Source organism: Diceros bicornis, chromosome 20 (genome assembly GCF_020826845.1).
Source record: "Diceros bicornis minor isolate mBicDic1 chromosome 20, mDicBic1.mat.cur, whole genome shotgun sequence".
Taxonomy (NCBI): domain Eukaryota; kingdom Metazoa; phylum Chordata; class Mammalia; order Perissodactyla; family Rhinocerotidae; genus Diceros; species Diceros bicornis.
Genome location: NC_080759.1, coordinates 160,711 through 232,799, shown reverse-complemented (window position 1 = coordinate 232,799; position 72,089 = coordinate 160,711).

Genomic DNA, 72,089 nt, shown 5'->3' with positions numbered 1-72,089 from the left:
ATACCTTCATGCCCCAACTCCCTTACATCCAGCTAGTAAGGATCACATATTTCCTAACAAATTTTGACACAGATTCCCAATTCGGGCATTCAGAACATGTAGCACGTTGCTGTAAGCAAGCACATTCTCATTCAAAGTTGCAAGTTACTATGTAGGAACAAGTTTGTTTAGGTAGTTCAAATATGTCCAGAACTGAGCTAAACGTTGTATGTCTCCAACTCCTAGAAATAACTTCATGCCCCATCTCTCTTACTTCCAGCTAGTAAGGATCACATAATTCCTAACAAAGTTTTGACACAGATTCCCAATTCGGACATTCAGAACATATAGCACGTTGCTGTAAGCAAGCACATTCTCATTCAAAGTTGCAGGTTACTATGTAGGAACAAGTTTGTAAAGGTATTTCAAAGATGCCCAGAACTGAACTAAACGTTCTATGTCTCCAACTCCTAGAAATAACTTCATGCCCCATCACCATTACTTCCAGCCAGTAAGGATCACATAATTACTAACAAAGTTTTGACACAGATTCCCAATTCGGGCATTCAGAACATATAGCAGGTTGCTGTAAGCAAGCACATTCTCATTCAAAGTTGCAAGTTACTATATAGGAACATGTTTGTATAGGTATTTCAAAGATGCCCAGAACTGAGCTAAACTTGGTATGTCTCCTACTCCTAGAAATAACTTCATGCCCCAAGTCCCTTACTTCCAGATTGTAAGGATCACATAATTCCTAACAAAGTTTTGACACAGATTCCCAATTCGGGTATTCAGAACATATAGCAAGTTGCTGTAAGCAAGCACATTCTCATTCAAAGTTGCAAGTTACTATGTAGGAACAAGTTTGTATAGGTATTTCAAAGATGCCCAGAACTGAGCTAAACGTTGTATGTCTCCAACTCCTAGAAATAACCTCATGCCCCATCTCACTTACTTCCAGCTAGTAAGGATCACATAATTCCTAACAAAGTTTTGACACATATTTCCAATTCGGGCATTCAGATCATATAGCACGTTGCTGTAAGCAAGCACATTCTCATTCAAAGTTGCAGGGTACTATGTAGGAACAAGTTTGTATAGGTATTTCAAAGATGCCCAGAACTGAGCTAAACGTTGTATGTCTCCAACTCCTAAAAATAACATCATGCCCAATCTCCCTTACTTCCAGCTTGTAAGGATCACATAATTTCTAACAAAGTTTTGACACAGATTCCCAATTCGGGCACTCAGAACATACAGCACGTTGATGATAAGCAAGCACATTCTCATTCAAAGTTGCAAGTTACTATGTAGGAACAAGTTTGTATAGGTATTTCAAAAATGCCCAGAATTGAGCTAAACGTTGTATGTCTCCAACTCCTAGAAATAACTTCATGCCCCATCTCCCTTACTTCCAGCTAGTAAGGATCACATAATTCCTAACAAATTTTGACACAGATTCCCAATTCGGGCATTCAGAACATATAGCACGTTGCTGTAAGCAAGCACATTCTCATTCAAAGATGCAAGTTACTATGTAGGAACAAGTTTGTATAGGTATTTAAAAGATGCCCAGAACTGAGCTAAACTTGGTATGTCTCCAACTCCTAGAAATAACTTCATGCCCCATCTCCCTTACTTCCAGCTAGTAAGGATCACATAATTCCTAACAAAGTTTTGACACAGATTCCCAATTCGGGCATTCAGAACATATAGCACGTTGCTGTAAGCAAGCACATTCTCATTCAAAGTTGCAAGTTACTATGTAGGAACAAGTTTGTATAGGTATTTCAAAGATGCCCAGAACTGAGCTAAACTTGGTATGCGTCCAACTCCTTGAAATAACTTCATGCCCCATCTCCCTTACTTCCAGCTAGTAAGGATCACATAATTCCTAACAATGTTTTGACACAGATTCCCAATTCGGGCATTCAGAACATGTAGCACGTTGCCGTAAGCAAGCACATTCTCATTCAAAGTTGCAAGTTACTATGTAGGAACAAGTTTGTATAGGTATTTCAAAGATACCCAGAACTGTGCTAAACTTGGTATGTGTCCAACTCCTAGAAATACCTTCATGCCCCAACTCCCTTACATCCAGCTAGTAAGGATCACATATTTCCTAACAAATTTTGACACAGATTCCCAATTCGGGCATTCAGAACATGTAGCACGTTGCTGTAAGCAAGCACATTCTCATTCAAAGTTGCAAGTTACTATGTAGGAACAAGTTTGTTTAGGTAGTTCAAATATGTCCAGAACTGAGCTAAACGTTGTATGTCTCCAACTCCTAGAAATAACTTCATGCCCCATCTCTCTTACTTCCAGCTAGTAAGGATCACATAATTCCTAACAAAGTTTTGACACAGATTCCCAATTCGGACATTCAGAACATATAGCACGTTGCTGTAAGCAAGCACATTCTCATTCAAAGTTGCAGGTTACTATGTAGGAACAAGTTTGTATAGGTATTTCAAAGATGCCCAGAACTGAGCTAAACTTGGTATGTCTCCTACTCCTAGAAATAACTTCATGCCCCAAGTCCCTTACTTCCAGATTGTAAGGATCACATAATTCCTAACAAAGTTTTGACACAGATTCCCAATTCGGGTATTCAGAACATATAGCAAGTTGCTGTAAGCAAGCACATTCTCATTCAAAGTTGCAAGTTACTATGTAGGAACAAGTTTGTATAGGTATTTCAAAGATGCCCAGAACTGAGCTAAACGTTGTATGTCTCCAACTCCTAGAAATAACCTCATGCCCCATCTCACTTACTTCCAGCTAGTAAGGATCACATAATTCCTAACAAAGTTTTGACACATATTTCCAATTCGGGCATTCAGATCATATAGCACGTTGCTGTAAGCAAGCACATTCTCATTCAAAGTTGCAGGGTACTATGTAGGAACAAGTTTGTATAGGTATTTCAAAGATGCCCAGAACTGAGCTAAACGTTGTATGTCTCCAACTCCTAGAAATAACATCATGCCCAATCTCCCTTACTTCCAGCTTGTAAGGATCACATAATTTCTAACAAAGTTTTGACACAGATTCCCAATTCGGGCACTCAGAACATACAGCACGTTGATGATAAGCAAGCACATTCTCATTCAAAGTTGCAAGTTACTATGTAGGAACAAGTTAGTATAGGTAGTTCAAAGATGCCCAGAACTGAGCTAAAAGTTGTATGTCTCCAACTCCTAGAAATAACTTCATGCCCCATCTCCCTTACTTCCATCTAGTCAGGATCACATAATTTCTAACAAAGTTTTGACACAGATTCCCAATTCGGGCATTCAGAACATATAGCACGTTGCTGTAAGCAAGCACATTCTCATTCAAAGTTGCAAGTTAGTATGTAGGAACAAGTTTGTAAAGGTATTTCAAAGATGCCCAGAACTGAGCTAAACTTGGTATGTCTCCAACTCCTAGAAATAACTTCATGCCCCATCACCCTTACTTCCAGCTAGTAAGGATCACATAATTCCTAACAAAGTTTTGACACAGATTCCCAATTCGGGCATTCAGAACATATAGCACGTTTGCTGTAAGCAAGCACATTCTCATTCAAAGTTGAAAGTTAGTATGTAGGAACAAGTTTGTATAGGTATTTCAAAGATGCCCAGAACTGAGCTAAACTTGGTATGTGTCCAACCTCTAGAAATAACTTCATGCCCCAACTACCTTACTTCCAGCTAGTAAGGATCACATAATTCCTAACAAAGTTTTGACACAGATTCCCAATTCGGGCATTCAGAACATATAGCACGTTGCTGTAAGAAAGCACATTCTCATTCAAAGTTGCAAGTTACTATGTAGGAACAAGTTTGTATAGGTATTTCAAAGATGCCCAGAACTGAGCTAAACTTGGTATGTCTCCAACTCCTAGAAATAACTTCATGCCCCATCTCCCTTACTTCCATCTACTAAGGATCACATAATTTCTAACAATGTTTTGACACAGATTCCCAATTCGGGCATTCAGAACATATAGCACGTTGCTGTAAGCAAGCACATTCTCATTCAAAGTTGCAAGTTACTATGTAGGAACAAGTTTGTATAGGTATTTCAAAGATGCCCAGAACTGAGCTAAACTTGGTATGTGTCCAACTCCTAGAAATAACTTCATGCCCCATCTCCCTTACTTCCAGCTAGTAAGGATCACATAATTACCAACAATGTTTTAACACAGATTCCCAATTCGGGCATTCAGAACATATAGCACGTTGCTGTAAGCAAGCACATTCTCATTCAATGTTGCAAGTTACTATGTAGGAACATGTTTGTATAGGTATTTCAAAGATGCCCAGAACTGTGCTAAACTTGGTATGTGTCCAACTCCTAGAAATACCTTCATGCCCCAACTCCCTTACTTCCAGCTAGTAAGGATCACATATTTCCTACAAATTTTGACACAGATTCCCAATTCGGGCATTCAGAACATATAGCACGTTGCTGTAAGCAAGCACATTCTCATTCAAAGTTGCAATTTAATATGTAGGAACAAGTTCGTATAGGTATTTCAAAGATGCCCAGAACTGAGCTAAACTTGGTATGTGTCCAACTCCTAGAAATAACTTCATGCCCCATCTCCCTTACTTCCAGCTAGTAAGGATCACATAATTCCTAACAAAGTTTTGACACAGATTCCCAATTCGGGCATTCAGAACATGTAGCACGTTGCTGTAAGCAAGCACATTCTCATTCAAAGTTGCAAGTTACTATGTGGGAACAAGTTTGTATAGGTATTTTAAAGATGCCCAGAACTGAGCTAAACGTTGTATGTCTCCAACTCCTAGAAATAACTTCATGCCCCATCTCCCTTACTTCCAGCTAGTAAGGATCACATAATTCCTAACAAAGTTTTGACACAGATTCCCAATTCGGGCATTCAGAACATATAGCACGTTGCTGTAAGCAAGCACATTCTCATTCAAAGTTGCAAGTTACTATGTAGGAACAAGTTTGTATAGGTATTTCAAAGATGCCCAGAACTGAGCTAAACGTTGTATGTCTCCAACTCCTAGAAATAACTTCATGCCCCAACTCCCTTACTTCCAGCTTGTAAGGAGCACATAATTCCTAACAAAGTTTTGACACAGATTCCCAATTCGGGCATTCAGAACATATAGCACGTTGCTGTAAGCAAGCACATTCTCATTCAAAGTTGCAAGTTACTATGTAGGAACAAGTTTGAATAGGACTTTCAAAGATGCCCAGAACTGAGCGAAACTTGGTATGTGTGCAACCTCTAGAAATAACTTCATGCCCCAACTCCCTTACTTCCAGCTAGTAAGGATCACATAATTCCTAACAAAGTTTTGACACAGATTCCCAATTCGGGCATTCAGAACATATAGCACGTTGCTGTAAGAAAGCACATTCTCATTCAAAGTTGCAAGTTACTATGTAGGAACAAGTTTGTATAGGTATTTCAAAGATGCCCAGAACTGAGCTAAACTTGGTATGTCTCCAACTCCTAGAAATAACTTCATGCCCCATCTCCCTTACTTCCATCTAGTAAGGATCACATAATTTCTAACAAAGTTTTGACACAGATTCCCAATTCGGGCATTCAGAACATATAGCACGTTGCTGTAAGCAAGCACATTCTCATTCAAAGTTGCAAGTTACTATGTAGGAACAAGTTTGTATAGGTATTTTAAAGATGCCCAGAACTGAGCTAAATTTGGTATGTCATCAACTCCTAGAAATAACTTCATGCCCCATCTCCCTTACTTCCAGCTAGTAAGGATCACATAATTACCAACAATGTTTTAACACAGATTCCCAATTCGGGCATTCAGAACATATAGCACGTTGCTGTAAGCAAGCACATTCTCATTCAATGTTGCAAGTTACTATGTAGGAACATGTTTGTATAGGTATTTCAAAGATGCCCAGAACTGTGCTAAACTTGGTATGTGTCCAACTCCTAGAAATACCTTCATGCCCCAACTCCCTTACTTCCAGCTAGTAAGGATCACATATTTCCTAACAAATTTTGACACAGATTCCCAATTCGGGCATTCAGAACATATAGCACGTTGCTGTAAGCAAGCACATTCTCATTCAAAGTTGCAATTTAATATGTAGGAACAAGTTCGTATAGGTATTTCAAAGATGCCCAGAACTGAGCTAAACTTGGTATGTGTCCAACTCCTAGAAATAACTCCATGCCCCATCTCCCTTACTTCCAGCTAGTAAGGATCACATAATTACTAACAAAGTTCTGACACAGATTCCCAATTCGGGCATTCAGAACATATAGCACGTTGCTGAAAGCAAGCACATTCTCATTCAAAGTTGCAAGTTACTATGTAGGAACAAGTTTGTATAGTTATTTCAAAGATGCCCAGAACTGAGCTAAACTTGGTATGTGTCCAACTCCTAGAAATAACTTCATGCCCCATCTCCCTTACTTCCAGCTAGTAAGGATCTCATAATTCCTAACAAAGTTTTGACACAGATTCCCCTTCGGGCATTCAGAACATATAGCACGTTGCTGTAAGCAAGCAAATTCTCATTCAAAGTTGCAAGTTACTATGTAGGAACAAGTTTGTATAGGTATTTTAAAGATGCCCAGAACTGAGCTAAACGTTGTATGTCTCCAACTCCTAGAAATAACTTCATGCCCCATCTCACTTACTTCCAGCTAGTAAGGATCACATAATTCCTAACAAAGTTTTGACACAGATTCCCAATTCGGGCATTCAGAACATATAGCACGTTGCTGTAAGCAAGCACATTCTCATTCAAAGTTGCAAGTTACTATGTAGGAACAAGTTTGTATAGGTATTTCAAAGATGCCCAGAACTGAGCTAAACGTTGTATGTCTCCAACTCCTAGAAATAACTTCATGCCCAATCTCCCTTATTTCCAACTAGTAAGGATCACATAATTCCTAACAAAGATTTGACACAGATTCCCAATTCGGGCACTCAGAACATATAGCACGTTGATGATAAGCAAGCACATTCTCATTCAAAGTTGCAAGTTACTATGTAGGAACAAGTTTGTATAGGTAGTTCAAAGATGCCCAGAACTCAGCTAAACGTTGTATGTCTCCAACTCCTAGAAATAACTTCATGCCCCATCTCCCTTACTTCCATCTAGTAAGGATCACATAATTTCTCACAAAGTTTTGACACATATTCCCATTTGGGGCATTCAGAACATATAACACGTTGCTGTAAGCAAGCACATTCTCATTCAAAGTTGCAAGTTACTACGTAGGAACAAGTTTGTAAAGGTATTTCAAAGATGCCCAGAACTGAGCTAAACTTGGTATGTCTCCAACTCCTAGAAATAACTTCATGCCACATCACCCTTACTTCCAGCTAGTAAGGATCACATAATTCCTAACAAAGTTTTGACACAGATTCCCAATTCGGGCATTCAGAACATATAGCACGTTGCGGTAAGCAAGCACATTCTCATTCAAAGTTGCAAGTTACTATGTAGGAACAAGTTTGTATAGGTATTTCAAAGATGCCCAGAACTGAGCTAAACTTGGTATGAGTCCAATTCCTAGAAATAACTTCATGCCCCAACTCCCTTACTTCCAGCTTGTAAGGAGCACATAATTCCTAACAAAGTTTTGACACAGATTCCCAATTCGGGCATTCAGAACATATAGCACGTTGCTGTAAGCAAGCACATTCTCATTCAAAGTTGCAAGTTACTATGTAGGAACAAGTTTGTAAAGCTATTTCAAAGATGTCCAGAACTCAGCTAACGTTGTATGTCTCCAACTCCTAGAAATAACTTCATGCCCCATCACCATTACTTTCAGCCAGTAAGGATCACATAATTACTAACAAAGTTTTGACACAGATTCCAATTCGGGCATTCAGAACATATAGCACGTTGCTGTAAGCAAGCACATTCTAATTCAAAGTTGCAAGTTACTATGTAGGAACAAGTTTGTATAGGTATTTCAAAGATGCCCAGAACTGAGCTAAACTTGGTATGTCTCCAACTCCTAGAAATAACTTCATGCCCCAACTCCCTTACTTCCAGCTAGTAAGGATCACATAATTCTTAACAAAGTTTTGACGAAGATTCCCAATTCGGGTATTCAGAACATATAGCAAGTTGCTGTAAGCAAGCACATTCTCATTCAAAGTTGCAAGTTACTGTGTAGGAACAAGTTTGTATAGGTATTTCAAAGATGCCCAGAACTGAGCTAAACGTTGTATGTCTCCAACTCCTAGAAATAACTTCATGCCCCATCACCCTTACTTCCAGCTAGTAAGGATCACATAATTCCTAACAAAGTTTTGACACAGATTCCCAATTCGGGCATTCAGAACATGTAGCACGTTGCTGTAAGCAAGCACATTCTCATTCAAAGTTGCAAGTTACTATGTAGGAACAAGTTTGTATAGGTATTTTAAAGATGCCCAGAACTGAGCTAAACGTTGTATGTCTCCAACTCCTAGAAATAACTTCATGCCCCGTCTCACTTACTTCCAGCTAGTAAGGATCACATAATTCCTAACAAAGTTTTGACACAGATTCCCAATTCGGGCATTCAGAACATATAGCACGTTGCTGTAAGCAAGCACATTCTCATTCAAAGTTGCAAGTTACTATGTAGGAACAAGTTTGTATAGGTATTTCAAAGATGCCCAGAACTGAGCTAAACTTGGTATGTGTCCAACTCCTAGAAATAACTTCATGCCCCATCTCCCTTACGTCCATCTAGTAAGGATCACATAATTTCTAACAAAGTTTTGACACAGATTCCCAATTCGGGCATTCAGAACATATAGCACGTTGCTGTAAGCAAGCACATTCTCATTCAAAGTTGCAAGTTACTATGTAGGAACAAGTTTGTATAGGTATTTCAAAGATGCCCAGAACTGAGCTAAACGTTGTATGTGTCCAACTCCTAGAAATAACTTCATGCCGCATCTCCCTTACTTCCACCTAGTAAGGATCACATAATTCCTAACAATGTTTTGACACAGATTCCCAATTCGAGCATTCAGAACATATAGCACGTTGCTGTAAGCAAGCACATTCTCATTCAAAGTTGCAAGTTACTATGTATGAATAAGTTTGTATAGGTATTTCAAAGATGCCCAGAACTGTGCTAAACTTGGTATGTGTCCAACTCCTAGAAATACCTTCATGCCCCAACTCCCTTACTTCCAGCTAGTAAGGATCACATATTTCCTAACAAATTTTAACACAGATTCCCAATTCGGGCATTCAGAACATATAGCACGTTGCTGTAAGCAAGCACATTCTCATTCAAAGTTGCAAGTTAATATGTAGGAACAAGTTCGTATGGGTATTTCAAAGATGCCCAGAACTGAGCTAATCTTGGTATGTGTCCAACTCCTAGAAATAACTTCATGCCCCATCTCCCTTACTTCCAGCTAGTAAGGATCACATAATTCCTAACAGAGTTTTGACACAGATTCCCAATTCGGGCATTCAGAACATGTAGCACGTTACTGTAAGCAAGCACATTCTCATTCAAAGTTGCAAGTTACTATGTAGGAACAAGTTTGTATAGGTATTTCAAAGATGCCCAGAACTGAGCTAAACGTTGTATGTCTCCAACTCCTAGAAATAACTTCATGCCCCATATCCCATACTTACAGCTAGTAAGGATCACATAATTCCTAACAAAGTTTTGACACAGATTCCCTATTCGGGCATTCAGAACATATAGCACGTTGCTGTAAGCAAGCACATTCTCATTCAAAGTTGCAAGTTACTATGTAGGAACAAGTTTGTATAGGTATGTCAAAGATGCCCAGAACTGAGCTAAACTTGGTATGTGTCAACTCCTAGAAATAACTTCATGCCCCATCTCCCTTACTTCCAGCTAGTAAGGATCACATAATTCCTAACAAAGTTTTGACACAGATTCCCAATTCGGGCATTCAGAACATATGCCACGTTGCTGTAAGCTAGCACATTCTCATTCAAAGTTGCAAGTTACTATGTAGGAACAAGTTTGTAAAGGTATTTCAAAGATGCCCAGAACTCTGCTAAACTTGGTATGTGTCCAACTCCTAGAAATACCTTCATGCCACAACTCCCTTACGTCCAGCTAGTAAGGATCACATAATTTCTAACAAATTTTGACACAGATTCCCAATTCGGGCATTCAGAACATATAGCACGTTGCTGTAAGCAAGCACATTCTCATTCAAAGTTGCAAGTTAATATGTAGGAACAAGTTCGTATAGGTATTTCAAAGATGCCCAGAACTGAGCTAAACTTGGTCTGTGTCCAACTCCAAGAAATAACTTCATGCCCCATCTCACTTTCTTCCAGCTAGTAAGAATCACATAATTCCTAACAAAGTTTTGACACAGATTCCCAATTCGGGCATTCAGAACATATAGCACGTTGCTGTAAGCAAGCACATTCTCATTCAAAGTTGCAAGTTAGTATGTAGGAACAAGTTTGTATAGGTATTTCAAAGATGCCCAGAACTGAGCTAAACTTGGTATGCGTCCAACTCCTTGAAATAACTTCATGCCCCATCTCCCTTACTTCCAGCTAGTAAGGATCACATAATTCCTAACAAAGTTTTGACACAGATTCCCAATTCGGGCATTCAGAACATATAGCACGTTGCTGTAAGCAAGCACATTCTCATTCAAAGTTGCAAGTTACTATGTAGGAACAAGTTTGTATAGGTATTGCAAAGATGCCCAGAATTTTGCTAAACTTGGTATGTGTCCAAATCCTAGAAATACCTTCATGCCCCAACTCCCTTACTTCCAGCTAGTAAGGATCACATATTTCCTAACAAATTTTGACACAGATTCCCAATTCGGGCATTCAGAACATATAGTACGTTGCTGTAAGGAAGCACATTCTCATTCAAAGTTGCAATTTAATATGTAGGAACAAGTTCGTATAGGTATTTCAAAGATGCCCAGAACTGAGCTAAACTTGGTATGTGTCCAACTCCTAGAAATAACTTCATGCCCCATCTCCCTTACTTCCAGTTAGTAAGGATCACATAATTTCTAACAAAATTTTGACACAGATTCCCAATTCGGGCATTCAGAACATGTAGCACGTAGCTGTAAGCAAGCACATTCTCATTCAAAGTTGCAAGTTACTATGTAGGAACAGGTTTGTATAGGTATTTCAAAGATGCCCAGAACTGAGCTAAACGTTGTATGTCTCCAACTCCTAGGAATAACTTCATGCCCCATCTCCCTTACTTCCAGCTAGTAAGGATCACATAATTACTAACAAAGTTTTGACACAGATTCCCAATTCGGTCATTCAGAACATATAGCACGTTACTGTAAGCAAGCACATTCTCATTCAAAGTTGCAAGTTACTATGTAGGAACAAGTTTGTATAGGTATTTCAAAGATGCCAAGAACTGAGCTAAACTTGGTATGTGTCCAACTCCTAGAAATAACTTCATGCCCCATCTCCCTTACTTCCAGCTAGTAAGGATCACATAATTCCTAACAAAGTTTTGACACAGATTCCCAATTCGGGCATTCAGAACATGTAGCACGTTGCTGTAAGCAAGCACATTCTCATTCCAAGTGGCAAGTTACTATGTAGGAACAAGTTTGTAAAGGTATTTCAAAGATGCCCAGAACTGAGCTAAACGTTGTATGTCTCCAACTCCTAGAAATAACTTCATGCCCTATCACCATTACTTCCAGCCAGTATGGATCACATAATTACTAACAAAGTTTTGACACAGATTCCCAATTCGGGCATTCAGAACATATAGCAGGTTGCTGTAAGCAAGCACATTCTCATTCAAAGTTGCAAGTTACTATGTAGGAACAAGTTTGTATAGGTATTTCAAAGATGCCCAGAAATGAGCTAAACTTGGCATGTCTCCTACTCCTCGAAATAACTTCATGCCCCAACTTCCTTACTTCCAGCTAGTAAGGATCACATAATTCCTAACAAAGTTTTGACACAGATTTCCAATTCGGGTATTCAGAGCATATAGCAGGTTGCTGTAAGCAAGCACATTCTCATTCAAAGTTGCAAGTTACTATGTAGGAACAAGTTTGTATAGGTATTTCAAAGATGCCCAGAACTGAGCTAAACGTTGTATGTCTCCAACTCCTAGAAACAACTTCATGCCCCATCTCACTTACTTCCAGCTAGTAAGGATCACATAATTCCTAACAAAGTTTTGACACAGATTTCCAATTCGGGCATTCAGAACATATAGCACGTTGCTGTAAGCAAGCACATTCTCATTCAAAGTTGCAAGTTACTATGTAGGAACAAGTTTGTATAGGTATTTCAAAGATGCCCAGAACTGAGCTAAACGTTGTATGTCTCCAACTCCTAGAAATAACTTCATGCCCAATATCCCTTACTTCCAGCTAGTAAGGATCACATAATTCCTAACAAAGTTTTGACACAGATTCCCAATTCGGGCACTCAGAACATATAACACGTTGCTGTAAGCAAGCACATTCTCATTCAAAGTTGCAAGTTACTATGTAGGAACAAGTTTGTATAGGTATTTCAAAGATGCCCAGAACTGAGTTAAACTTGGTATGTGTCCAACCTCTAGAAAAAACTTCATGCCCCAACTCCCTTACTTCCAGCTAGTAAGGATCACATAATTCCTAACAAAATTTTGACACAGATTCCCAATTCGGGCATTCAGAACATATAGCACGTTGCTGTAAGCAAGCACATTCTCATTCAAAGTTGCAAGTTACTATGTAGGAACAAGTTTGTATAGGTATTTCAAAGATGCCCAGAACTGAGCTAAACGTTGTATGTCTCCAAATCCTAGAAATAACTTCATGCCCCATCTCCCTTACTTCCATCTAGTAAGGATCACATAATTTCTAACAAAGTTTTGACACAGATTCCAAATTCGGGCATCCAGAACATATAGCACGTTGCTGTAAGCAAGCACATTCTCATTCAAAGTTGCAAGTTACTATGTAGGAACAAGTTTGTATAGGTATTTCAAAGATGCCCAGAACTGAGCTAAACTTGGTATGTCTGCAAGTCCTAAAAATAACTTCATGCCCCATCTCCCTTACTTCCAGCTACTAAGGATCACATAATTCCTAACAATGTTTTGACACAGATTCCCAATTCGGGCATTCAGAACATATAGCACGTTGCTGTAAGCAAGCACATTCTCATTCAAAGTTGCAAGTTACTATGTAGGAACAAGTTTGTATAGGTATTTCAATGATGCCCAGAACTGTGCTAAACTTGGTATGTGTCCAACTCCTAGAAATACCTTCATGCCCCAACTCCCTTACTTCCAGCTAGTAAGGATCATATATTTCCTAACAAATTTTGACACAGATTCCCAATTCGGGCATTCAGAACATATAGCACGTTGCTGTAAGCAAGCAAATTCTCATTCAAAGTTGCAATTTAATATGTAGGAACAAGTTTGAATAGGACTTTCAAAGATGCCCAGAACTGAGCTAAACTTGGTATGTGTCCAACTCCTAGAAATAACTTCATGCCCCATCTCCCTTACTTCCAGCTAGTAAGGATCACATAATTCCTAACAAAGTTTTGACACAGATTCCCAATTGGGGCATTCAGAACATGTAGCACGTTGCTGTAAGCAAGCACATTCTCATTCAAAGTTGCAAGTTACTATGTAGGAACAAGTTTGTATAGGTATTTCAAAGATGCCCAGAACTGAGCTAAACTTGGTATGTCTCCAACTCCTAGAAATAACTTCATGCCCCATCTCCCTTACTTCCAGCTAGTAAGGATCACATAATTCCTAACAAAGTTTTGACACAGATTCCCAATTCGGGCATTCAGAACATATAGCACGTTGCTGTAAGCAAGCACATTCTCATTCAAAGTTGCAAGTTACTATGTAGGAACAAGTTTATATAGGTATTTCAAAGATGCTCAGAACTGAGCTAAACGTTGTATGTCTCCAACTCCTAGAAATAACTTCATGCCCCATCTCCCTTACTTCCATCTAGTAAGGATCACATAATTCCTAACAAAGTTTTGACACAGATTCCCAATTCGGGCATTCAGAACATATAGCACGTTGCTGTAAGCAAGCACATTCTCATTCAAAGTTGCAAGTTACTATGTAGGAACAAGTTTGTATAGGACTTTCAAAGGTGCCCAGAACTGAGCTAAACTTGGTATGTCTCCAGCTCCTAGAAATAACTTCATGCCCCATCTCCCTTACTTCCAGCTAGTAAGGATCACATAATTCCTAACAAAGTTTTGACACAGATTCCCAATTCGGGCATTCAGAACATATAGCACGTTGCTGTAAGCAAGCACATTCTCATTCAAAGTTGCAAGTTACTATGTAGGAACAAGTTTGTATAGGTATTTCAAAGATGCCCAGAACTGAGCTAAACGTGGTATGTGTCCAACTCCTAGAAATAACTTCATGCCACATCTCCCTTACTTCCAGTTAGTAAGGATCACATAATTCCTAACAAAGTTTTGACACAGATTCCCAATTCGGGCATTCAGAACATATAGCACGTTGCTGTAAGCAAGCACCTTCTCATTCAAAGTTGCAATTTACTCTGTAGGAACAAGTTTGTATAGGTATTTCAAAGATATCCCGAACGGTGCTAAACTTTGTATGTCTCCAACTCCTAGAAATAAGTTCATGCCCCATCTCCCTTACTTCCAGCTAGTAAGGATAACATAATTCCTAACAAAGTTTTGACACAGATTCCCAATTCGGGCATTCAAAACATATAGTACGTTGCTGTAAGCAAGCACATTCTCATTCAAAGTTGCAAGTTACTATGTAGGAAAAATTTTGTATAGGTATTTCAAAGATGCCCAGAACTGAGCTAAACTTGGTGTGTCTCCAACTCCTAGAAATAACTTCATGCCGCATCTCCCTTACTTCCAGCTAGTAAGGATCACATAATTCCTAACAAAGATTTGACACAGATTCCCAATTCGGGCATTCAGAACATATAGCACGTTGCTGTAAGCAAGCACCTTCTCATTCAAAGTTGCAATTTACTATGTAGGAACAAGTTTGTATAGGTATTTCAAAGATATCCCGAACGGTGCTAAACTTTGTATGTCTCCAACTCCTAGAAATAACTTCATGCCCCATCTCCCTTACTTCCAGCTAGTAAGGATAACATAATTCCTAACAAAGTTTTGACACAGATTCCCAATTCGGGCATTCACAACATATAGTACGTTGCTGTAAGCAAGCACATTCTCATTCAAAGTTGCAAGTTACTATGTAGGAACAATTTTGTATAGGTATTTCAAAGATGCCCAGAACTGAGCTAAACTTGGTATGTCTCCAAATCCTAGAAATAACTTCATGCCCCATCTCCCTTACTTCCAGCTAGTAAGGATCACATAATTCCTAACAAAGTTTTGACACAGATTCCCAATTCGGGCATTCAGAACATATAGCACGTTGCTGTAAGCAAGCACATTCTCATTCAAAGTTGCAAATTACTATGTAGGAACAAGTTTGTATAGGTATTTGAAAGATGCCCAGAACTGAGCTAAACGTTGTATGTCTCCAACTCCTAGAAATAACTTCATGCCCCATCTCACTTACTTCCATCTAGTTAGGATCACATAATTTCTAACAAAGTTTTGACACAGAATCCCAATTCGGTCATTCAGAACATATACCACGTTGCTGTAAGCAAGCACATTCTCATTCGAAGTTGCATGTTACTATGTAGCAACAAGTTTGTATAGGTATTTCAAAGATGACCAGAACTGAGCTAAACATGGTATGTCTCCAACTCCTAGAAATAACTTCATGCCCCATCTCCCTTACTTCCAGCTAGTAAGGATAACATAATTCCTAACAAAGTTTTGACACAGATTCCCAATTCGGGCATTCAAAATATATAGTACGTTGCTGTAAGCAAGCACATTCTCATTCAAAGTTGCAAGTTACTATGTAGGAACAATTTTGTATAGGTATTTCAAAGATGCCCAGAACTGAGCTAAACTTGGTATGTCTCCAACTCCTAGAAATAACTTCATGCCCCATCTCCCTTACTTCCATCTAGTAAGGATCACATAATTTCTAACAAAGTTTTGACACAGATTCCCACTTCGTGCATTCAGAACATATAGCACGTTGCTGTAAGCAAGCACATTCTCATTCAAAGTTGCAAATTACTATGTAGGAACAAGTTTGTATAGGTATTTGAAAGATGCCCAGAAGTGAGCTAAACGTGGTATGTCTCCAACTCCTAGAAATAACTTCATGTCCCATCTCCCTTACTTCCATCTAGTTAGGATCACATAATTTCTAACAAAGTTTTGACACAGATTCCCAATTCGGTCATTCAGAACATATACCACGTTGCTGTAAGCAAGCACATTCTCATTCGAAGTTGCATGTTACTATGTAGGAACAAGTTTGTATAGGTATTTCAAAGATGCCCAGAACTGAGCTAAACATGGTATGTCTCCAACTCCTAGAAATAACTTCATGCCCCAACTTCCTTACTTCCAGCTAGTAAGGATCACATAATTCCTAACAAAGTTTTGACACAGATTCCCAATTCGGACATTCAGAACATATAGCACGTAGCTGTAAGCAAGCACATTCTCCTTCAAAGTTGCAAGTTACTATGTAGGAACAAGTTTGTATAGGTATTTCAAAGATGCCCAGAACTGAGCTAAACGTGGTATGTCTCCAACTCCTAGAAATAACTTCATGCCCCATCTCCCTTACTTCCATCTAGGAAGGATCACATAATTCCTAACAAAGTTTTGACACAGATTCCCAATTCGGGCATTCAGAACATATAGCACGTTGCTGTAAGCAAGCACATTCTCATTCAAAGTTGCAAGTTACTATGTAGGAACAAGTTTGTATAGGACTTTCAAAGATGCCCAGAACTGAGCTAAACTTGGTATGTCTCCAACTCCTAGAAATATCTTCATGCCCCATCTCCCTTACTTCCAGCTAGTAAGGATCACATAATTCCTAACAAAGTTTTGACACAGATTCCCAATTCGGGCATTCAGAACATATAGCACGTTGCTGTAAGCAAGCACATTCTCATTCAAAGTTGCAAGTTACTATGTAGGAACAAGTTTGTATAGGTATTTCAAAGATTCCCACAACTGAGCTAAACGTGGTATGTCTCCAACTCCTAGAAATAACTTCATGCCCCATCTCCCTTACTTCCAGCTAGTAAGGATCACATAATTCCTAACAAAGTTTTGACACAGATTCCCAATTCGGGCATTCAGAACTTATAGCACGTTGCTGTAAACAAGCACATTCTCATTCAAAGTTGCAATTTACTATGTAGGAACAAGTTTGTATAGGTATTTCAAAGATATCCCGGACGGTGCTAAACTTTGTATGTCTCCAACTCCTAGAAATAACTTCATGCCCCATCTCCCTTACCTCCATCTAGTTAGGATCACATAATTTCTAACACAGTTTTGACACAGATTCCCAATTCGGTCATTCAGAACATATACCACGTTGCTGTAAGCAAGCACATTCTCATTCGAAGTTGCATGTTACTATGTAGGAGCAAGTTTGTATAGGTATTTCAAAGATGACCAGAACTGAGCTAAACATGGTATGTCTCCAACTCCTAGAAATAACTTCATGCCCCAACTTCCTTACTTCCAGCTAGTAAGGATCGCATAATTCCTAACAAAGTTTTGACACAGATTCCCAATTCGGACATTCAGAACATATAGCACGTAGCTGTAAGCAAGCACATTCTCCTTCAAAGTTGCAAGATACTATGTAGGAACAAGTTTGTATAGGTATTTCAAAGCTGCCCAGAACTGAGCTAAACGTGGTATGTCTCCAACTCCTAGAAATAACTTCATGCCCCATCTCCCTTACTTCCATCTAGTAAGGATCACATAATTCCTAACAAAGATTTGACACAGATTCCCAATTCTGGCATTCAGAACATATAGCACGTTGCTGTAAGCAAGCACATTCTCATTCAAAGTTGCAAGTTACTATGTAGGAACAAGTTTGTATAGGTATTTCAAAGATGCCCAGAACTGAGCTAAACGTGGTATGTGTCCAACTCCTAGAAATAACTTCATGCCCCATCTCCCTTACTTCCAGCTAGTAAGGATCACATAATTCCTAACAAAGTTTTGACACAGATTCCCAATTCGGGCATTCAGAACATATAGCACGTTGCTGTAAGCAAGCACCTTCTCATTCAAAGTTGCAATTTACTCTGTAGGAACAAGTTTGTATAGGTATTTCAAAGATATCCCGAACGGTGCTAAACTTTGTATGTCTCCAACTCCTAGAAATAACTTCATGCCCCATCTCCCTTACTTCCAGCTAGTAAGGATAACATAATTACTAACAAAGTTTTGACACAGATTCCCAATTCGGGCATTCAAAACATATAGTACGTTGCTGTAAGCAAGCACATTCTCATTCAAAGTTGCAAGTTACTATGCAGGAAAAATTTTGTATAGGTATTTCAAAGATGCCCAGAACTGAGCTAAACGTTGTATGTCTCCAACTCCTAGAAATAACTTCATGCCCCATCTCCCTTACTTCCAGCTAGTAAGGTCACATAATTCCTAACAAAGATTTGACACAGATTCCCAATTCGGGCATTCAGAACATATAGCACGTTGCTGTAAGCAAGCACCTTCTCATTCAAAGTTGCAATTTACTATGTAGGAACAAGTTTGTATAGGTATTTCAAAGATATCCCGAACGGTGCTAAATTTTGTATGTCTCCAACTCCTAGAAATAACTTCATGCCCCATCTACCTTACTTCCAGCTAGTAAGGATAACATAATTCCTAACAAAGTTTTGACACAGATTCCCAATTCGGGCATTCAGAACATATAGCACGTTGCTGTAAGCAAGCACCTTCTCATTCAAAGTTGCAATTTACTCTGTAGGAACAAGTTTGTATAGGTATTTCAAAGATATCCCGAACGGTGCTAAACTTTGTATGTCTCCAACTCCTAGAAATAACTTCATGCCCCATCTCCCTTACTTCCAGCTAGTAAGGATAACATAATTCCTAACAAAGTTTTGACACAGATTCCCAATTCGGGCATTCAAAACATATAGTACGTTGCTGTAAGCAAGCACATTCTCATTCAAAGTTGCAAGTTACTATGTAGGAAAAATTTTGTATAGGTATTTCAAAGATGCCCAGAACTGAGCTAAACTTGGTGTGTCTCCAACTCCTAGAAATAACTTCATGCCGCATCTCCCTTACTTCCAGCTAGTAAGGATCACATAATTCCTAACAAAGATTTGACACAGATTCCCAATTCGGGCATTCAGAACATATAGCACGTTGCTGTAAGCAAGCACCTTCTCATTCAAAGTTGCAATTTACTATGTAGGAACAAGTTTGTATAGGTATTTCAAAGATATCCCGAACGGTGCTAAACTTTGTATGTCTCCAACTCCTAGAAATAACTTCATGCCCCATCTCCCTTACTTCCAGCTAGTAAGGATAACATAATTCCTAACAAAGTTTTGACACAGATTCCCAATTCGGGCATTCACAACATATAGTACGTTGCTGTAAGCAAGCACATTCTCATTCAAAGTTGCAAGTTACTATGTAGGAACAATTTTGTATAGGTATTTCAAAGATGCCCAGAACTGAGCTAAACTTGGTATGTCTCCAACTCCTAGAAATAACTTCATGCCCCATCTCCCTTACTTCCAGCTAGTAAGGATCACATAATTCCTAACAAAGTTTTGACACAGATTCCCAATTCGGGCATTCAGAACATATAGCACGTTGCTGTAAGCAAGCACATTCTCATTCAAAGTTGCAAATTACTATGTAGGAACAAGTTTGTATAGGTATTTGAAAGATGCCCAGAACTGAGCTAAACGTTGTATGTCTCCAACTCCTAGAAATAACTTCATGCCCCATCTCACTTACTTCCATCTAGTTAGGATCACATAATTTCTAACAAAGTTTTGACACAGAATCCCAATTCGGTCATTCAGAACATATACCACGTTGCTGTAAGCAAGCACATTCTCATTCGAAGTTACATGTTACTATGTAGCAACAAGTTTGTATAGGTATTTCAAAGATGACCAGAACTGAGCTAAACATGGTATGTCTCCAACTCCTAGAAATAACTTCATGCCCCATCTCCCTTACTTCCAGCTAGTAAGGATAACATAATTCCTAACAAAGTTTTGACACAGATTCCCAATTCGGGCATTCAAAATATATAGTACGTTGCTGTAAGCAAGCACATTCTCATTCAAAGTTGCAAGTTACTATGTAGGAACAATTTTGTATAGGTATTTCAAAGATGCCCAGAACTGAGCTAAACTTGGTATGTCTCCAACTCCTAGAAATAACTTCATGCCCCATCTCCCTTACTTCCATCTAGTAAGGATCACATAATTTCTAACAAAGTTTTGACACAGATTCCCACTTCGTGCATTCAGAACATATAGCACGTTGCTGTAAGCAAGCACATTCTCATTCAAAGTTGCAAATTACTATGTAGGAACAAGTTTGTATAGGTATTTGAAAGATGCCCAGAAGTGAGCTAAACGTGGTATGTCTCCAACTCCTAGAAATAACTTCATGTCCCATCTCCCTTACTTCCATCTAGTTAGGATCACATAATTTCTAACAAAGTTTTGACACAGATTCCCAATTCGGTCATTCAGAACATATACCACGTTGCTGTAAGCAAGCACATTCTCATTCGAAGTTGCATGTTACTATGTAGGAACAAGTTTGTATAGGTATTTCAAAGATGCCCAGAACTGAGCTAAACATGGTATGTCTCCAACTCCTAGAAATAACTTCATGCCCCAACTTCCTTACTTCCAGCTAGTAAGGATCACATAATTCCTAACAAAGTTTTGACACAGATTCCCAATTCGGACATTCAGAACATATAGCACGTAGCTGTAAGCAAGCACATTCTCCTTCAAAGTTGCAAGTTACTATGTAGGAACAAGTTTGTATAGGTATTTCAAAGATGCCCAGAACTGAGCTAAACGTGGTATGTCTCCAACTCCTAGAAATAACTTCATGCCCCATCTCCCTTACTTCCATCTAGGAAGGATCACATAATTCCTAACAAAGTTTTGACACAGATTCCCAATTCGGGCATTCAGAACATATAGCACGTTGCTGTAAGCAAGCACATTCTCATTCAAAGTTGCAAGTTACTATGTAGGAACAAGTTTGTATAGGACTTTCAAAGATGCCCAGAACTGAGCTAAACTTGGTATGTCTCCAACTCCTAGAAATATCTTCATGCCCCATCTCCCTTACTTCCAGCTAGTAAGGATCACATAATTCCTAACAAAGTTTTGACACAGATTCCCAATTCGGGCATTCAGAACATATAGCACGTTGCTGTAAGCAAGCACATTCTCATTCAAAGTTGCAAGTTACTATGTAGGAACAAGTTTGTATAGGTATTTCAAAGATTCCCACAACTGAGCTAAACGTGGTATGTCTCCAACTCCTAGAAATAACTTCATGCCCCATCTCCCTTACTTCCAGCTAGTAAGGATCACATAATTCCTAACAAAGTTTTGACACAGATTCCCAATTCGGGCATTCAGAACTTATAGCACGTTGCTGTAAACAAGCACATTCTCATTCAAAGTTGCAATTTACTATGTAGGAACAAGTTTGTATAGGTATTTCAAAGATATCCCGGACGGTGCTAAACTTTGTATGTCTCCAACTCCTAGAAATAACTTCATGCCCCATCTCCCTTACCTCCATCTAGTTAGGATCACATAATTTCTAACACAGTTTTGACACAGATTCCCAATTCGGTCATTCAGAACATATACCACGTTGCTGTAAGCAAGCACATTCTCATTCGAAGTTGCATGTTACTATGTAGGAGCAAGTTTGTATAGGTATTTCAAAGATGACCAGAACTGAGCTAAACATGGTATGTCTCCAACTCCTAGAAATAACTTCATGCCCCAACTTCCTTACTTCCAGCTAGTAAGGATCGCATAATTCCTAACAAAGTTTTGACACAGATTCCCAATTCGGACATTCAGAACATATAGCACGTAGCTGTAAGCAAGCACATTCTCCTTCAAAGTTGCAAGATACTATGTAGGAACAAGTTTGTATAGGTATTTCAAAGCTGCCCAGAACTGAGCTAAACGTGGTATGTCTCCAACTCCTAGAAATAACTTCATGCCCCATCTCCCTTACTTCCATCTAGTAAGGATCACATAATTCCTAACAAAGATTTGACACAGATTCCCAATTCTGGCATTCAGAACATATAGCACGTTGCTGTAAGCAAGCACATTCTCATTCAAAGTTGCAAGTTACTATGTAGGAACAAGTTTGTATAGGTATTTCAAAGATGCCCAGAACTGAGCTAAACGTGGTATGTGTCCAACTCCTAGAAATAACTTCATGCCCCATCTCCCTTACTTCCAGCTAGTAAGGATCACATAATTCCTAACAAAGTTTTGACACAGATTCCCAATTCGGGCATTCAGAACATATAGCACGTTGCTGTAAGCAAGCACCTTCTCATTCAAAGTTGCAATTTACTCTGTAGGAACAAGTTTGTATAGGTATTTCAAAGATATCCCGAACGGTGCTAAACTTTGTATGTCTCCAACTCCTAGAAATAACTTCATGCCCCATCTCCCTTACTTCCAGCTAGTAAGGATAACATAATTACTAACAAAGTTTTGACACAGATTCCCAATTCGGGCATTCAAAACATATAGTACGTTGCTGTAAGCAAGCACATTCTCATTCAAAGTTGCAAGTTACTATGCAGGAAAAATTTTGTATAGGTATTTCAAAGATGCCCAGAACTGAGCTAAACTTGGTGTGTCTCCAACTCCTAGAAATAACTTCATGCCCCATCTCCCTTACTTCCAGCTAGTAAGGTCACATAATTCCTAACAAAGATTTGACACAGATTCCCAATTCGGGCATTCAGAACATATAGCACGTTGCTGTAAGCAAGCACCTTCTCATTCAAAGTTGCAATTTACTATGTAGGAACAAGTTTGTATAGGTATTTCAAAGATATCCCGAACGGTGCTAAATTTTGTATGTCTCCAACTCCTAGAAATAACTTCATGCCCCATCTACCTTACTTCCAGCTAGTAAGGATAACATAATTCCTAACAAAGTTTTGACACAGATTCCCAATTCGGGCATTCAAAACATATAGTACGTTGCTGTAAGCAAGCACATTCTCATTCAAAGTTGCAAGTTACTATGTAGGAACAATTTTGTATAGGTATTTCAAAGATGCCCAGAACTGAGCTAAACTTGGTATGTCTCCAACTCCTAGAAATAACTTCATGCCCCATCTCCCTTACTTCCATCTAGTAAGGATCACATAATTCCTAACAAAGTTTTGACACAGATTCCCAATTCGGGCATTCAGAACATATAGCACGTTGCTGTAAGCAAGCACATTCTCATTCAAAGTTGCAAGTTACTATGTAGGAACAAGTTTGTATAGGACTTTCAAAGATGCCCAGAACTGAGCTAAACTTGGTATGTCTCCAACTCCTAGAAATAACTTCATGCCCCATCTCCCTTACTTCCAGCTAGTAAGGATCACATAATTCCTAACAAAGTTTTGACACAGATTCCCAATTCGGGCATTCAGAACATATAGCACGTTGCTGTAAGCAAGCACATTCTCATTCAAAGTTGCAAGTTACTATGTAGGAACAAGTTTGTATAGGTATTTCAAAGATTCCCACAACTGAGCTAAACGTGGTATGTCTCCAACTCCTAGAAATAACTTCATGCCCCATCTCCCTTACTTCCAGCTAGTAAGGATCACATAATTCCTAACAAAGTTTTGACACAGATTCCCAATTCGGGCATTCAGAACTTATAGCACGTTGCTGTAAACAAGCACATTCTCATTCAAAGTTGCAATTTACTATGTAGGAACAAGTTTGTATAGGTATTTCAAAGATATCCCGGACGGTGCTAAACTTTGTATGTCTCCAACTCCTAGAAATAACTTCATGCCCCATCTCCCTTACTTCCATCTAGTTAGGATCACATAATTTCTAACACAGTTTTGACACAGATTCCCAATTCGGTCATTCAGAACATATACCACGTTGCTGTAAGCAAGCACATTCTCATTCGAAGTTGCATGTTACTATGTAGGAACAAGTTTGTATAGGTATTTCAAAGATGACCAGAACTGAGCTAAACATGGTATGTCTCCAACTCCTAGAAATAACTTCATGCCCCAACTTCCTTACTTCCAGCTAGTAAGGATCACATAATTCCTAACAAAGTTTTGACACAGATTCCCAATTCGGACATTCAGAACATATAGCACGTAGCTGTAAGCAAGCACATTCTCCTTCAAAGTTGCAAGTTACTATGTAGGAACAAGTTTGTATAGGTATTTCAAAGCTGCCCAGAACTGAGCTAAACGTGGTATGTTTCCAACTCCTAGAAATAACTTCATGCCCCATCTCCCTTACTTCCATCTAGTAAGGATCACATAATTCCTAACAAAGATTTGACACAGATTCCCAATTCTGGCATTCAGAACATATAGGACGTTGCTGTAAGCAAGCACATTCTCATTCAAAGTTGCAAGTTACTATGTAGGAACAAGTTTGTATAGGTATTTCAAAGATGCCCAGAACTGAGCTAAACGTGGTATGTGTCCAACTCCTAGAAATAACTTCATGCCCCATCTCCCTTACTTCCAGCTAGTAAGGATCATATAATTCCTAACAAAGTTTTGACACAGATTCCCAATTCGGGCATTCAGAACATATAGCACGTTGCTGTAAGCAAGCACATTCTCATTCAAAGTTGCAATTTACTATGTAGGAACAAGTTTGTATAGGTATTTCAAAGATATCCCGAACGGTGCTAAATTTTGTAGGTCTCCAACTCCTAGAAATAACTTCATGCCCCATCTCCCTTACTTCCATCTAGTAAGGATGACATAATTTCTAACAAAGTTTTGACACAGATTCCCAATTCGTGCATTCAGAACATATAGCACGTTGCTGTAAGCAAGCACATTCTGATTCAAAGTTGCAAAATACTATGTAGGAACAAGTTTGTATAGGTATTTGAAAGATGCCCAGAACTGAGCTAAACGTTGTATGTCTCCAACTCCTAGAAATAACTTCATGCCCCATCTCCCTTACTTCCATCTAGTTAGGATCACATAATTTCTAACAAAGTTTTGACACAGATTCCCAATTCGGTCATTCAGAACATATACCACGTTGCTGTAAGCAAGCACATTCTCATTCAAAGTTGCATGTTACTATGTAGGAACAAGTTTGTATAGGTATTTCATAGATGCCCAGAACTGAGCTAAACATGGTATGTCTCCAACTCCTAGAAATTACTTCATGCCCCAACTCCCTTACTTCCAGCTAGTAAGGATCACATAATTCCTAACAAAGTTTTGACACAGATTCCCAATTCGGACATTCGGAACATATAGCACGTTGCTGTAAGCAAGCACATTCTCATTCAAAGATGCAAGTTACTATGTAGGAACAAGTTTGTATAGGTATTTCAAAGATGCCCAGAACTGAGCTAAACTTGGTATGTCTCCAACTCCTAGAAATAACTTCATGCCCCATCTCCCTTACTTCCATCTAGTAAGGATCACATGATTTCTAACAAAGTTTTGACACAGATTACCAATTCGGGCAGTCAGAACATATAGCACGTTGCTGTAAGCAAGAACATTCTCATTCAAAGTTGCAAGGTACTGTGTAGGAACAAGTTTGTATAGGTATTTCAAAGATGCCCAGAACTGAGCTAAACTTGGTATGTCTCCAACTCCTAGAAATTACTTCATGCTCCATCTCCCTTACTTCCAGCTAGTAAGGATCACATAATTCTTAACAAAGTTTTGACACAGATTCCCAATTCGGGCATTCAGAACATATAGCACGTTGCTGTAAGCAAGCACATTCTCATTCAAAGTTGCAAGTTACTATGTAGGAACAAGTTTGTATAGGTATTTCAAAGATGCCCAGAAATGAGCTAAACTAGGTATGTCTCCAACTCCTAGAAATAACTTCATGCCCCAACTCCCTTACTTCCAGCTACTAAGGATCACATAATTCCTAACAAAGTTTTGACACAGATTCCCAATTCGGGCATTCAGAACATATAGCACGTTGCTGTAAGCAAGCACATTCTCATTCAAAGTTGCAAGTTACTATGTAGGAACAAGTTTGTATAGGTATTTCAAAGATGCCTAGAACTGAGCTAAACGTGGTATGTGTCCAACTCCTAGAAATAACTTCATGCCCCATCTCCCTTACTTCCAGCTAGTAAGGATCACATAATTCCTAACAAAGTTTTGACACAGATTCCCAATTCGGGCATTCAGAACATGTGGCACGTTGCTGTAAGCAAGCACATTCAATTCAAAGTTGCAAGTTACTATGTAGGAACAAGTTTGTATAGGTATTTCAAAGATGCCCAGAACTGAGCTAAACTCGGTATGTCTCCAACTCCTAGAAATAACTTCATGCCCCATCTCCCTTACTTCCATCTAGTAAGGATCACATAATTCCTAACAAAGTTTTGACACAGATTCCCAATTCGGGCATTCAGAACATATAGCACGTTGCTGTAAGCAAGCACATTCTCATTCAAAGTTGCAAGTTACCATGTAGGAGCAAGTTTGTAAAGGTATTTCAAAGATGCCCAGAACTGAGCTAAACCTGGTATGTCTCCAACTCCTAGAAATAACTTCATGCCCCATCTCCATTACTTCCATCTAGTAAGGATCACATAATTTCTAACAAAGTTTTAACATAGATTCCCAATTCGGGCATTCAGAACATATAGCACGTTGCTGTAAGCAAGCACATTCTCATTCAAAGTTGCAAGTTACTATGTAGGAACAAGTTTGTATAGGTATTTCAAAGATGCCCAGAACTGAGCTAAACGTGGTATGTCTCCAACTCCTAGAAATAACTTCATGCTCCATCTCCCTTAGATCCAGCTAGTAAGGATCACATAATTCCTAACAAAGTTTTAACACAGATTCCCAATTCGGGCATTCAGAACATGTAGCACGTTGCTGTAACCAAGCACATTCTCATTCAAAGTTGCAAGTTACTATGTAGGAACAAGTTTGTATAGGTATTTCAAAGATGCCCAGAACTGAGCGAAACATTGTATGTCTCCAACTCCTAGAAATAACTTCATGCCCCATCTCTCTTACTTCCATCTAGTAAGGATCACATAATTTCTAACAAAGTGTTAACATAGATTCCCAATTCGGGCATTCAGAACATATAGCACGTTGCTGTAAGCAAGCACATTCTCATTCAAAGTTGCAAGTTACTATGTAGGAACAAGTTTGTATAGGTATTTCAAAGATGCCCAGAACTGAGCTAAACTTGGTATGTCTCCAACTACTAGAAATAACTCATGCCCCATATCACTTACTTCCAGCTAGTAAGGATCACATAATTCCTAACAAAGTTTTGACACAGATTCCCAATTCGGGCATTCAGAACATGTAGCACGTTGCTGTAAGCAAGCACATTCTCATTCAAAGTTGCAAGTTACTATGTAGGAACAAGTTTCTATAGGTATTTCAAAGATGCCCAGAACTGAGCGAAACATTGTATGTCTCCAACTCCTAGAAATAACTTCATGCCCCATCTCCCTTACTTCCATCTAGTAAGGATCACATAATTTCTAACAAAGTTTTAACATAGATTCCCAATTCGGGCATTCAGAACATATAGCACGTTGCTGTAAGCAAGCACATTCTCATTCAAAGTTGCCCGTTACTATGTAGGAACAAGTTTGTATAGGTATTTCAAAGATGCCCAGAACTGAGCTAAACTTGGTATGTCTCCAAATCCTAGAAATAACTTCATGCCCCATCTCCCTTACTTCCAGCTAGTCAGGATCACATAATTCCTAACAAAGTTTTGACACAGATTCCCAATTCGGGCATTCAGAACATGTAGCACGTTGCTGTAAGCAAGCACATTCTCATTCAAAGTTGCAACTTACTATGTAGGAACAAGTTTGTAAAGGTATTTCAAAGATGCCCAGAACTGAGCTAAACGTTGTATGTCTCCAACTCCTAGAAATAACTTCATGCCCCATCTCCCTTACTTCCAGCTAGTAAGGATCACATAACTCCTAACAAAGTTTTGACACAGATTCCCAATTCGGGCATTCAGAACATGTAGCACGTTGCTGTAAGCAAGCACATTCAATTCAAAGTTGCAAGTTACTATGTAGGAACAAGTTTCTATAGGTGTTTCAAAGATGCCCAGAACTGTGCTAAACGTTGTATGTCTCCAACTCCTAGAAATAACTTCATGCCCCATCTCCCTTACTTCCATCTAGTAAGGATCACATAATTTCTAACAAAGTTTTGACACAGATTTCCAATTCGGGCATTCAGAACATATAGCACGTTGCTGTAAGCAAGCACATTCTCATTCAAAGTTGCAAGTTACCATGTAAGGAACAAGTTTGTAAAGGTATTTCAAAGATGCCCAGAACTGAGCTAAACTTGGTATGTCTCCAACTCCTAGAAATAACTTCATGCCCCATCTCCCTTACTACCAGCTAGTAAGGATCACATAATTCCTAACAAAGTTTTGACACAGATTCCCAATTCGGGCATTCAGAACATATAGCACGTTGCTGTAAGCAAGCACATTCTCATTCAAAGTTGCAAGTTACTATGTAGGAACAAGTTTGTATAGGTATTTCAAAGATGCCCAGAACTGAGCTAAACGTGGTATGTCTCCAACTCCTAGAAATAACTTCATGCTCCATCTCCCTTACTTCCAGCTAATAAGGATCACATAATTTCTAACAAAATTTTGACACAGATTCCCAATTTGGTCATTCAGAACATATAGCACGTTGATGTAAGCAAGCACATTCTCATTCAAAGTTGTAAGTTACTATGTAGGAACAATTTTGTATAGGTATTTCAAAGATGCCCAGAACTGAGCTAAACTTGGTATGTCTCCAACTCCTAGAAATAACTTCATGCCCCATCTCCCTTACTTCCAGCTAGTAAGGATCACATAATTCCTAACAAAGTTTTGACACAGATTCCCAATTCGGGCATTCAGAATATGTAGCACGTTGCTGTAAGCAAGCACATTCTCATTCAAAGTTGCAAGTTACTATGTAGGAACAAGTTTGTATAGGTATTTCTAAGATGCCCAGAACTGAGTGAAACGTTGTATGTCTCCAACTCCTAGAAATAACTTCATGCCCCATCTCCCTTACTTTCATCTAGTAAGCATCCCATAATATCTAACAAAGTTTTAACATAGATTCCCAATTCGGGCATTCAGAACATATAGCACGTTGCTGTGAGCAAGCACATTCTCATTCAAAGTTGCAAGTTACTATGTAGGAACAAGTTTGTATAGGTATTTCAAAGATGCCCAGAACTGAGCTAAACGTTGTATGTCTCCAACTCCTAGAAATAACTTCATGCCCCATCACCCTTACTTCCACCTAGTAAGGATCACATAATTCCTAACAAAGATTTGACACAGATTCCCAATTCGGGCATTCAGAACATATAGCACGTTGCTCTAAGCAAGCACATTCTCATTCAAAGTTGCAAGTTACTATGTAGGAACAAGTTTGGATAGGTATTTCAAAGATGCCCAGAACTGAGCTAAACTTGGTATGTGTCCAACCTCTAGAAATAACTTCATGCCCCAACTCCCTTACTTCCAGCTAGTAAGGATCACATAATTCCTAACAAAGTTTTGCCACAGATTCCCAATTCGGGCATTCAGAACATATAGCAAGTTGCTGTAAGCAAGCATATTCTCATTCAAAGTTGCAAGTTACTATGTAGGAACAAGTTTGTATAGGTATTTCAAAGATGCCCAGAACTGAGCTAAACATTGTATGTCTCCAACTCCTAGAAATAACTTCATGCCCCTTCTCCCTTACTTCCAGCTAGTAAGGATCACATAATTCCTAACAAAGTTTTGACACAGATTCCCAATTCGGGCATTCAGAATATATAGCACGTTGATGTAAGCAAGCACATTCTCATTCAAAGTTGCAAGTTAATATGTAGGAACAAGTTTGTATAGGACTTTCAAAGATTCCCAGAACTGAACTAAACTTGGTATGTCTCCAACTCCTAGAAATATCTTCATGCCCCATCTCCCTTACTTTCATCTAGTAAGAATCACATAATTTCTAACAAAGTTTTAACACAGATTCCCAATTCGTGCATTCAGAACATATAGCACGTTGCTGTAAGCAAGCACATTCTCATTCAAAGTTGCAAGTTACTATGTAGGAACAAGTTTGTAAAGGTATTTCAAAGATGCCCAGAACTGAGTTAAACGTTGTATGTCTCCAACTCCTAGAAATAACTTCATGCCCCATCACACTTACTTCCAGCTAGTAAGGATCACATAATTCCTAACAAAGTTTTGACACAGATTCCCAATTCGGGCATTCAGAACATATAGCACGTCGCTGTAAGCAAGCACATTGTCATTCAAATTTGCAAGTTACTATGTAGCAACAAGTTTGTATAGGTATTTCAAAGATGCCCAGAACTGAGCTAACTTGGTATGTGTCCAACCTCTAGAAATAACTTAATGCCCCATCTCCCTTATTTCCAGCTAGTAAGGATCACATTTTTCCTAACAAAGTTTTGACACAGATTCCCAATTCGGGCATTCAGAACATATAGCACGTTGCTGTAAGCAAGCACATTCTCATTCAAAGTTGCAAGTTACTATGTAGGAACAAGTTTGTATAGGTATTTCAAAGATGCACAGAACTGAGCTAAACGTTGTATGTCTCCAACTCCTAGAAATAACTTCATGCCCCATCTCACTTACTTCCAGCTAATAAGGATCACACAATTCCTAACAAAGTTTTGACACAGATTCCCAATTCGGGCATTCAGAACATATAGCACGTTGATGTAAGCAAGCACATTCTCATTCAAAGTTGCAAGTTACTATGTAGGAACAAGTTTGTATAGGTATTTCAAAGATGCCCAGAACTGAGCTAAACTTGGTATGTGTCCAACCTCTAGAAATAACTTCATGCCCCAACTCCCTTACTTCCAGCTAGTAAGGATCACATAATTTCTAACAAAGTTTTGACACAGATTCCCAATTTGGTCATTCAGAACATATAGCACGTTGATGTAAGCAAGCACATTCTCATTCAATGTTGTAAGTTACTATGTAGGAACAAGTTTGTATAGGTATTTCAAAGATGCCCAGAACTGAACTAAACTTGGTATGTCTCCAACTCCTAGAAATAACTTCATGCCCCATCTCCCTTACTTCCAGCTAGTAAGGATCACATAATTCCTAACAAAGTTTTGACACAGATTCCCAATTCGGGCATTCAGAATATGTAGCACGTTGCTGTAAGCAAGCACATTCTCATTCAAAGTTGCAAGTTACTATGTAGGAACAAGTTTGTATAGGTATTTCAAAGATGCCCAGAACTGAGTGAAACGTTGTATGTCTCCAACTCCTAGAAATAACTTCATGCCCCATCTCCCTTACTTTCATCTAGTAAGCATCCCATAATATCTAACAAAGTTTTAACATAGATTCCCAATTCGGGCATTCAGAACATATAGCACGTTGCTGTGAGCAAGCACATTCTCATTCAAAGTTGCAAGTTACTATGTAGGAACAAGTTTGTATAGGTATTTCAAAGATGCCCAGAACTGAGCTAAACGTTGTATGTCTCCAACTCCTAGAAATAACTTCATGCCCCATCACCCTTACTTCCAGCTAGTAAGGATCACATAATTCCTAACAAAGTTTTGACACAGATTCCCAATTCGGGCATTCAGAACATATAGCACGTTGCTCTAAGCAAGCACATTCTCATTCAAAGTTGCAAGTTACTATGTAGGAACAAGTTTGGATAGGTATTTCAAAGATGCCCAGAACTGAGCTAAACTTGGTATGTGTCCAACCTCTAGAAATAACTTCATGCCCCAACTCCCTTACTTCCAGCTAGTAAGGATCACATAATTCCTAACAAAGTTTTGCCACAGATTCCCAATTCGGGCATTCAGAACATACAGCACGTTGCTGTGAGCAAGCACATTCTCATTCAAAGTTGCAAGTTACTATGTAGGAACAAGTTTGTATAGGTATTTCAAAGATGCCCAGAACTGAGCTAAACGTTGTATGTCTCCAGCTCCTAGAAATAACTTCATGCCCCATCACCCTTACTTCCAGCTAGTAAGGATCACATAATTCCTAACAAAGATTTGACACAGATTCCCAATTCGGGCATTCAGAACATATAGCACGTTGCTCTAAGCAAGCACATTGTCATTCAAATTTGCAAGTTACTATGTAGCAACAAGTTTGTATAGGTATTTCAAAGATGCCCAGAACTGAGCTAACTTGGTATGTGTCCAACCTCTAGAAATAACTTAATGCCCCAACTCCCTTATTTCCAGCTAGTAAGGATCACATTTTTCCTAACAAAGTTTTGACACAGATTCCCAATTCGGGCATTCAGAACATATAGCACGTTGCTGTAAGCAAGCACATTCTCATTCAAAGTTGCAAGTTACTATGTAGGAACAAGTTTGTATAGGTATTTCAAAGATGCCCAGAACTGAGCTAAACGTTGTATGTCTCCAACTCCTAGAAATAACTTCATGCCCAATCTCACTTACTTCCAGCTAATAAGGATCACATAATTCCTAACAAAGTTTTGACACAGATTCCCAATTCGGGCATTCAGAACATATAGCACGTTGATGTAAGCAAGCACATTCTCATTCAAAGTTGCAAGTTACTATGTAGGAACAAGTTTGTATAGGTATTTCAAAGATGCCCAGAACTGAGCTAAACTTGGTATGTGTCCAACCTCTAGAAATAACTTCATGCCCCAACTCCCTTACTTCCAGCTAGTAAGGATCACATAATTTCTAACAAAGTTTTGACACAGATTCCCAATTCGGGCATTCAGAACATATAGCACGTTGCTGTAAACAAGCACATTCTCATTCAAAGTTGCAAGTTACTATGTAGGAACAAGTTTGTAAAGGTATTTCAAAGATGCCCAGAACTGAGCTAAGCTTGGTATGTCTCCAACTCCTAGAAATGACTTCATGCCCAATCACACTTACTACCAGCTAGTAAGGATCACATATTTCCTAACAAAGTTTTGACACAGATTCCCAATTCGGGCATTCAGAACATATAGCACGTTGCTGTAAGCAAGCACATTCTCATTCAAAGTTGCAAGTTACTATGTAGGAACAAGTTTGTATAGGTATTTCAAAGATGCCCAGAATTGAGCTAATCTTGGTATGTCTCCAACTCCTAGTAATAACTTCATGCCCCATCTCCCTTACTTCCAGCTAGTAAGGATCACATAATTCCTAACAAAGTTTTGGCACAGATTCCCAATTCGGGCTTTCAGAACATATAGCACGTTGCTGTAAGCAAGCACATTCTCATTCAAAGTTGCATGTTACTATGTAGGAACAAGTTTGTATAGGTATTTCAAAGATGCCCAGAACTGAGCTAAACGTTGTATGTCTCCAACTCCTAGAAATAACTTCATGCCCCATCTCACTTACTTCCAGCTAGTAAGGATCACATAATTCCTAACAAAGTTTAGATACAGATTCCCAATTCGGGCATTCAGAACATATAGCACGTTGCTGTAAGCAAGCACATTCTCATTCCAAGTGGCAAGTTACTATGTAGGAACAAGTTTGTATAGGTATTTCAAAGATGCCCAGAACTGAGCTAAACGTTGTATGTCTCCAACTCCTAGAAATAACTTCATGCCCCATCTCCCTTACTTCCATCTAGTAAGGATCACATATTTCCTAACAAAGTTTTGACACAGATTCCCAATTCGGGCATTCAGAACATATAGCACGTTGCTGTAAGCAAGCACATTCTATTCAAAGTTGCAAGTTACTATGAAGGAACATGTTTGTATAGGTATTTCAAAGATGCCCAGAACTGAGCTAAACTTGGTATGTCTCCAACTCCTAGAAAAACTTCATGCCCCATCTCCCTTACTTCCAGCTAGTAAGGATCACATAATTCCTAACAAAGTTTTGTCACAGATTCCCAATTCGGACATTCAGAGCATGTAGCACGTTGCTGTAAGCAAGCACATTCTCATTCAAAGTTGCATGTTACTATGTAGGAGCAAGATTGTATAGGTATTTCAAAGATGCCCAGAACTGAGCTAAACTTGGTATGTCTCCAACTCCTAGAAATAACTTCATGCACCATCACACTTACTTCCAGCTGGTAAGGATCACATAATTTCTAACAAAGTTTTAACACAGATTCCCAATTCGGGTATTCAGAACATATAGCACGTTGCTGTAAGCAAGCACATTCTCATTCAAAGTTGCAAGTTACTATGTAGGAACAAGTTTGTAAAGGTATTTCAAAGAAGCCCAGGACTGAGCTAAACGTTGTATGTTTCCAACTCCTAGGAATAACTTCATGCCCCATCACCCTTACTTCCAGCTAGTAAGGATCACATAATTACTAACAAAGTTTTGACACAGATTCCCAATTCGGGCATTCAGAACATATAGCACGTTGCTGTAAGCAAGCACATTCTCATTCAAAGTTGCATGTTACTATGTAGGAACAAGTTTGTATAGGTATTTCAAAGATGCCCAGAACTGAGCTAAACTTGGTATGTGTACAACCTCTAGAAATAACTTCATGCCCCACTCCCTTACTTCCAGCTAGTAAGTATCACATAATTCCTAACAAAGTTTTGACACAGATTCCCAATTCGGGCATTCAGAACATATAGCACGTTGATGTAAGCAAGCACATTCTCATTCAAAGTTGCAAGTTACTATGTAGGAACATGTTTGTATAGGTATTTCAAAGATGCCCAGAACTGAGCTAAACTTGGTATGTCTCCAACTCCTAGAAATAACTCATGCCCCATATCCCTTACTTCCAGCTAGTAAGGATCACAAAATTCCTAACAAAGTTTTGACACATATTCCCAATTCGGGCATTCAGAACATGTAGCACGTTGCTGTAAGCAAGCACATTCTCATTCAAAGTTGCAAGTTACTATGTAGGAACAAGTTTGTATAGGTATTTCAAAGATGCCCAGAACTCAGCGAAACATTGTATGTCTCCAACTCCTAGAAATAACTTCATGCCCCATCTCTCTTACTTCCATCTAGTAAGGATCACATAATTTCTAACAAAGTTTTAACATAGATTCCCAATTCGGGCATTCAGAACATATAGCACGTTGCTGTAAGCAAGCACATTCTCATTCAAAGTTGCAAGTTACTATGTAGGAACAAGTTTGTATAGGTATTTCAAAGATGCCCAGAACTGAGCTAAACTTGGTATGTCTCCAACTACTAGAAATAACTCATGCCCCATATCCCTTACTTCCAGCTAGTAAGGATCACATAATTCCTAACAAAGTTTTGACACAGATTCCCAATTCCGGCATTCAGAACATGTAGCACGTTGCTGTAAGCAAGCACATTCTCATTCAAAGTTGCAAGTTACTATGTAGGAACAAGTTTGTATAGGTATTTCAAAGATGCCCAGAACTGAGTGAAACGTTGTATGTCTCCAACTCCTAGAAATAACTTCATGCCCCATCTCCCTTACTTTCATCTAGTAAGCATCCCATAATATCTAACAAAGTTTTAACATAGATTCCCAATTCGGGCATTCAGAACATATAGCACGTTGCTGTGAGCAAGCACATTGTCATTCAAAGTTGCAAGTTACTATGTAGGAACAAGTTTGTATAGGTATTTCAAAGATGCCCAGAACTGAGCTAAACGTTGTATGTCTCCAACTCCTAGAAATAACTTCATGCCCCATCTCACTTACTTCCAGCTAATAAGGATCACATAATTCCTAACAAAGTTTTGACACAGATTCCCAATTCGGGCATTCAGAACATATAGCACGTTGATGTAAGCAAGCACATTCTCATTCAAAGTTGCAAGTTACTATGTAGGAACAAGTTTGTATAGGTATTTCAAAGATGCCCAGAACTGAGCTAAACTTGGTATGTGTCCAACCTCTAGAAATAACTTCATGCCCCAACTCCCTTACTTCCAGCTAGTAAGGATCACATAATTTCTAACAAAGTTTTGACACAGATTCCCAATTCGGGCATTCAGAACATATAGCACGTTGCTGTAAACAAGCACATTCTCATTCAAAGTTGCATGTTACTATGTAGGAACAAGTTTGTAAAGGTATTTCAAAGATGCCCAGAACTGAGCTAAGCTTGGTATGTCTCCAACTCCTAGAAATGACTTCATGCCCAATCACACTTACTTCCAGCTAGTAAGGATCACATATTTCCTAACAAAGTTTTGACACAGATTCCCAATTCGGGCATTCAGAACATATAGCACGTTGCTGTAAGCAAGCACATTCTCATTCAAAGTTGCAAGTTACTATGTAGGAACAAGTTTGTATAGGTATTTCAAAGATGCCCAGAATTGAGCTAATCTTGGTATGTCTCCAACTCCTAGTAATAACTTCATGCCCCATCTCCCTTACTTCCAGCTAGTAAGGATCACATAATTCCTAACAAAGTTTTGGCACAGATTCCCAATTCGGGCTTTCAGAACATATAGCACGTTGCTGTAAGCAAGCACATTCTCATTCAATGTTGCATGTTACTATGTAGGAACAAGTTTGTATAGGTATTTCAAAGATGCCCAGAACTGAGCTAAACTTGGTATGTCTCCAACTCCTAGAAATAACTCATGCCCCATATCCCTTACTTCCAGCTAGTAAGGATCACAAAATTCCTAACAAAGTTTTGACACATATTCCCAATTCGGGCATTCAGAACATGTAGCACGTTGCTGTAAGCAAGCACATTCTCATTCAAAGTTGCAAGTTACTATGTAGGAACAAGTTTGTATAGGTATTTCAAAGATGCCCAGAACTCAGCGAAACATTGTATGTCTCCAACTCCTAGAAATAACTTCATGCCCCATCTCTCTTACTTCCATCTAGTAAGGATCACATAATTTCTAACAAAGTTTTAACATAGATTCCCAATTCGGGCATTCAGAACATATAGCACGTTGCTGTAAGCAAGCACATTCTCATTCAAAGTTGCAAGTTACTATGTAGGAACAAGTTTGTATAGGTATTTCAAAGATGCCCAGAACTGAGCTAAACTTGGTATGTCTCCAACTACTAGAAATAACTCATGCCCCATATCCCTTACTTCCAGCTAGTAAGGATCACATAATTCCTAACAAAGTTTTGACACAGATTCCCAATTCCGGCATTCAGAACATGTAGCACGTTGCTGTAAGCAAGCACATTCTCATTCAAAGTTGCAAGTTACTATGTAGGAACAAGTTTGTATAGGTATTTCAAAGATGCCCAGAACTGAGTGAAACGTTGTATGTCTCCAACTCCTAGAAATAACTTCATGCCCCATCTCCCTTACTTTCATCTAGTAAGCATCCCATAATATCTAACAAAGTTTTAACATAGATTCCCAATTCGGGCATTCAGAACATATAGCACGTTGCTGTGAGCAAGCACATTGTCATTCAAAGTTGCAAGTTACTATGTAGGAACAAGTTTGTATAGGTATTTCAAAGATGCCCAGAACTGAGCTAAACGTTGTATGTCTCCAACTCCTAGAAATGACTTCATGCCCCATCTCACTTACTTCCAGCTAATAAGGATCACATAATTCCTAACAAAGTTTTGACACAGATTCCCAATTCGGGCATTCAGAACATATAGCACGTTGATGTAAGCAAGCACATTCTCATTCAAAGTTGCAAGTTACTATGTAGGAACAAGTTTGTATAGGTATTTCAAAGATGCCCAGAACTGAGCTAAACTTGGTATGTGTCCAACCTCTAGAAATAACTTCATGCCCCAACTCCCTTACTTCCAGCTAGTAAGGATCACATAATTTCTAACAAAGTTTTGACACAGATTCCCAATTCGGGCATTCAGAACATATAGCACGTTGCTGTAAACAAGCACATTCTCATTCAAAGTTGCATGTTACTATGTAGGAACAAGTTTGTAAAGGTATTTCAAAGATGCCCAGAACTGAGCTAAGCTTGGTATGTCTCCAACTCCTAGAAATGACTTCATGCCCAATCACACTTACTTCCAGCTAGTAAGGATCACATATTTCCTAACAAAGTTTTGACACAGATTCCCAATTCGGGCATTCAGAACATATAGCACGTTGCTGTAAGCAAGCACATTCTCATTCAAAGTTGCAAGTTACTATGTAGGAACAAGTTTGTATAGGTATTTCAAAGATGCCCAGAATTGAGCTAATCTTGGTATGTCTCCAACTCCTAGTAATAACTTCATGCCCCATCTCCCTTACTTCCAGCTAGTAAGGATCACATAATTCCTAACAAAGTTTTGGCACAGATTCCCAATTCGGGCTTTCAGAACATATAGCACGTTGCTGTAAGCAAGCACATTCTCATTCAAAGTTGCATGTTACTATGTAGGAACAAGTTTGTATAGGTATTTCAAAGATGCCCAGAACTGAGCTAAACGTTGTATGTCTCCAACTCCTAGAAATAACTTCATGCCCCATCTCACTTACTTCCAGCTAGTAAGGATCACATAATTCCTAACAAAGTTTAGATATAGATTCCCAATTCGGGCATTCAGAACATATAGCACGTTGCTGTAAGCAAGCACATTCTCATTCCAAGTGGCAAGTTACTATGTAGGAACAAGTTTGTATAGGTATTTCAAAGATGCCCAGAACTGAGCTAAACGTTGTATGTCTCCAACTCCTAGAAATAACTTCATGCCCCATCTCCCTTACTTCCATCTAGTAAGGATCACATATTTCCTAACAAAGTTTTGACACAGATTCCCAATTCGGGCATTCAGAATATATAGCACGTTGCTGTAAGCAAGCACATTCTATTCAAAGTTGCAAGTTACTATGAAGGAACATGTTTGTATAGGTATTTCAAAGATGCCCAGAACTGAGCTAAACTTGGTATGTCTCCAACTCCTAGAAAAACTTCATGCCCCATCTCCCTTACTTCCAGCTAGTAAGGATCACATAATTCCTAACAAAGTTTTGACACAGATTCCCAATTCGGACATTCAGAGCATGTAGCACGTTGCTGTAAGCAAGCACATTCTCATTCAAAGTTGCATGTTACTATGTAGGAGCAAGATTGTATAGGTATTTCAAAGATGCCCAGAACTGAGCTAAACTTGGTATGTCTCCAACTCCTAGAAATAACTTCATGCACCATCACACTTACTTCCAGCTGGTAAGGATCACATAATTTCTAACAAAGTTTTAACACAGATTCCCAATTCGGGTATTCAGAACATATAGCACGTTGCTGTAAGCAAGCACATTCTCATTCAAAGTTGCAAGTTACTATGTAGGAACAAGTTTGTAAAGGTATTTCAAAGAAGCCCAGGACTGAGCTAAACGTTGTATGTTTCCAACTCCTAGGAATAACTTCATGCCCCATCACCCTTACTTCCAGCTAGTAAGGATCACATAATTACTAACAAAGTTTTGACACAGATTCCCAATTCGGGCATTCAGAACATATAGCACGTTGCTGTAAGCAAGCACATTCTCATTCAAAGTTGCATGTTACTATGTAGGAACAAGTTTGTATAGGTATTTCAAAGATGCCCAGAACTGAGCTAAACTTGGTATGTGTACAACCTCTAGAAATAACTTCATGCCCCACTCCCTTACTTCCAGCTAGTAAGTATCACATAATTCCTAACAAAGTTTTGACACAGATTCCCAATTCGGGCATTCAGAACATATAGCACGTTGATGTAAGCAAGCACATTCTCATTCAAAGTTGCAAGTTACTATGTAGGAACATGTTTGTATAGGTATTTCAAAGATGCCCAGAACTGAGCTAAACTTGGTATGTCTCCAACTCCTAGAAATAACTCATGCCCCATATCCCTTACTTCCAGCTAGTAAGGATCACAAAATTCCTAACAAAGTTTTGACACATATTCCCAATTCGGGCATTCAGAACATGTAGCACGTTGCTGTAAGCAAGCACATTCTCATTCAAAGTTGCAAGTTACTATGTAGGAACAAGTTTGTATAGGTATTTCAAAGATGCCCAGAACTCAGCGAAACATTGTATGTCTCCAACTCCTAGAAATAACTTCATGCCCCATCTCTCTTACTTCCATCTAGTAAGGATCACATAATTTCTAACAAAGTTTTAACATAGATTCCCAATTCGGGCATTCAGAACATATAGCACGTTGCTGTAAGCAAGCACATTCTCATTCAAAGTTGCAAGTTACTATGTAGGAACAAGTTTGTATAGGTATTTCAAAGATGCCCAGAACTGAGCTAAACTTGGTATGTCTCCAACTACTAGAAATAACTCATGCCCCATATCCCTTACTTCCAGCTAGTAAGGATCACATAATTCCTAACAAAGTTTTGACACAGATTCCCAATTCCGGCATTCAGAACATGTAGCACGTTGCTGTAAGCAAGCACATTCTCATTCAAAGTTGCAAGTTACTATGTAGGAACAAGTTTGTATAGGTATTTCAAAGATGCCCAGAACTGAGTGAAACGTTGTATGTCTCCAACTCCTAGAAATAACTTCATGCCCCATCTCCCTTACTTTCATCTAGTAAGCATCCCATAATATCTAACAAAGTTTTAACATAGATTCCCAATTCGGGCATTCAGAACATATAGCACGTTGCTGTGAGCAAGCACATTGTCATTCAAAGTTGCAAGTTACTATGTAGGAACAAGTTTGTATAGGTATTTCAAAGATGCCCAGAACTGAGCTAAACTTGGTATGTGTCCAACCTCTAGAAATAACTTCATGCCCCAACTCCCTTACTTCCAGCTAGTAAGGATCACATAATTTCTAACAAAGTTTTGACACAGATTCCCAATTCGGGCATTCAGAACATATAGCACGTTGCTGTAAACAAGCACATTCTCATTCAAAGTTGCATGTTACTATGTAGGAACAAGTTTGTAAAGGTATTTCAAAGATGCCCAGAACTGAGCTAAGCTTGGTATGTCTCCAACTCCTAGAAATGACTTCATGCCCAATCACACTTACTTCCAGCTAGTAAGGATCACATATTTCCTAACAAAGTTTTGACACAGATTCCCAATTCGGGCATTCAGAACATATAGCACGTTGCTGTAAGCAAGCACATTCTCATTCAAAGTTGCAAGTTACTATGTAGGAACAAGTTTGTATAGGTATTTCAAAGATGCCCAGAATTGAGCTAATCTTGGTATGTCTCCAACTCCTAGTAATAACTTCATGCCCCATCTCCCTTACTTCCAGCTAGTAAGGATCACATAATTCCTAACAAAGTTTTGGCACAGATTCCCAATTCGGGCTTTCAGAACATATAGCACGTTGCTGTAAGCAAGCACATTCTCATTCAAAGTTGCATGTTACTATGTAGGAACAAGTTTGTATAGGTATTTCAAAGATGCCCAGAACTGAGCTAAACGTTGTATGTCTCCAACTCCTAGAAATAACTTCATGCCCCATCTCACTTACTTCCAGCTAGTAAGGATCACATAATTCCTAACAAAGTTTAGATACAGATTCCCAATTCGGGCATTCAGAACATATAGCACGTTGCTGTAAGCAAGCACATTCTCATTCCAAGTGGCAAGTTACTATGTAGGAACAAGTTTGTATAGGTATTTCAAAGATGCCCAGAACTGAGCTAAACGTTGTATGTCTCCAACTCCTAGAAATAACTTCATGCCCCATCTCCCTTACTTCCATCTAATAAGGATCACATATTTCCTAACAAAGTTTTGACACAGATTCCCAATTCGGGCATTCAGAACATATAGCACGTTGCTGTAAGCAAGCACATTCTATTCAAAGTTGCAAGTTACTATGTAGGAACAAGTTTGTATAGGTATTTCAAAGATGCCCAGAACTGAGCTAAACTTGGTATGTGTACAACCTCTAGAAATAACTTCATGCCCCACTCCCTTACTTCCAGCTAGTAAGTATCACATAATTCCTAACAAAGTTTTGACAGAGATTCCCAATTCGGGCATTCAGAACATATAGCACGTTGATGTAAGCAAGCACATTCTCATTCAAAGTTGCAAGTTACTATGTAGGAACATGTTTGTATAGGTATTTCAAAGATGCCCAGAACTGAGCTAAACTTGGTATGTCTCCAACTCCTAGAAATAACTCATGCCCCATATCCCTTACTTCCAGCTAGTAAGGATCACAAAATTCCTAACAAAGTTTTGACACATATTCCCAATTCGGGCATTCAGAACATGTAGCACGTTGCTGTAAGCAAGCACATTCTCATTCAAAGTTGCAAGTTACTATGTAGGAACAAGTTTGTATAGGTATTTCAAAGATGCCCAGAACTCAGCGAAACATTGTATGTCTCCAACTCCTAGAAATAACTTCATGCCCCATCTCTCTTACTTCCATCTAGTAAGGATCACATAATTTCTAACAAAGTTTTAACATAGATTCCCAATTCGGGCATTCAGAACATATAGCACGTTGCTGTAAGCAAGCACATTCTCATTCAAAGTTGCAAGTTACTATGTAGGAACAAGTTTGTATAGGTATTTCAAAGATGCCCAGAACTGAGCTAAACTTGGTATGTCTCCAACTACTAGAAATAACTCATGCCCCATATCCCTTACTTCCAGCTAGTAAGGATCACATAATTCCTAACAAAGTTTTGACACAGATTCCCAATTCCGGCATTCAGAACATGTAGCACGTTGCTGTAAGCAAGCACATTCTCATTCAAAGTTGCAAGTTACTATGTAGGAACAAGTTTGTATAGGTATTTCAAAGATGCCCAGAACTGAGTGAAACGTTGTATGTCTCCAACTCCTAGAAATAACTTCATGCCCCATCTCCCTTACTTTCATCTAGTAAGCATCCCATAATATCTAACAAAGTTTTAACATAGATTCCCAATTCGGGCATTCAGAACATATAGCACGTTGCTGTGAGCAAGCACATTCTCATTCAAAGTTGCAAGTTACTATGTAGGAACAAGTTTGTATAGGTATTTCAAAGATGCCCAGTACGGAGCTAAACGTTGTATGTCTCCAACTCCTAGAAATAACTTCATGCCCCATCACCCTTACTTCCAGCTAGTAAGGATCACATAATTCCTAACAAAGATTTGACACAGATTCCCAATTCGGGCATTCAGAACATATAGCACGTTGCTCTAAGCAAGCACATTCTCATTCAAAGTTGCAAGTTACTATGTAGGAACAAGTTTGGATAGGTATTTCAAAGATGCCCAGAACTGAGCTAAACTTGGTATGTGTCCAACCTCTAGAAATAACTTCATGCCCCAACTCCCTTACTTCCAGCTAGTAAGGATCACATAATTCCTAACAAAGTTTTGCCACAGATTCCCAATTCGGGCATTCAGAACATATAGCAAGTTGCTGTAAGCATGCATATTCTCATTCAAAGTTGCAAGTTACTATGTAGGAACAAGTTTGTATAGGTATTTCAAAGATGCCCAGAACTGAGCTAAACATTGTATGTCTCCAACTCCTAGAAATAACTTCATGCCCCTTCTCCCTTACTTCCAGCTAGTAAGGATCACATAATTCCTAACAAAGTTTTGACACAGATTCCCAATTCGGGCATTCAGAACATGTAGCACGTTGCTGTAAGCAAGCACATTCTCATTCAAAGTTGCAAGTTAATATGTAGGAACAAGTTTGTATAGGACTTTCAAAGATTCCCAGAACTGAACTAAACTTGGTATGTCTCCAACTCCTAGAAATATCTTCATGCCCCATCTCCCTTACTTTCATCTAGTAAGAATCACATAATTTCTAACAAAGTTTTAACACAGATTCCCAATTCGTGCATTCAGAACATATAGCACGTTGCTGTAAGCAAGCACATTCTCATTCAAAGTTGCAAGTTACTATGTAGGAACAAGTTTGTAAAGGTATTTCAAAGATGCCCAGAACTGAGTTAAACGTTGTATGTCTCCAACTCCTAGAAATAACTTCATGCCCCATCACACTTACTTCCAGCTAGTAAGGATCACATAATTCCTAACAAAGTTTTGACACAGATTCCCAATTCGGGCATTCAGAACATATAGCACGTCGCTGTAAGCAAGCACATTGTCATTCAAATTTGCAAGTTACTATGTAGCAACAAGTTTGTATAGGTATTTCAAAGATGCCCAGAACTGAGCTAACTTGGTATGTGTCCAACCTCTAGAAATAACTTAATGCCCCAACTCCCTTATTTCCAGCTAGTAAGGATCACATTTTTCCTAACAAAGTTTTGACACAGATTCCCAATTCGGGCATTCAGAACATATAGCACGTTGCTGTAAGCAAGCACATTCTCATTCAAAGTTGCAAGTTACTATGTAGGAACAAGTTTGTATAGGTATTTCAAAGATGCCCAGAACTGAGCTAAACGTTGTATGTCTCCAACTCCTAGAAATAACTTCATGCCCCATCTCACTTACTTCCAGCTAATAAGGATCACATAATTCCTAACAAAGTTTTGACACAGATTCCCAATTCGGGCATTCAGAACATATAGCACGTTGCTGTAAGCAAGCACATTCTATTCAAAGTTGCAAGTTACTATGAAGGAACAAGTTTGTATAGGTATTTCAAAGATGCCCAGAACTGAGCTAAACTTGGTATGTCTCCAACTCCTAGAAAAACTTCATGCCCCATTTCCCTTACTTCCAGCTAGTAAGGATCATATAATTCCTAACAAAGTTTTGACACAGATTCCCAGTTCGGACATTCAGAGCATGTAGCACGTTGCTGTAAGCAAGCACATTCTCATTCAAAGTTGCATGTTACTATGTAGGAGCAAGATTGTATAGGTATTTCAAAGATGCCCAGAACTGAGCTAAACGTTGTATGTCTCCAACTCCTAGAAATAACTTCATGCCCCATCTCCCTTACTTCCAGCTAGTAAGGATCACATAATTCCTAACAAAGTTTTGACACAGATTCCCAATTCGGGCATTCAGAACATGTAGCACGTTGCTGTAAGCAAGCACATTCTCATTCAAAGTTGCAAGTTACCATGTAGGAACAAGTTTGTAAAGGTATTTCAAAGATGCCCAGAACTGAGCTAAACTTGGTATGTCTCCAACTCCTAGAAATAACTTCATGCCCCATCTCCCTTACTACCAGCTAGTAAGGATCACATAATTCCTAACAAAGTTTTGACACAGATTCCCAATTCGGGCATTCAGAACATATAGCACGTTGCTGTAAGCAAGCACATTCTCATTCAAAGTTGCAAGTTACTATGTAGGAACAAGTTTGTATAGGTATTTCAAAGATGCCCAGAACTGAGCTAAACGTGGTATGTCTCCAACTCCTAGAAATAACTTCATGCTCCATCTCCCTTACTTCCAGCTAATAAGGATCACATAATTTCTAACAAAGTTTTGACACAGATTCCCAATTTGGTCATTCAGAACATATAGCACGTTGATGTAAGCAAGCACATTCTCATTCAAAGTTGTAAGTTACTATGTAGGAACAAGTTTGTATAGGTATTTCAAAGATGCCCAGAACTGAGCTAAACTTGGTATGTGTCCAACTCCTAGAAATAACTTCATGCCCCATCTCCCTTACTTCCAGCTAGTAAGGATCACATAATTCCTAACAAAGTTTTGACACAGATTCCCAATTCGGGCATTCAGAATATGTAGCACGTTGCTGTAAGCAAGCACATTCTCATTCAAAGTTGCAAGTTACTATGTAGGAACAAGTTTGTATAGGTATTTCAAAGATGCCCAGAACTGAGTGAAACGTTGTATGTCTCCAACTCCTAGAAATAACTTCAAGCCCCATCTCCCTTACTTTCATCTAGTAAGGATCCCATAATATCTAACAAAGTTTTAACATAGATTCCCAATTCGGGCACTCAGAACATATAGCACGTTGCTGTAAGCAAGCACATTCTCATTCAAAGTTGCAAGTTACTATGTAGGAACAAGTTTGTATAGGTATTTCAAAGATGCCCAGAACTGAGCTAAAAGTTGTATGTCTCCAACTCCTAGAAATAACTTCATGCCCCATCACCCTTACTTCCAGCTAGTAAGGATCACATAATTCCTAACAAAGATTTGACACAGATTCCCAATTCGGGCATTCAGAACATATAGCACGTTGCTCTAAGCAAGCACATTCTCATTCAAAGTTGCAAGTTACTATGTAGGAACAAGTTTGTATAGGTATTTCAAAGATGCCCAGAACTGAGCTAAACTTGGTATGTGTCCAACCTCTAGAAATAACTTCATGCCCCAACTCCCTTACTTCCAGCTAGTAAGGATCACATAATTCCTAACAAAGTTTTGCCACAGATTCCCAATTCGGGCATTCAGAACATATAGCAAGTTGCTGTAAGCAAGCATATTCTCATTCAAAGTTGCAAGTTACTATGTAGGAACAAGTTTGTATAGGTATTTCAAAGATGCCCAGAACTGAGCTAAACATTGTATGTCTCCAACTCCTAGAAATAACTTCATGCCCCTTCTCCCTTACTTCCAGCTAGTAAGGATCACATAATTCCTAACAAAGTTTTGACACAGATTCCCAATTCGGGCATTCAGAACATGTAGCACGTTGCTGTAAGCAAGCACATTCTCATTCAAAGTTGCAAGTTAATATGTAGGAACAAGTTTGTATAGGACTTTCAAAGATTCCCAGAACTGAACTAAACTTGGTATGTCTCCAACTCCTAGAAATATCTTCATGCCCCATCTCCCTTACTTCCATCTAGTAAGAATCACATAATTTCTAACAAAGTTTTAACACAGATTCCCAATTCGGGCATTCAGAACATATAGCACGTTGCTGTAAGCAAGCACATTCTCATTCAAAGTTGCAAGTTACTATGTAGGAACAAGTTTGTAAAGGTATTTCAAAGATGCCCAGAACTGAGTTAAACGTTGTATGTCTCCAACTCCTAGAAATAACTTCATGCCCCATCACACTTACTTCCAGCTAGTAAGGATCACATAATTCCTAACAAAGTTTTGACACAGATTCCCAATTCGGGCATTCAGAACATATAGCACGTCGCTGTAAGCAAGCACATTCTCATTCAAATTTGCAAGTTACTATGTAGCAACAAGTTTGTATAGGTATTTCAAAGATGCCCAGAACTGAGCTAACTTGGTATGTGTCCAACCTCTAGAAATAACTTAATCCCCCAACTCCCTTATTTCCAGCTAGTAAGGATCACATTTTTCCTAACAAAGTTTTGACACAGATTCCCAATTCGGGCATTCAGAACATATAGCACGTTGCTGTAAGCAAGCACATTCTCATTCAAAGTTGCAAGTTACTATGTAGGAACAAGTTTGTATAGGTATTTCAAAGATGCCCAGAACTGAGCTAAACGTTGTATGTCTCCAACTCCTAGAAATAACTTCATGATCCATCTCACTTACTTCCAGCTAATAAGGATCACATAATTCCTAACAAAGTTTTGACACAGATTCCCAATTCGGGCATTCAGAACATATAGCACGTTGATGTAAGCAAGCACATTCTCATTCAAAGTTGCAAGTTACTATGTAGGAACAAGTTTGTATAGGTATTTCAAAGAAGCCCAGAACTGAGCTAAACTTGGTATGTGTCCAACCTCTAGAAATAACTTCATGCCCCAACTCCCTTACTTCCAGCTAGTAAGGATCACATAATTTCTAACAAAGTTTTGACACAGATTCCCAATTCGGGCATTCAGAACATATAGCACGTTGCTGTAAACAAGCACATTCTCATTCAAAGTTGCAAGTTACTATGTAGGAACAAGTTTGTAAAGGTATTTCAAAGATGCCCAGAACTGAGCTAAGCTTGGTATGTCTCCAACTCCTAGAAATGACTTCATGCCCAATCACACTTACTTCCAGCTAGTAAGGATCACATATTTCCTAACAAAGTTTTGACACAGATTCCCAATTCGGGCATTCAGAACATATAGCACGTTGCTGTAAGCAAGCACATTCTCATTCAAAGTTGCAAGTTACTATGTAGGAACAAGTTTGTATAGGTATTTCAAAGATGCCCAGAATTGAGCTAATCTTGGTATGTCTCCAACTCCTAGTAATAACTTCATGCCCCATCTCCCTTACTTCCAGCTAGTAAGGATCACATAATTCCTAACAAAGTTTTGGCACAGATTCCCAATTCGGGCTTTCAGAACATATAGCACGTTGCTGTAAGCAAGCACATTCTCATTCAAAGTTGCATGTTACTATGTAGGAACAAGTTTGTATAGGTATTTCAAAGATGCCCAGAACTGAGCTAAACGTTGTATGTCTCCAACTCCTAGAAATAACATCATGCCCCATCTCACTTACTTCCAGCTAGTAAGGATCACATAATTCCTAACAAAGTTTAGATACAGATTCCCAATTCGGGCATTCAGAACATATAGCACGTTGCTGTAAGCAAGCACATTCTCATTCCAAGTGGCAAGTTACTATGTAGGAACAAGTTTGTATAGGTATTTCAAAGATGCCCAGAACTGAGCTAAACGTTGTATGTCTCCAACTCCTAGAAATAACTTCATGCCCCATCTCCCTAACTTCCATCTAGTAAGGATCACATATTTCCTAACAAAGTTTTGACACAGATTCCCAATTCGGGCATTCAGAACATATAGCACGTTGCTGTAAGCAAGCACATTCTATTCAAATTTGCAAGTTACTATGTAGGAACAAGTTTGTATAGGTATTTCAAAGATGCCCAGAACTGAGCTAAACGTTGTATGTCTCCAACTCCTAGAAATAACTTCATGCCCCATCTCCCTTACTTCCATCTAGTAAGGATCACATAATTTCTAACAAAGTTTTGACACAGATTCCCAATTCGGGCATTCAGAACATATAGCACGTCGCTGTAAGCAAGCACATTCTCATTCAAATTTGCAAGTTACTATGTAGCAACAAGTTTCTATAGGTATTTCAAAGATGCCCAGAACTGAGCTAACTTGGTATGTGTCCAACCTCTAGAAATAACTTAATGCCCCAACTCACTTATTTCCAGCTAGTAAGGATCACATTTTTCCTAACAAAGTTTTGACACAGATTCCCAATTCGGGCATTCAGAACATATAGCACGTTGCTGTAAGCAAGCACATTCTCATTCAAAGTTGCAAGTTACTATGTAGGAACAAGTTTGTATAGGTATTTCAAAGATGCACAGAACTGAGCTAAACGTTGTATGTCTCCAACCTCTAGACATAACTTCATGCCCCATCTCACTTACTTCCAGCTAATAAGGATCACATAATTCCTAACAAAGTTTTGACACAGATTCCCAATTCGGGCATTCAGAACATATAGCACGTTGATGTAAGCAAGCACATTCTCATTCAAAGTTGCAAGTTATTATGTAGGAACAAGTTTGTATAGGTATTTCAAAGATGCCCAGAACTGAGCTAAACTTGGTATGTGTCCAACCTCTAGAAATAACTTCATGCCCCAACTCCCTTACTTCCAGCAAGTAAGGATCACATAATTTCTAACAAAGTTTTGACACAGATTCCCAATTCGGGCATTCAGAACATATAGCACGTTGCTGTAAACAAGCACATTCTCATTCAAAGTTGCAAGTTACTATGTAGGAACAAGTTTGTAAAGGTATTTCAAAGATGCCCAGAACTGAGCTAAGCTTGGTATGTCTCCAACTCCTAGAAATGACTTCATGCCCAATCACACTTACTTCCAGCTAGTAAGGATCACATATTTCCTAACAAAGTTTTGACACAGATTCCCAATTCGGGCATTCAGAACATATAGCACGTTGCTGTAAGCAAGCACATTCTCATTCAAAGTTGCAAGTTACTATGTAGGAACAAGTTTGTATAGGTATTTCAAAGATGCACAGAACTGAGCTAAACGTTGTATGTCTCCAACCTCTAGAAATAACTTCATGCCCCATCTCACTTACTTCCAGCTAATAAGGATCACATAATTCCTAACAAAGTTTTGACACAGATTCCCAATTCGGGCATTCAGAACATATAGCACGTTGATGTAAGCAAGCACATTCTCATTCAAAGTTGCAAGTTATTATGTAGGAACAAGTTTGTATAGGTATTTCAAAGATGCCCAGAACTGAGCTAAACTTGGTATGTGTCCAACCTCTAGAAATAACTTCATGCCCCAACTCCCTTACTTCCAGCAAGTAAGGATCACATAATTTCTAACAAAGTTTTGACACAGATTCCCAATTCGGGCATTCAGAACATATAGCACGTTGCTGTAAACAAGCACATTCTCATTCAAAGTTGCAAGTTACTATGTAGGAACAAGTTTGTAAAGGTATTTCAAAGATGCCCAGAACTGAGCTAAGCTTGGTATGTCTCCAACTCCTAGAAATGACTTCATGCCCAATCACACTTACTTCCAGCTAGTAAGGATCACACATTTCCTAACAAAGTTTTGACACAGATTCCCAATTCGGGCATTCAGAACATATAGCACGTTGCTGTAAGCAAGCACATTCTCATTCAAAGTTGCAAGTTACTATGTAGGAACAAGTTTGTATAGGTATTTCAAAGATGCCCAGAATTGAGCTAATCTTGGTATGTCTCCAACTCCTAGTAATAACTTCATGCCCCATCTCCCTTACTTCCAGCTAGTAAGGATCACATAATTCCTAACAAAGTTTTGGCACAGATTCCCAATTCGGGCTTTCAGAACATATAGCACGTTGCTGTAAGCAAGCACATTCTCATTCAAAGTTGCATGTTACTATGTAGGAACAAGTTTGTATAGGTATTTCAAAGATGCCCAGAACTGAGCTAAACGTTGTATGTCTCCAACTCCTAGAAATAACTTCATGCCCCATCTCACTTACTTCCAGCTAGTAAGGATCACATAATTCCTAACAAAGTTTAGATACAGATTCCCAATTCGGGCATTCAGAACATATAGCACGTTGCTGTAAGCAAGCACATTCTCATTCCAAGTGGCAAGTTACTATGTAGGAACAAGTTTGTATAGGTATTTCAAAGATGCCCAGAACTGAGCTAAACGTTGTATGTCTCCAACTCCTAGAAATAACTTCATGCCCAATCTCCCTTACTTCCATCTAGTAAGGATCACATATTTCCTAACAAAGTTTTGACACAGATTCCCAATTCGGGCATTCAGAACATATAGCACGTTGCTGTAAGCAAGCACATTCTATTCAAATTTGCAAGTTACTATGTAGGAACAAGTTTGTATAGGTATTTCAAAGATGCCCAGAACTGAGCTAAACGTTGTATGTCTCCAACTCCTAGAAATAACTTCATGCCCCATCTCCCTTACTTCCATCTAGTAAGGATCACATAATTTCTAACAAAGTTTTGACACAGATTCCCAATTCGGGCATTCAGAACATATAGCACGTCGCTGTAAGCAAGCACATTCTCATTCAAATTTGCAAGTTACTATGTAGCAACAAGTTTCTATAGGTATTTCAAAGATGCCCAGAACTGAGCTAACTTGGTATGTGTCCAACCTGTAGAAATAACTTAATGCCCCAACTCACTTATTTCCAGCTAGTAAGGATCACATTTTTCCTAACAAAGTTTTGACACAGATTCCCAATTCGGGCATTCAGAACATATAGCACGTTGCTGTAAGCAAGCACATTCTCATTCAAAGTTGCAAGTTACCATGTAGGAACAAGTTTGTATAGGTATTTCAAAGATGCACAGAACTGAGCTAAACGTTGTATGTCTCCAACTCCTAGAAATAACTTCATGCCCCATCTCACTTACTTCCAGCTAATAAGGATCACATAATTCCTAACAAAGTTTTGACACAGATTCCCAATTCGGGCATTCAGAACATATAGCACGTTGATGTAAGCAAGCACATTCTCATTCAAAGTTACAAGTTACTATGTAGGAACAAGTTTGTATAGGTATTTCAAAGATGCCCAGAAATGAGCTAAACTTGGTATGTGTCCAACCTCTAGAAATAACTTCATGCCCCAACTCCCTTACTTCCAGCTAGTAAGGATCACATAATTTCTAACAAAGTTTTGACACAGATTCCCAATTCGGGCATTCAGAACATATAGCACTTTGCTGTAAACAAGCACATTCTCATTCAAAGTTGCAAGTTACTATGTAGGAACAAGTTTGTAAAGGTATTTCAAAGATGCCCAGAACTGAGCTAAGCTTGGTATGTCTCCAACTCCTGGAAATGACTTCATGCTCAATCACTCTTACTTCCAGCTAGTAAGGATCACATATTTCCTAACAAAGTTTTGACACAGATTCCCAATTCGGGCATTCAGAACATATAGCACGTTGCTGTAAGCAAGCACATTCTCATTCAAAGTTGCAAGTTACTATGTAGGAACAAGTTTGTATAGGTATTTCAAAGATGCCCAGAATTGAGCTAATCTTGGTATGTCTCCAACTCCTAGTAATAACTTCATGCCCCATCTCCCTTACTTCCAGCTAGTAAGGATCACATAATTCCTAACAAAGTTTTGGCACAGATTCCCAATTCGGGCTTTCAGAACATATAGCACGTTGCTGTAAGCAAGCACATTCTCATTCAAAGTTGCATGTTACTATGTAGGAACAAGTTTGTATAGGTATTTCAAAGATGCCCAGAACTGAGCTAAACGTTGTATGTCTCCAACTCCTAGAAATAACTTCATGCCCCATCTAACTTACTTCCAGCCAGTAAGGATCACATAATTCCTAACAAAGTTTAGATACAGATTCCCAATTCGGGCATTCAGAACATATAGCACGTTGCTGTAAGCAAGCACATTCTCATTCCAAGTGGCAAGTTACTATGTAGGAACAAGTTTGTATAGGTATTTCAAAGATGCCCAGAACTGAGCTAAACTTGGTATGTCTCCAACTCCTAGAAATAACTTCATGCCCCATCTCCCTTACTACCAGCTAGTAAGGATCACATAATTCCTAACAAAGTTTTGACACAGATTCCCAATTCGGGCATTCAGAACATATAGCACGTTGCTGTAAGCAAGCACATTCTCATTCAAAGTTGCAAGTTACTAAGTAGGAACAAGTTTGTATAGGTATTTCAAAGATGCCCAGAACTGAGCTAAACGTGGTATGTCTCCAACTCCTAGAAATAACTTCATGCTCCATCTCCCTTACTTCCACCTAATAAGGATCACATAATTTCTAACAAAGTTTTGACACAGATTCCCAATTTGGTCATTCAGAACATATAGCACGTTGATGTAAGCAAGCACATTCTCATTCAAAGTTGTAAGTTACTATGTAGGAACAAGTTTGTATAGGTATTTCAAAGATGCCCAGAACTGAGCTAAACTTGGTATGTGTCCAACTCCTAGAAATAACTTCATGCCCCATCTCCCTTACTTCCAGCTAGTAAGGATCACATAATTCCTAACAAAGTTTTGACACAGATTCCCAATTCGGGCATTCAGAATATGTAGCACGTTGCTGTAAGCAAGCACATTCTCATTCAAAGTTGCAAGTTACTATGTAGGAACAAGTTTGTATAGGTATTTCAAAGATGCCCAGAACTGAGTGAAACGTTGTATGTCTCCAACTCCTAGAAATAACTTCATGCCCCATCTCCCTTACTTTCATCTAGTAAGGATCCCATAATATCTAACAAAGTTTTAACATAGATTCCCAATTCGGGCACTCAGAACATATAGCACGTTGCTGTAAGCTAGCACATTCTCATTCAAAGTTGCAAGTTACTATGTAGGAACAAGTTTGTATAGGTATTTCAAAGATGCCCAGAACTGAGCTAAACGTTGTATGTCTCCAACTCCTAGAAATAACTTCATGCCCCATCACCCTTACTTCCAGCTAGTAAGGATCACATAATTCCTAACAAAGATTTGACACAGATTCCCAATTCGGGCATTCAGAACATATAGCACGTTGCTCTAAGCAAGCACATTCTCATTCAAAGTTGCAAGTTACTATGTAGGAACAAGTTTGTATAGGTATTTCAAAGATGCCCAGAACTGAGCTAAACTTGGTATGTGTCCAACCTCTAGAAATAACTTCATGCCCCAACTCCCTTACTTCCAGCTAGTAAGGATCACATAATTCCTAACAAAGTTTTGCCACAGATTCCCAATTCGGGCATTCAGAACATATAGCAAGTTGCTGTAAGCAAGCATATTCTCATTCAAAGTTGCAAGTTACTATGTAGGAACAAGTTTGTATAGGTATTTCAAAGATGCCCAGAACTGAGCTAAACATTGTATGTCTCCAACTCCTAGAAATAACTTCATGCCCCTTCTCCCTTACTTCCAGCTAGTAAGGATCACATAATTCCTAACAAAGTTTTGACACAGATTCCCAATTCGGGCATTCAGAACATGTAGCACGTTGCTGTAAGCAAGCACATTCTCATTCAAAGTTGCAAGTTAATATGTAGGAACAAGTTTGTATAGGACTTTCAAAGATTCCCAGAACTGAACTAAACTTGGTATGTCTCCAACTCCTAGAAATATCTCCATGCCCCATCTCCCTTACTTCCATCTAGTAAGAATCACATAATTTCTAACAAAGTTTTAACACAGATTCCCAATTCGGGCATTCAGAACATATAGCACGTTGCTGTAAGCAAGCACATTCTCATTCAAAGTTGCAAGTTATTATGTAGGAACAAGTTTGTATAGGTATTTCAAAGATGCCCAGAACTGAGCTAAACTTGGTATGTGTCCAACCTCTAGAAATAACTTCATGCCCCAACTCCCTTACTTCCATCTAGTAAGGATCACATAATTTCTAACAAAGTTTTGACACAGATTCCCAATTCGGGCATTCAGAACATATAGCACGTCGCTGTAAGCAAGCACATTCTCATTCAAATTTGCAAGTTACTATGTAGCAACAAGTTTCTATAGGTATTTCAAAGATGCCCAGAACTGAGCTAACTTGGTATGTGTCCAACCTCTAGAAATAACTTAATGCCCCAACTCACTTATTTCCAGCTAGTAAGGATCACATTTTTCCTAACAAAGTTTTGACACAGATTCCCAATTCGGGCATTCAGAACATATAGCACGTTGCTGTAAGCAAGCACATTCTCATTCAAAGTTGCAAGTTACTATGTAGGAACAAGTTTGTATAGGTATTTCAAAGATGCACAGAACTGAGCTAAACGTTGTATGTCTCCAACCTCTAGAAATAACTTCATGCCCCATCTCACTTACTTCCAGCTAATAAGGATCACATAATTCCTAACAAAGTTTTGACACAGATTCCCAATTCGGGCATTCAGAACATATAGCACGTTGATGTAAGCAAGCACATTCTCATTCAAAGTTGCAAGTTATTATGTAGGAACAAGTTTGTATAGGTATTTCAAAGATGCCCAGAACTGAGCTAAACTTGGTATGTGTCCAACCTCTAGAAATAACTTCATGCCCCAACTGCCTTACTTCCAGCAAGTAAGGATCACATAATTTCTAACAAAGTTTTGACACAGATTCCCAATTCGGGCATTCAGAACATATAGCACGTTGCTGTAAACAAGCACATTCTCATTCAAAGTTGCAAGTTACTATGTAGGAACAAGTTTGTAAAGGTATTTCAAAGATGCCCAGAACTGAGCTAAGCTTGGTATGTATCCAACTCCTAGAAATGACTTCATGCCCAATCACACTTACTTCCAGCTAGTAAGGATCACATATTTCCTAACAAAGTTTTGACACAGATTCCCAATTCGGGCATTCAGAACATATAGCACGTTGCTGTAAGCAAGCACATTCTCATTCAAAGTTGCAAGTTACTATGTAGGAACAAGTTTGTATAGGTATTTCAAAGATGCACAGAACTGAGCTAAACGTTGTATGTCTCCAACCTCTAGAAATAACTTCATGCCCCATCTCACTTACTTCCAGCTAATAAGGATCACATAATTCCTAACAAAGTTTTGACACAGATTCCCAATTCGGGCATTCAGAACATATAGCACGTTGATGTAAGCAAGCACATTCTCATTCAAAGTTGCAAGTTATTATGTAGGAACAAGTTTGTATAGGTATTTCAAAGATGCCCAGAACTGAGCTAAACTTGGTATGTGTCCAACCTCTAGAAATAACTTCATGCCCCAACTCCCTTACTTCCAGCAAGTAAGGATCACATAATTTCTAACAAAGTTTTGACACAGATTCCCAATTCGGGCATTCAGAACATATAGCACGTTGCTGTAAACAAGCACATTCTCATTCAAAGTTGCAAGTTACTATGTAGGAACAAGTTTGTAAAGGTATTTCAAAGATGCCCAGAACTGAGCTAAGCTTGGTATGTCTCCAACTCCTAGAAATGACTTCATGCCCAATCACACTTACTTCCAGCTAGTAAGGATCACATATTTCCTAACAAAGTTTTGACACAGATTCCCAATTCGGGCATTCAGAACATATAGCACGTTGCTGTAAGCAAGCACATTCTCATTCAAAGTTGCAAGTTACTATGTAGGAACAAGTTTGTATAGGTATTTCAAAGATGCCCAGAATTGAGCTAATCTTGGTATGTCTCCAACTCCTAGTAATAACTTCATGCCCCATCTCCCTTACTTCCAGCTAGTAAGGATCACATAATTCCTAACAAAGTTTTGGCACAGATTCCCAATTCGGGCTTTCAGAACATATAGCACGTTGCTGTAAGCAAGCACATTCTCATTCAAAGTTGCATGTTACTATGTAGGAACAAGTTTGTATAGGTATTTCAAAGATGCCCAGAACTGAGCTAAACGTTGTATGTCTCCAACTCCTAGAAATAACTTCATGCCCCATCTCACTTACTTCCAGCTAGTAAGGATCACATAATTCCTAACAAAGTTTAGATACAGATTCCCAATTCGGGCATTCAGAACATATAGCACGTTGCTGTAAGCAAGCACATTCTCATTCCAAGTGGCAAGTTACTATGTAGGAACAAGTTTGTATAGGTATTTCAAAGATGCCCAGAACTGAGCTAAACGTTGTATGTCTCCAACTCCTAGAAATAACTTCATGCCCAATCTCCCTTACTTCCATCTAGTAAGGATCACATATTTCCTAACAAAGTTTTGACACAGATTCCCAATTCGGGCATTCAGAACATATAGCACGTTGCTGTAAGCAAGCACATTCTATTCAAATTTGCAAGTTACTATGTAGGAACAAGTTTGTATAGGTATTTCAAAGATGCCCAGAACTGAGCTAAACGTTGTATGTCTCCAACTCCTAGAAATAACTTCATGCCCCATCTCCCTTACTTCCATCTAGTAAGGATCACATAATTTCTAACAAAGTTTTGACACAGATTCCCAATTCGGGCATTCAGAACATATAGCACGTCGCTGTAAGCAAGCACATTCTCATTCAAATTTGCAAGTTACTATGTAGCAACAAGTTTCTATAGGTATTTCAAAGATGCCCAGAACTGAGCTAACTTGGTATGTGTCCAACCTCTAGAAATAACTTAATGCCCCAACTCACTTATTTCCAGCTAGTAAGGATCACATTTTTCCTAACAAAGTTTTGACACAGATTCCCAATTCGGGCATTCAGAACATATAGCACGTTGCTGTAAGCAAGCACATTCTCATTCAAAGTTGCAAGTTACCATGTAGGAACAAGTTTGTATAGGTATTTCAAAGATGCACAGAACTGAGCTAAACGTTGTATGTCTCCAACTCCTAGAAATAACTTCATGCCCCATCTCACTTACTTCCAGCTAATAAGGATCACATAATTCCTAACAAAGTTTTGACACAGATTCCCAATTCGGGCATTCAGAACATATAGCACGTTGATGTAAGCAAGCACATTCTCATTCAAAGTTACAAGTTACTATGTAGGAACAAGTTTGTATAGGTATTTCAAAGATGCCCAGAAATGAGCTAAACTTGGTATGTGTCCAACCTCTAGAAATAACTTCATGCCCCAACTCCCTTACTTCCAGCTAGTAAGGATCACATAATTTCTAACAAAGTTTTGACACAGATTCCCAATTCGGGCATTCAGAACATATAGCACTTTGCTGTAAACAAGCACATTCTCATTCAAAGTTGCAAGTTACTATGTAGGAACAAGTTTGTAAAGGTATTTCAAAGATGCCCAGAACTGAGCTAAGCTTGGTATGTCTCCAACTCCTGGAAATGACTTCATGCTCAATCACTCTTACTTCCAGCTAGTAAGGATCACATATTTCCTAACAAAGTTTTGACACAGATTCCCAATTCGGGCATTCAGAACATATAGCACGTTGCTGTAAGCAAGCACATTCTCATTCAAAGTTGCAAGTTACTATGTAGGAACAAGTTTGTATAGGTATTTCAAAGATGCCCAGAATTGAGCTAATCTTGGTATGTCTCCAACTCCTAGTAATAACTTCATGCCCCATCTCCCTTACTTCCAGCTAGTAAGGATCACATAATTCCTAACAAAGTTTTGGCACAGATTCCCAATTCGGGCTTTCAGAACATATAGCACGTTGCTGTAAGCAAGCACATTCTCATTCAAAGTTGCATGTTACTATGTAGGAACAAGTTTGTATAGGTATTTCAAAGATGCCCAGAACTGAGCTAAACGTTGTATGTCTCCAACTCCTAGAAATAACTTCATGCCCCATCTAACTTACTTCCAGCCAGTAAGGATCACATAATTCCTAACAAAGTTTAGATACAGATTCCCAATTCGGGCATTCAGAACATATAGCACGTTGCTGTAAGCAAGCACATTCTCATTCCAAGTGGCAAGTTACTATGTAGGAACAAGTTTGTATAGGTATTTCAAAGATGCCCAGAACTGAGCTAAACTTGGTATGTCTCCAACTCCTAGAAATAACTTCATGCCCCATCTCCCTTACTACCAGCTAGTAAGGATCACATAATTCCTAACAAAGTTTTGACACAGATTCCCAATTCGGGCATTCAGAACATATAGCACGTTGCTGTAAGCAAGCACATTCTCATTCAAAGTTGCAAGTTACTAAGTAGGAACAAGTTTGTATAGGTATTTCAAAGATGCCCAGAACTGAGCTAAACGTGGTATGTCTCCAACTCCTAGAAATAACTTCATGCTCCATCTCCCTTACTTCCACCTAATAAGGATCACATAATTTCTAACAAAGTTTTGACACAGATTCCCAATTTGGTCATTCAGAACATACAGCACGTTGATGTAAGCAAGCACATTCTCATTCAAAGTTGTAAGTTACTATGTAGGAACAAGTTTGTATAGGTATTTCAAAGATGCCCAGAACTGAGCTAAACTTGGTATGTGTCCAACTCCTAGAAATAACTTCATGCCCCATCTCCCTTACTTCCAGCTAGTAAGGATCACATAATTCCTAACAAAGTTTTGACACAGATTCCCAATTCGGGCATTCAGAATATGTAGCACGTTGCTGTAAGCAAGCACATTCTCATTCAAAGTTGCAAGTTACTATGTAGGAACAAGTTTGTATAGGTATTTCAAAGATGCCCAGAACTGAGTGAAACGTTGTATGTCTCCAACTCCTAGAAATAACTTCATGCCCCATCTCCCTTACTTTCATCTAGTAAGGATCCCATAATATCTAACAAAGTTTTAACATAGATTCCCAATTCGGGCACTCAGAACATATAGCACGTTGCTGTAAGCTAGCACATTCTCATTCAAAGTTGCAAGTTACTATGTAGGAACAAGTTTGTATAGGTATTTCAAAGATGCCCAGAACTGAGCTAAACGTTGTATGTCTCCAACTCCTAGAAATAACTTCATGCCCCATCACCCTTACTTCCAGCTAGTAAGGATCACATAATTCCTAACAAAGATTTGACACAGATTCCCAATTCGGGCATTCAGAACATATAGCACGTTGCTCTAAGCAAGCACATTCTCATTCAAAGTTGCAAGTTACTATGTAGGAACAAGTTTGTATAGGTATTTCAAAGATGCCCAGAACTGAGCTAAACTTGGTATGTGTCCAACCTCTAGAAATAACTTCATGCCCCAACTCCCTTACTTCCAGCTAGTAAGGATCACATAATTCCTAACAAAGTTTTGCCACAGATTCCCAATTCGGGCATTCAGAACATATAGCAAGTTGCTGTAAGCAAGCATATTCTCATTCAAAGTTGCAAGTTACTATGTAGGAACAAGTTTGTATAGGTATTTCAAAGATGCCCAGAACTGAGCTAAACATTGTATGTCTCCAACTCCTAGAAATAACTTCATGCCCCTTCTCCCTTACTTCCAGCTAGTAAGGATCACATAATTCCTAACAAAGTTTTGACACAGATTCCCAATTCGGGCATTCAGAACATGTAGCACGTTGCTGTAAGCAAGCACATTCTCATTCAAAGTTGCAAGTTAATATGTAGGAACAAGTTTGTATAGGACTTTCAAAGATTCCCAGAACTGAACTAAACTTGGTATGTCTCCAACTCCTAGAAATATCTCCATGCCCCATCTCCCTTACTTCCATCTAGTAAGAATCACATAATTTCTAACAAAGTTTTAACACAGATTCCCAATTCGGGCATTCAGAACATATAGCACGTTGCTGTAAGCAAGCACATTCTCATTCAAAGTTGCAAGTTATTATGTAGGAACAAGTTTGTATAGGTATTTCAAAGATGCCCAGAACTGAGCTAAACTTGGTATGTGTCCAACCTCTTGAAATAACTTCATGCCCCAACTCCCTTACTTCCAGCAAGTAAGGATCACATAATTTCTAACAAAGTTTTGACACAGATTCCCAATTCGGGCATTCAGAACATATAGCACGTTGCTGTAAACAAGCACATTCTCATTCAAAGTTGCAAGTTACTATGTAGGAACAAGTTTGTAAAGGTATTTCAAAGATGCCCAGAACTGAGCTAAGCTTGGTATGTCTCCAACTCCTAGAAATGACTTCATGCCCAATCACACTTACTTCCAGCTAGTAAGGATCACATATTTCCTAACAAAGTTTTGACACAGATTCCCAATTCGGGCATTCAGAACATATAGCACGTTGCTGTAAGCAAGCACATTCTCATTCAAAGTTGCAAGTTACTATGTAGGAACAAGTTTGTATAGGTATTTCAAAGATGCCCAGAATTGAGCTAATCTTGGTATGTCTCCAACTCCTAGTAATAACTTCATGCCCCATCTCCCTTACTTCCAGCTAGTAAGGATCACATAATTCCTAACAAAGTTTTGGCACAGATTCCCAATTCGGGCTTTCAGAACATATAGCACGTTGCTGTAAGCAAGCACATTCTCATTCAAAGTTGCATGTTACTATGTAGGAACAAGTTTGTATAGGTATTTCAAAGATGCCCAGAACTGAGCTAAACGTTGTATGTCTCCAACTCCTAGAAATAACTTCATGCCCCATCTCACTTACTTCCAGCTAGTAAGGATCACATAATTCCTAACAAAGTTTAGATACAGATTCCCAATTCGGGCATTCAGAACATATAGCACGTTGCTGTAAGCAAGCACATTCTCATTCCAAGTGGCAAGTTACTATGTAGGAACAAGTTTGTATAGGTATTTCAAAGATGCCCAGAACTGAGCTAAACGTTGTATGTCTCCAACTCCTAGAAATAACTTCATGCCCAATCTCCCTTACTTCCATCTAGTAAGGATCACATAATTCCTAACAAAGTTTTGACACAGATTCCCAATTCGGGCATTCAGAACATATAGCACGTTGCTGTAAGCAAGCACATTCTATTCAAATTTGCAAGTTACTATGTAGGAACAAGTTTGTATAGGTATTTCAAAGATGCCCAGAACTGAGCTAAACGTTGTATGTCTCCAACTCCTAGAAATAACTTCATGCCCCATCTCCCTTACTTCCATCTAGTAAGGATCACATAATTTCTAACAAAGTTTTGACACAGATTCCCAATTCGGGCATTCAGAACATATAGCACGTCGCTGTAAGCAAGCACATTCTCATTCAAATTTGCAAGTTACTATGTAGCAACAAGTTTGTATAGGTATTTCAAAGATGCCCAGAACTGAGCTAACTTGGTATGTGTCCAACCTCTAGAAATAACTTAATGCCCCAACTCACTTATTTCCAGCTAGTAAGGATCACATTTTTCCTAACAAAGTTTTGACACAGATTCCCAATTCGGGCATTCAGAACATATAGCACGTTGCTGTAAGCAAGCACATTCTCATTCAAAGTTGCAAGTTACTATGTAGGAACAAGTTTGTATAGGTATTTCAAAGATGCACAGAACTGAGCTAAACGTTGTATGTCTCCAACTCCTAGAAATAACTTCATGCCCCATCTCACTTACTTCCAGCTAATAAGGATCACATAATTCCTAACAAAGTTTTGACACAGATTCCCAATTCGGGCATTCAGAACATATAGCACGTTGATGTAAGCAAGCACATTCTCATTCAAAGTTACAAGTTACTATGTAGGAACAAGTTTGTATAGGTATTTCAAAGATGCCCAGAACTGAGCTAAACTTGGTATGTGTCCAACCTCTAGAAATAACTTCATGCCCCAACTCCCTTACTTCCAGCTAGTAAGGATCACATAATTTCTAACAAAGTTTTGACACAGATTCCCAATTCGGGCATTCAGAACATATAGCACGTTGCTGTAAACAAGCACATTCTCATTCAAAGTTGCAAGTTACTATGTAGGAACAAGTTTGTAAAGGTATTTCAAAGATGCCCAGAACTGAGCTAAGCTTGGTATGTCTCCAACTCCTGGAAATGACTTCATGCCCAATCACTCTTACTTCCAGCTAGTAAGGATCACATATTTCCTAACAAAGTTTTGACACAGATTCCCAATTCGGGCATTCAGAACATATAGCACGTTGCTGTAAGCAAGCACATTCTCATTCAAAGTTGCAAGTTACTAAGTAGGAACAAGTTTGTATAGGTATTTCAAAGATGCCCAGAACTGAGCTAAACGTGGTATGTCTCCAACTCCTAGAAATAACTTCATGCTCCATCTCCCTTACTTCCAGCTAATAAGGATCACATAATTTCTAACAAAGTTTTGACACAGATTAACAATTTGGTCATTCAGAACATATAGCACGTTGATGTAAGCAAGCACATTCTCATTCAAAGTTGTAAGTTACTATGTAGGAACAAGTTTGTATAGGTATTTCAAAGATGCCCAGAACTGAGCTAAACTTGGTATGTGTCCAACTCCTAGAAATAACTTCATGCCCCATCTCCCTTACTTCCAGCTAGTAAGGATCACATAATTCCTAACAAAGTTTTGCCACAGATTCCCAATTCGGGCATTCAGAACATATAGCAAGTTGCTGTAAGCAAGCATATTCTCATTCAAAGTTGCAAGTTACTATGTAGGAACAAGTTTGTATAGGTATTTCAAAGATGCCCAGAACTGAGCTAAACATTGTATGTCTCCAACTCCTAGAAATAACTTCATGCCCCTTCTCCCTTACTTCCAGCTAGTAAGGATCACATAATTCCTAACAAAGTTTTGACACAGATTCCCAATTCGGGCATTCAGAACATGTAGCACGTTGCTGTAAGCAAGCACATTCTCATTCAAAGTTGCAAGTTAATATGTAGGAACAAGTTTGTATAGGACTTTCAAAGATTCCCAGGACTGAACTAAACTTGGTATGTCTCCAACTCCTAGAAATATCTTCATGCCCCATCTCCCTTACTTCCATCTAGTAAGAATCACATAATTTCTAACAAAGTTTTAACACAGATTCCCAATTCGGGCATTCAGAACATATAGCACGTTGCTGTAAGCAAGCACATTCTCATTCAAAGTTGCAAGTTACTATGTAGGAACAAGTTTGTAAAGGTATTTCAAAGATGCCCAGAACTGAGTTAAACGTTGTATGTCTCCAACTCCTAGAAATAACTTCATGCCCCATCACACTTACTTCCAGCTAGTAAGGATCACATAATTCCTAACAAAGTTTTGACACAGATTCCCAATTCGGGCATTCAGATCATATAGCACGTCGCTGTAAGCAAGCACATTCTCATTCAAATTTGCAAGTTACTATGTAGCAACAAGTTTGTATAGGTATTTCAAAGATGCCCAGAACTGAGCTAACTTGGTATGTGTCCAACCTCTAGAAATAACTTAATGCCCCGACTCCCTTATTTCCAGCTAGTAAGGATCACATTTTTCCTAACAAAGTTTTGACACAGATTCCCAATTCGGGCATTCAGAACATATAGCACGTTGCTGTAAGCAAGCACATTCTCATTCAAAGTTGCAAGTTACTATGTAGGAACAAGTTTGTATAGGTATTTCAAAGATGCACAGAACTGAGCTAAACGTTGTATGTCTCCAACTCCTAGATATAACTTCATGCCCCATCTCACTTACTTCCAGCTAATAAGGATCACATAATTCCTAACAAAGTTTTGACACAGATTCCCAATTCGGGCATTCAGAACATATAGCACGTTGATGTAAGCAAGCACATTCTCATTCAAAGTTGCAAGTTACTATGTAGGAACAAGTTTGTATAGGTATTTCAAAGAAGCCCAGAACTGAGCTAAACTTGGTATGTGTCCAACCTCTAGAAATAACTTCATGCCCCAACTCCCTTACTTCCAGCTAGTAAGGATCACATAATTTCTAACAAAGTTTTGACACAGATTCCCAATTCGGGCATTCAGAACATATAGCACGTTGCTGTAAACAAGCACATTCTCATTCAAAGTTGCAAGTTACTATGTAGGAACAAGTTTGTAAATGTATTTCAAAGATGCCCAGAACTGAGCTAAGCTTGGTATGTCTCCAACTCCTAGAAATGACTTCATGCCCAATCACACTTACTTCCAGCTAGTAAGGATCACATATTTCCTAACAAAGTTTTGACACAGATTCCCAATTCGGGCATTCAGAACATATAGCACGTTGCTGTAAGCAAGCACATTCTCATTCAAAGTTGCAAGTTACTATGTAGGAACAAGTTTGTATAGGTATTTCAATGATGCCCAGAATTGAGCTAATCTTGGTATGTCTCCAACTCCTAGTAATAACTTCATGCCCCATCTCCCTTACTTCCAGCTAGTAAGGATCACATAATTCCTAACAAAGTTTTGGCACAGATTCCCAATTCGGGCTTTCAGAACATATAGCACGTTGCTGTAAGCAAGCACATTCTCATTCAAAGTTGCATGTTACTATGTAGGAACAAGTTTGTATAGGTATTTCAAAGATGCCCAGAACTGAGCTAAACGTTGTATGTCTCCAACTCCTAGAAATAACTTCATGCCCCATCTCACTTACTTCCAGCTAGTAAGGATCACATAATTCCTAACAAAGTTTAGATACAGATTCCCAATTCGGGCATTCAGAACATATAGCACGTTGCTGTAAGCAAGCACATTCTCATTCCAAGTGGCAAGTTACTATGTAGGAACAAGTTTGTATAGGTATTTCAAAGATGCCCAGAACTGAGCTAAACGTTGTATGTCTCCAACTCCTAGAAATAACTTCATGCCCCATCTCCCTAACTTCCATCTAGTAAGGATCACATATTTCCTAACAAAGTTTTGACACAGATTCCCAATTCGGGCATTCAGAACATATAGCACGTTGCTGTAAGCAAGCACATTCTATTCAAATTTGCAAGTTACTATGTAGGAACAAGTTTGTATAGGTATTTCAATGATGCCCAGAACTGAGCTAAACGTTGTATGTCTCCAACTCCTAGAAATAACTTCATGCCCCATCTCCCTTACTTCCATCTAGTAAGGATCACATAATTTCTAACAAAGTTTTGACACAGATTCCCAATTCGGGCATTCAGAACATATAGCACGTCGCTGTAAGCAAGCACATTCTCATTCAAATTTGCAAGTTACTATGTAGCAACAAGTTTCTATAGGTATTTCAAAGATGCCCAGAACTGAGCTAACTTGGTATGTGTCCAACCTCTAGAAATAACTTAAGGCCCCAACTCACTTATTTCCAGCTAGAAAGGATCACATTTTTCCTAACAAAGTTTTGACACAGATTCCCAATTCGGGCATTCAGAACATATAGCACGTTGCTGTAAGCAAGCACATTCTCATTCAAAGTTGCAAGTTACTATGTAGGAACAAGTTTGTATAGGTATTTCAAAGATGCACAGAACTGAGCTAAACGTTGTATGTCTCCAACCTCTAGAAATAACTTCATGCCCCATCTCACTTACTTCCATCTAGTAAGGATCACATAATTCCTAACAAAGTTTTAACACAGATTCCCAATTCGGGCATTCAGAACATATAGCACGTTGCTGTAAGCAAGCACATTCTCATTCAAAGTTGCAAGTTACTATGTAGGAACAAGTTTGTAAAGGTATTTCAAAGATGCCCAGAACTGAGTTAAACGTTGTATGTCTCCAACTCCTAGAAATAACTTCATGCCCCATCACACTTACTTCCAGCTAGTAAGGATCACATAATTCCTAACAAAGTTTTGACACAGATTCCCAATTCGGGCATTCAGAACATATAGCACGTCGCTGTAAGCAAGCACATTCTCATTCAAATTTGCAAGTTACTATGTAGCAACAAGTTTGTATAGGTATTTCAAAGATGCCCAGAACTGAGCTAACTTGGTATGTGTCCAACCTCTAGAAATAACTTAATGCCCCAACTCCCTTATTTCCAGCTAGTAAGGATCACATTTTTCCTAACAAAGTTTTGACACAGATTCCCAATTCGGGCATTCAGAACATATAGCACGTTGCTGTAAGCAAGCACATTCTCATTCAAATTTGCAAGTTACTATGTAGGAACAAGTTTGTATAGGTATTTCAAAGATGACCAGAATTGAGCTAATCTTGGTATGTCTCCCACTCCTAGTAATAACTTCATGCCCCATCTCCCTTACTTCCAGCTAGTAAGGATCACATAATTCCTAACAAAGTTTTGGCACAGATTCCCAATTCGGGCTTTCAGAACATATAGCACGTTGCTGTAAGCAAGCACATTCTCATTCAAAGTTGCATGTTACTATGTAGGAACAAGTTTGTATAGGTATTTCAAAGATGCCCAGAACTGAGCTAAACGTTGTATGTCTCCAACTCCTAGAAATAACTTCATGCCCCATCTCACTTACTTCCAGCTAGTAAGGATCACATAATTCCTAACAAAGTTTAGATACAGATTCCCAATTCGGGCATTCAGAACATATAGCACGTTGCTGTAAGCAAGCACATTCTCATTCCAAGTGGCAAGTTACTATGTAGGAACAAGTTTGTATAGGTATTTCAAAGATGCCCAGAACTGAGCTAAACGTTGTATGTCTCCAACTCCTAGAAATAACTTCATGCCCCATCTCCCTTACTTCCATCTAGTAAGGATCACATATTTCCTAACAAAGTTTTGACACAGATTCCCAATTCGGGCATTCAGAACATATAGCACGTTGCTGTAAGCAAGCACATTCTATTCAAATTTGCAAGTTACTATGTAGGAACAAGTTTGTATAGGTATTTCAAAGATGCCCAGAACTGAGCTAAACGTTGTATGTCTCCAACTCCTAGAAATAACTTCATGCCCCATCTCCCTTACTTCCATCTAGTAAGGATCACATAATTTCTAACAAAGTTTTGACCCAGATTCCCAATTCGGGCATTCAGAACATATAGCACGTCGCTGTAAGCAAGCACATTCTCATTCAAATTTGCAAGTTACTATGTAGCAACAAGTTTGTATAGGTATTTCAAAGATGCCCAGAACTGAGCTAACTTGGTATGTGTCCAACCTCTAGAAATAACTTAATGCCCCAACTCACTTATTTCCAGCTAGTAAGGATCACATTTTTCCTAACAAAGTTTTGACACAGATTCCCAATTCGGGCATTCAGAACATATAGCACGTTGCTGTAAGCAAGCACATTCTCATTCAAAGTTGCAAGTTACTATGTAGGAACAAGTTTGTATAGGTATTTCAAAGATGCACAGAACTGAGCTAAACGTTGTATGTCTCCAACTCCTAGAAATAACTTCATGCCCCATCTCACTTACTTCCAGCTAATAAGGATCACATAATTCCTAACAAAGTTTTGACACAGATTCCCAATTCGGGCATTCAGAACATATAGCACGTTGATGTAAGCAAGCACATTCTCATTCAAAGTTACAAGTTACTATGTAGGAACAAGTTTGTATAGGTATTTCAAAGATGCCCAGAACTGAGCTAAACATGGTATGTGTCCAACCTCTAGAAATAACTTCATGCCCCAACTCCCTTACTTCCAGCTAGTAAGGATCACATAATTTCTAACAAAGTTTTGACACAGATTCCCAATTCGGGCATTCAGAACATATAGCACGTTGCTGTAAACAAGCACATTCTCATTCAAAGTTGCAAGTTACTATGTAGGAACAAGTTTGTAAAGGTATTTCAAAGATGCCCAGAACTGAGCTAAGCTTGGTATGTCTCCAACTCCTAGAAATGACTTCATGCCCAATCACACTTACTTCCAGCTAGTAAGGATCACATATTTCCTAACAAAGTTTTGACACAGATTCCCAATTCGGGCATTCAGAACATATAGCACGTTGCTGTAAGCAAGCACATTCTCATTCAAAGTTGCAAGTTACTATGTAGGAACAAGTTTGTATAGGTATTTCAAAGATGCCCAGAATTGAGCTAATCTTGGTATGTCTCCAACTCCTAGTAATAACTTCATGCCCCATCTCCCTTACTTCCAGCTAGTAAGGATCACATAATTCCTAACAAAGTTTTGGCACAGATTCCCAATTCGGGCTTTCAGAACATATAGCACGTTGCTGTAAGCAAGCACATTCTCATTCAAAGTTGCATGTTACTATGTAGGAACAAGTTTGTATAGGTATTTCAAAGATGCCCAGAACTGAGCTAAACGTTGTATGTCTCCAACTCCTAGAAATAACTTCATGCCCCATCTAACTTACTTCCAGCCAGTAAGGATCACATAATTCCTAACAAAGTTTAGATACAGATTCCCAATTCGGGCATTCAGAACATATAGCACGTTGCTGTAAGCAAGCACATTCTATTCAAATTTGCAAGTTACTATGTAGCAACAAGTTTGTATAGGTATTTCAAAGATGCCCAGAACTGAGCTAAACGTTGTATGTCTCCAACTCCTAGAAATAACTTCATGCCCCATCTCCCTTACTTCCATCTAGTAAGGATCACATAATTTCTAACAAAGTTTTGACACAGATTCCCAATTCGGGAATTCAGAACATATAGCACGTTGCTGTAAGCAAGTACATTCTCATTCAAAGTTGCAAGTTATTATGTAGGAACAAGTTTGTATAGGTATTTCAAAGATGCCCAGAACTGAGCTAAACTTGGTATGTCTCCAACTCCTAGAAATAACTTCATGCCCCATCTCCCTTACTTCCAGCTAGTAAGGATCACATAATTCCTAACAAAGTTTTGACACAGATTCCCAATTCGGGCATTCAGAGCATGTAGCACGTTGCTGTAAGCAAGCACATTCTCATTCAAAGTTGCATGTTACTATGTAGGAACAAGTTTGTAAAGGTATTTCAAAGAAGCCCAGAACTGAGCTAAACGTTGTATGTTTCCAACTCCTAGGAATAACTTCATGCCCCATCACCCTTACTTCCAGCTAGTAAGGATCACATAATTCCTAACAAAGTTTTGACACAGATTCCCAATTCGGGCATTCAGAACATATAGCACGTTGCTGTAAGCAAGCACATTCTCATTCAAAGTTGCAAGTTACTATGTAGGAACAAGTTTGTATAGGTATTTCAAACATGCCCAGAACTGAGCTAAACTTGGTATGTGTCCAACCTCTAGAAATAACTTCATGCCCCACTCCCTTACTTCCAGCTAGTAAGTATCACATAATTCCTAACAAAGTTTTGACACAGATTCCCAATTCGGGCATTCAGAACATATAGCAAGTTTCTGTAAGCAAGCATATTCTCATTCAAAGTTGCAAGTTACTATGTAGGAACAAGTTTGTATAGGTATTTCAAAGATGCCCAGAACTGAGCTAAACGTTGTATGTCTCCAAGTCCTAGAAATAACTTCATGCCCCATCTCCCTTACTTCCAGCTAGTAAGGATCACATAATTCCTAACAAAGTTTTGACACAGATTCCCAATTCGGGCATTCAGAACATATAGCACGTTGCTGTAAGCAAGCACATTCTCATTCAAAGTTGCAAGTTACTATGTAGGAACAAGTTTGTATAGGTATTTCAAAGATGCCCAGAACTGAGCTAACTTGGTATGTGTCCAACCTCTAGAAATAACTTAAGACCCAACTCCCTTATTTCCAGCTAGTAAGGATCATATTTTTCCTAACAAAGTTTAGACACAGATTCCCAATTCGGGCATTCAGAACATATAGCACGTTGCTGTAAGCAAGCACATTCTCATTCAAAGTTGCAAGTTACTATGTAGGAACAAGTTTGTATAGGTATTTCAAAGATGCCCAGAACTGAGCTAAACTTGGTATATGTCCAACCTCTAGAAATAACTTCATGCCCCAACTCCCTTACTTCCAGCTAGTAAGGATCACATAATTTCTAACAAAGTTTTGACACAGATTCCCAATTCGGGCATTCAGAACATATAGCACGTTGCTGTAAGCAAGCACATTCTCATTCAAAGTTGCAAGTTCTATGTAGGAACAAGTTTGTAAAGGTATTTCAAAGATGCCCAGAACTGAGCTAAGCTTGGTATGTCTCCAACTCCTAGAAATGACTTCATGCCCAATCACACTTACTTCCAGCTAGTAAGGATCACATATTTCCTAAGAAAGTTTTGACACAGATTCCCAATTCGGGCACTCAGAACATATAGCACGTTGCTGTAAGCAAGCACATTCTCATTCAAAGTTGCAAGTTACTATGTAGGAACAAGTTTGTATAGGTATTTCAAAGATGCCCAGAATTGAGCTAATCTTGGTATGTCTCCAACTCCTAGTAATAACTTCATGCCCCATCTCCCGAACTTCCAGCTAGTAAGGATCACATAATTCCTAACAAAATTTTGGCACAGATTCCCAATTCGGGCATTCAGAACATATAGCACGTTGCTGTAAGCAAGCACATTCTCATTCAAAGTTTCATGTTACTATGTAGGAACAAGTTTGTATAGGTATTTCAAAGATGCCCAGAACTGAGCTAAACGTGGTATGTCTCCAACTCCTAGAAATAACTTCATGCCCCATCTCCCTTACTTCCAGCTAGTAAGGATCACATAATTCCTAACAAAGATTTGACACAGATTCCCAATTCGGGCATTCAGAACATATAGCACGTTGTTGTAAGCAAGCACATTCTCATTCAAAGTTGCAAGTTACTATGTAGGAACAAGTTTGTATAGGTATTTCAAAGATGCCCAGAACTGAGCTAAACGTGGTATGTCTCCAACTCCTAGAAATAACTTCATGCCCCATCTCCCTTACTTTCAGCTAGTAAGGATCACATAATTCCTAACAAAGTTTTGACACAGATTCCCAATTCGGGCATTCAGAAAATATAGCACGTTGCTGTAAGCAAGCACATTCTCATTCAAAGTTGCAAGTTACTATCTAGGAACAAGTTTGTATAGGTATTTCAAAGATGCCCAGAACTGAGCTAAACTTGGTATGTCTCCAACTCCTAGAAATAACGTCATGCCCCATCTCCCTTACTTCCAGCTAGTAACGATCACATATTTCATAACAAAGTTTTGACACAGATTCCCAATTCGAGCATTCAGAACATATAGCACGTTGCTGTAAGCAAGCACATTCTCATTCAAAGATGCAAGTTACTATGTAGGAACAAGTTTGTATAGAACTTTCAAAGATGCCCAGAACTGAGCTAAACGTTGTATGTCTCCAACTCATAGAAATAACTTCATGTGCCATCTCCCTTACTTCCATCTATTAAGGATCCCATAATTTCTAACAAAGATTTGATACAAAATCCCAATTCGGGCATTCAGAACATATAGCACGTTGCTGTAAGCAAGCACATTCTCATTCAAAGTTGCAAGTTACTATGTAGGAACAAGTTTGTATAGGTATTTCAAAGATGCCCAGAACTGGGCTCAACGTTGTATGTCTCCAACTCCTAGAAATAACTTCATGCCCAATCTCCCTTACTTCCAGCTAGTAAGGATCACATAATTCCTAACAAAATTTTGACACAGATTCCCAATTCCGGCATTCAGAAC